We start from the raw sequence: 56,149 nt of genomic DNA, 5'->3' as shown, positions 1-56,149 counted from the left end.
TTTGTTTCTTTAAATTAAGTCTGCAGTGATGCTTTTGTCTCATGTTTACACTTATTTCCTTGTACATTGAAAATGGTAGTGACTGTTAATGTGTTTGTTTCTGATAAGATTGTACTATGCTATGATGTTTTAGAAGAGGCTGCAGCAGTATTATGACTTGTCTTCCAACATGTTTATTGCCATGTGTCCAAGACACTTCTTTAATGATATATTTTGTTTGTTCTTTTAGACATAAGACCGTGGCCTAAAGATATAGATATGAAATGTAATACCGTACAGCTACTGTCATGGAGGATTCAGCTTTCAGAATGGAAACTGTTCAAGGTATTAAATGAGCTTCCATTATATTTGAGGTAATTTTATAATCAGTTACTAATATTTTTACCGACATTTTCATAAAGGAATTTTGAAACACGAATATGCAATCATTTGATCAGTTGAATTTTAATATCGGGTTATTCTGTAGTTCATTGTTGTTTCTCTGGAGAATAGTTCCACATTAGCAGCCACTCTGCATATCACTACTTAATTTTCAGCTTATATTGAGTATTGGCAAGTTAAATATTACACTGCCTTACCTCCTTGAAAGGGGTACCCTTGGGTGAGAAGAACTTCTTCCTAAATTGATAACTCTCAACCTGGTAGAGAAAACTCCTTAGGTCAGATGTGATAGTGCCTCAGTGACTGATCTCAACCAGTTTGCTTTGGTTATTACTTATTTCAAATTTTCTCAAAGTGCCAGATGATATGATCCAAGCTTCGTTGAATGCAATTATTCAGAGTTATTTTTTCAGACCTAAGAACAGGCTTCAGTTCCTAGAAATGAATAAACTCTCTGAATCCTTTAAGTTCCTCTCAAGGTTGGCTTGAATGATGGCATATCATCCATCTGCTCTGAAATGGGTGCTTTCGTTTATAAATTAACTGAACTAAAAGATTGAGAAGAAACAACCTTAGAATCCAAGTTACTCCATCAGATGCTAAGAAGAGTAGTATGCTACAATTTCTTGAGTCACAAACGATGCTCTTGTTCCCCTCCTCTTTTCCAACTTCAAGCCTCAGGTCATGATGGCTAACCATATTTTAACCAAGAAGGTCAATACTACTCTTCCCCTGTGTTGACTGTCTGGTGTTTTATGATCTTCTGCCCTGTGAGTCGACCCAAGAAAAAAACATCCTTTCCACCTTGACTATAGCACAAAGACTGCACAAGGCCCCAGACATAAGGAAGGCAGAAGATACTAGTATTCATTTTTTTCCTATCACACTTCAAGCTGGCTTTGGAGACAATCATCTTTCCATCCCACTGGTATTTGTCCTGTTTGACTGTTTTTACTGTTTCATTTGCTCTTCATGATTTCTTGATAATAGTGTTGTAGTGGTTGAGTTGTGGTTGCTAAATGTTCTGCAACACTATTTCTTTCTTTACTCCGGTTGCTATTGTTAACTGTTTATTGTGGTATACCAGGCTTGGAGGGTAGGGGAATTATTGGCAGGTATTTTCTGCAAAAAAGAAAATGAAAATGAACATTAAAAAATAAAAATTCAACCTCTTTTTCAATTTCATTTTCAAAGTCTGCTTGCAAGAATGCTGCAAAAATTAAAATAAAATAACACCGTGGAATAGCAGGCTGCTTGCTGCTTGTGCAGATCAACACATTTACAAAACAAAATGCACTAATGCTGAGGTGCGAAGGAATATTAAGGTGGCCTGGGATTACACCTTTTTTCGTAGGTTTCAGGGATTCAAGTGTTAAACTGAGTAGAATATAAGGACTTATGGTCAATGATTTTTTGCCATCTGCGTTGGTGATTACTGATATTGCACTGTGAACTTCCTGCTGGTGGATTTGTTGAGCTAAGATCTTATTAGCCTTTTGCAAAGCCTGTATTCTCCTAAAAAGTGCCTCATTTGGGTATTCTTGATCTGTTCTGGTAATTTCACTGGATTAACTCTGAGACCTTCTTGGTTTCTGATTTTATTGTTTGTGGGAGAGATATGAAATAATCCTGTCAAATGCCATCAGAGTTTCCCAGAATATTCCTGAGGATGCATTTGTCTCTAAAAAAAAGAATCTATTTTGCTTGGATATAAATTGCTGTACAGTTCTCGTCAGCTAATAACAGGGGCCTAAGATGATAGCTGCGAGATGAGTATGAGGGGCATAGTGATTTGAGCTCCATGATCAGAGGGGCATGATCAGAGATAACAACAGGCGTGGTACTTGGAAGATTTGATCATGGGGCAAGAAATTGTTATCTATAAAGAAATAATCAATTCTTGAGTAGCAATAATGTGGTGGTGAGAAGATGGAATATGCTATTAAGCATTGATTTAGAAATCTCCATGGATCTGATAAGTTATGATCAGTTAAAAACTGCGATTATTTTTGCAGTATTAGATAGATAATATATAATTATAATTAAGATGTTAAAGTAGCAGGGAAGGAAATACAATGTATAATTATGGCAAACGTCTCACGGCAGATATGCCAAATTGCTGGTGAAATCTTCTTTGCTTTGCCAGGACACAATGCGACTCACAATCGTATTTCCAAAAAGTGTTGGGATCAGTTTTTTTTAGCTCTTGTTCTGCTTCATCCGGAGAACTAAAACTGTAGAACTTGTCTTGAATATCTTCTTTCAATTTAGCAGGATATAAGAGGCTGTATCCGATTTCAGCTTTCCGTAAACGCTGTTTAATGCTGTAAAATGTGACATGTTTAGCATGTGTTGAAAGTGAAAAATTAGGGAAAATGCAAATTCGGTTATTTTTTAAGTATAATCTCTTGTTTCAGTTTAAGAAACGACATCATATTTAATTTATATTGAAATTCGTTGAAACGTACCATGAGGCTTCTAGGTTTTGAGGCCATTCAATGCACATATGCATAAAGCTGTTGTTATGAAGGCCTTTCCAATTATCTGAGAGAATAGTTCAGCGTTGAATTTCACTGGGTTTGGGCTTTCATGGTTTTCAGGGAGACTTTCAATTCTGATACTATGCTTCTATATCCATCTTTCAGAGCAGCTAGTCTGTCTCATATCACTTTGCATTCGGATTTTGGTAGCTGTTGCTTTTTCTCGATCAGCAGCGGAAGCCAATTGTTCAACCTATTTCAATACGAGTTGTGAACATTTGCTTAACGTGTTCAAGCTGAGGACCAAGTGCTCTAGGTTTATTTTCAAACTTACTTGCATTTTCCTCTATTTTTTCCCCAATTTTTTCTAGGATACCTTTAAAGGTTGTCTCAAGCGATTACTTAAACATTTCTCCAAGTCTTTAATATCCTGAAGTTGCTTCTCATTTTTACGTTTATGACCTTTATATCTTTCCTTATATTCCTTTGTAATCTTCTTTATATTACTCTTTATCACATTAATGTAAACCTCCCCACCAATTGCAGTAGTTATTGCTGTAGTAATTGCAGCGATCGTTACCCTTCAGCTCACACTGTTTTGTTTGGTTCTTTTTTCATGCTCTGTGGATGAAGTAGCAAGCTCAGTCAGAGTTGGTGCCCGCTGACTCACGGTAGGTAGTTGACAGCGTGGAAAGAAAGGCCATTTTCAGTTTCAATGAACTTTCTGGCATCAACGAGTTTCTCCTGGCCCGACTCACTTGTACTTTCAAACCCACTTTCGCTCTCGGTTGGAGGTGATGCTGCTGCATTAGGTCCCAGGAAGTCTGTGCTTTCGCCTATCTATTCTAGGTCAGCCTCTGAAAGGCCATACCTTAAACCTGAACTGTTTAAGCTTGGATGAAGCTTTCTTTCCGAGCCTTTGTTCTGCCACTCATGGTTATATATAATTGCGTATAGTGTAATTGAAGCCCCTCGGATTGAATAAATATGGGATATCTAAGGATGATAAAACAGAAAAGGTAAAATAACACCTCTGCTAATCGGAGTTCCGTCTTAGACAACATCTCCCGAAACGGACAACACCACTGTATCTGCAAACACAGTCAAAGTGAGAAGTATTCTATCGATCGAAGTAGCTCTACAGCCATTGAAGGACAAGAGAATTCTGGGGAAATCGAGGTGTAAAAACTTCACCCATTGACCTGCCCTATTTGCTTGTTGAGAACTTGAAAATGAAAATGCAAAGTGGAAATACCTTTTTCTTTTAATTTTTGAATGAAATTTGAAATGGGTTATTTTATTTTAATTTTAACTTTTGCAGCATTCTTGTGTGTACAACAACAACAACATTTATTTATATACGCACATTTTCATACAAAAAGTAGCTCAAAAGTGCTTTACATAATGAAGAAAAGAAAAATAAAAGACAAAATACAAATTAAAATAAGACAACATTAGTTAACATAGAAAGGAGTAAGGTCCGATGGCCAGGGTGGACAGAAAAAAACAAAAAAAACTCCAGAAAGCTGGAGAAAAAAAATAAAATCTGCAGGGGTTCCAGGCCACGAGACCACCCAGTCCCCTCTGGGCATTCTACCTAACATAAATGAAATAGTCCTCTTTGTAGTTAGGGTTTTCACAGACTCACTTGATGCTGATGGTCATACAGACTTCTGGCTTTTAATCCATCCATCATTGTTGGATCATCATGGTGCTTTGGGTAGATGGTGGTGGCGCATGCCACCACCAACAGGACACCGGAAAAGGAAACAGAAGAGAGAGTAGGGGTTAGTACAGATTTTGAGTGAATAGTTATTATAATGAATTGGATATACAGAGTATCAGGATTAAATTACAGTGAAGTTATGAGAAGGCCCATGTTAAAAATAATGTGTTTTCAGTAGTTCAGCAGTGTGTAGACTTTGAAAATGAAATCGCAAATGGGGTTATTTCATTTTAATTATATTTTTTGCAGCATTCTTGCATGCCAGACTTTGAAAATGAAGTTGCAAAAGAGAGATTGCATTTTCATTTTATAATTTTCATTTTCTTTTTTTGCAGAAAATACCTCCCATGGGGGATCGGTATTAAGGGATAGTTGTTGAGCTTTTGCTTGCGTGTTTCATTTTCCATCCCCTTTGACACTGGCTTTTCCTCCAATGTCCTTATCTTCCCTTTTTTGGCTTTTAGTTGATTTGATCTTTCCTTGCCTGTCCCTTCCACCCAATCCCCTAGAAACTAAATCTTACGCTAATAAATTAGTTTCTGTAATTTCCTAGTTGCTTCAGATTTTTTTTTTTTTTCTAATTTGAAGCGTGCTTGGATTTTATGCAAAGACAGAGTACGTAGTACCCTTAATATTGATGGTCTGCCCATTGCTTTCATGTGCTGTTCTACCCTAGGTATCCAGTACACGTGATCTTTTGGGGAATCAAATTTTGTGCATCTTCCTTTACCTTTTTCTTTTCCTACAGTTAAGATGGCTCCTCAAAACATGTTGCTATCTTTATTCTCCCCTATTTCACCCCACCCCTTTTTGTAATATTGTTTTTACAATCTGTTCTCAATCCCAACCCTTCTCTGTGTTGAATGTTTGTCTTTGTAAAATAAGCTAGAAACCAGTCTCTGTCTCACTAAAGAGGGATTCAGATTTGGAACTTTCTCCTACCTTGAGCTGGGATTTAGTTTTAAATGGAGTGAAAATTTCTTCTGAAAATGATAGTCACCCAATTTATTCAATGTAAAATTATTCAAAGAATTTACAAGACCCCCCACAAAGTGCTGTTTAATGGACTTATTTTTGTAACCATTTAAGACTCAGAAAACGGGTTTAGTTAATAGCAGTTTAAACCATGTTTAAGAACTCTGCTGTTATTTTACTTAATTATCTGTTATTTGTAAGTTTCTGGTAATTTTATATTTTTTTTATTCATTGATACATTTTTGTAATTGTAATTTTTTCTTTAACTTAGCACACTTTGAGTTACATATACATTTTTAACAGCAATGTGCTACAGTATATAAGTAAATGGTAATGGTGTTTAGCTCCTGACCCAATTTACAATTTATACTCCTTTAAAGTCCCCAGTTCCTTTTTTCCCATGTTCTGCTCCTGTCCTATCAATGCATCTTTGTGGTTCTTTATTTCCACCTGTAATTCACTTACTTTAGATATTACTGTTCTCTGTTCTCCTCAGCTTTTCCTACTTCTAGATTTTTTTCATTATACTCCTTTTTATTTATTAATAAGAAGTTAATTTACGTAAGCTCTATGTCAGCTAAGATCTTCCTGGCATCTTGTTAGGAAAATTAAAAAAAAAAAAGCAAAATACAGGCCTGGAGAAATTTATTTTATGATATAACTCATTTAGAACTTTAAGCTGATTGTATTAGTTTCTCTTTTCCATCCACTATGTCATCTCATGAAAAGGGAATCACAGTTTTTAAGAACCATTTGTTTTGTTTTACTCAGGATGTGGAGCGCATTATGGCATCGGCATCACACTTCTTTCTTTCTCTTTGCTTGCTTCTTCACAAATGGAGGTGAAGTTGTGAGTGGTTCGGGATCTTTCATGAAATTGTTTTTCTTTTTCTTCTTTAAAATCAAATTTTAAATCAATACAAGTTGTTTTAACAGAAAAAGTAAGAGACAAATGACATATATATATTTTCTCTTTGTCAGAAGCAGATGTGTCCCTGTCACAGTTAAATGAAAGTCCCTCAGGCTCCCTGGTCATCTATGTGATTCCTGAGACATCTGGGTTGCTTCCTGATGTATGTCCTTCTTTAACTTTACAAAGTTTTACATATTTTTTAAATCTTTCAATGAGAATTAAAAGTTGATTATTGTTATTATATTATAATTCTGTTGTGTATTACCCAATTCCTTGATATTAGTTTCTACATTACAGATGAAAACAGCAGGACAACTACATGGGAATGCTAGCTTTGACTGAATATTACATTAATGGTTTTCTCAATGGACCCACTTCTCTTGGTGTCTCATCAGGCTTTCTAATAGTTAGGGTGTCTTAATAGTCACACAAAATTACAGAAAAAGGGGAAATAATGAAGACTTAAAATGCTTTTGTCATCATTAAATTATGGATGCCTTTGAAATACTCCTCCAACTTACATGCAAACAATGCCTGATTCCAGTTGAAACAAAACCCATGAATGCCCACTAATTTGTTTTCAGTGATATTTGCATATTCAAGTCCAGTTCTCTGCTTTAGGTATAGAGTATAACGTATCAAATTAATTCTGAAATTTTCCAAATTTTAGGATTTTTATATCATATCAAGCTTTAGAGAGGAATGGTGATGATACCAGGTCTAGAGACCTAATTAAATTGCTAATGTAACTGGCACCAAACTTTCCTCATATTTGTCACATATTTTTCAAAACTAATGCTGTATCACTTTTTTTTATTATTATTATTCCAAGCACCTAATGTGTGCGCATATATGTATGTATCTCTGTATATGTTTCTGTTTATGTTTCAGATTTACTTATTTTTTTCTTTTATTTGTGTTAGGAACAGTTATATGTAATGTATTAGACTCATAAATTAAAGTGCTCTTAATAAGAATAAATTGAGCAAAATTAAAATGTTTTGCTCATTTTTTTTTTATTATATTACCAGGGTATTAATGTCTACATGGGAATTTACAGAACTGCCATTCTGAGAACCTCCTTACACAAAGAGGCAAAGATGGAAGAACTGCTCTCAGTAATTGGGCCCAAGATCCTGCGAATCATTCAGACTGTGACCTTCACCAATAATGACATTAAAGCTTCCATGTCAGACCGTGTTCCCACTGGAAAATTCACAAAAGAAAGCTTAGCTGACAGTATGCGGGCATTCAAGTCAAGTCCAGGCAAGTGTACCTTAAGCTAAATTACAATATCAGTCAGGTATTTTAGGTCATTAATTGAAACATTAATTTTTATACTGTATAAAATGGTAGGACATCCATCCATCCATCCGTCAATTTTCCAACCCGCTGAATCCGAACACAGGGTCACGGGGGTCTGCTGGAGCCAATCCCAGCCAACACAGGGCACAAGGCAGGAACCAATCCCAGGCAGGGTGCCAACCCACCGCAGGACATACACAAACACACCCACACACCAAGCACACACTGGGGCCAATTTAGAATCGCCAATCCACCTAACCTGCATGTCTTTGGACTGTGGGAGGAAACCTATGCAGACACGGGGAGAACATGCAAACTCCATGCAGGGAGGACCCGGGAAGCGAACCCAGGTCTCCTAACTGCAAGGCAGCAGCGCTACCCACTGCGCCACCGTGCCGCCCTATGGTAGGACATAACAATTCAAATCTACTGTTGTGGTAAGAAAAATGAATTGTATATAAATAATGTAATCAACTGGAACTTCTATGTGCCACTTGAGTGTATGTTGCATTTCACTTGGCACTGTTACAAGCAAATACTGTTACACACATTTACACTATGCTTATACTGTATTTGCTCCTGACCTAATCCTACTAAATATGAAAGACCTCCTTTACTCCTTATTCAAGTCCATTCTGAGCTAACATGATGGCTAAAATATTTACATTATTGTCTAGTTACTGGAATAATCCATATTGAGGGCTGTTAAAATATATGACTGTATCAAAAAATGAAACAAATAAGACCATGTAGTGAAAACAAAATGTCAGCTAATGACCTGTGTTATAATTTTATCTTACTTAACATGTCCATTCATGTACTGTGTACATTGGTATAACAGAGGAGAAATTTCAAAGACTTGGACTAATCAGTACAGTATTTTAAAAGCAGATACTATATATTTTTGAGTACTATTACTGGGAGGTATTCAAGTTATACCAGTTCATCTGTGAATGAAATTGCTTTCAAAAGTGAAGCATTTTTTTTTTTATAAATTAAAAAAATACCTAGCCTACTTGGTTGATGCACACTCAAATTATGATTATTTTTTCCTAACTGATGCCTACTTTTTGTCCTATTATATTGGGTGTTGTTATTTTGCATAGTCTGAGGAGGGAGAGTTATGCCAAGTGGCAGCATGGTGCTGAGGAGAACACATAAGAGTTTCATTTTACTTTGTAAAGAAACAACTGAAATAACTGCACTGCACTGCATTGCATTTTATAAAAGCATTGTTTTTTTTAAGATTTAATGCACCTGCGCATTGATACTAAGTTCATAGGTCTAATCAACACCATTATGCACTTACACCATGGCATATCGTGTTCACGCATGATATAAAAATGTTGCAAAAGTGAAAAAGACACAGAGTGTGATAGAGCCAAACCATGGTGAAACAGATGTAACCGCAAACTAGTTATCAAATTTTGTAGGACATGCTAAGTTGCTCTTGCTGATGATATGGTAATAACTGAGGGCAATGTTTTTGAGTGAATAAACTCAGTCACACCATTCAGTCCATACATACATGGAGATAATGTGTAAACTCAATGCAGACTTAGGCACTGAGAGGCAGGAATGACAGCTCTGCATTACCACTCTGCCTGTGCTAAAACATATGCACTTCTTCTTCTTCAAATTTCAGGTGCTCCCGTTAGGGGTTGTCACAGTGGATCATCTTATTCCATATCTTCCTGTCCTCTACATCTTGCTCTGTCACACCCATCACCTGCATGTCCTCTCTCACCACATCCATAAACCTTCGTTTAGGCCTTCCTCTTTTCCTCTTCCCTGGCAGCTCTATTTTTAACATCCTTTTCCCAATACACACAACATCTCTCCTCCGCACATGTCCCAACCAACACAATCTCACCTCTCTGACTTTGTCTCCCAACCATTCAACCTGAGTCGACCCTCTAATATACTCAGTTCTAATCCTGTCCATGCTCATCACACCCAATGCAAATCTTAGCGTCTTTAACTCTGCCACCTCCAGCTCTCCTGCTTTCTGGTCAATGCCACCGTCTCCAACCTGTATAACATAGCTGGTCTAACTACCGTCCTGTAGACCATCCCTTTCACACTTGCTGATACCCATCTGTCACAAATTTCTCCTGACACTCTTCTCCGCCCATTCCATTCTGCGTGCACTCACTTTTTCACCTCTCTTCCACAATCCCCATTACTCTGTACTGTTGATCCCAAGTATTTAAACTCATCCACCTTCACCAACTCTACTCCCTGCATCCTCACCACTCCACTGACCTCCCTCTCATTCACACACATGTATTCTGTCTTCTTCCTACTGACCTTCATTCCTCTCTTCTCTAGAGCATATCTCCACCTTTCCAGGGTTTCCTCAACCTGCTCCCTACTGTCGCTACAGATCACAATGTCATCAGCCAACATCATAGTCCAAGGGGATTCCTATCTAATCTCATCTGTCAACCTGTCCATCACCACTGCAAATAAGAAACGGCTCAGAGCCGATCCCTGATGTAATCCCACCTCCATGCTGAATGCATCCGTCACTCCTACTGCAGACCTCACCACTGTCACACTTCCCTCGTACATATCCTGTACAGCTGTTACATACTTTTCTGCCACTCCCAACTTCCTCATACAATACCACAACTCCTCACGGAGGCACCCTGTCATATGCTTTCCCTAGCTGTCTACAGAACAGAGACCGCAATTCACATCTGGCTAATAACATCAAATAATGTTAATAAGAGCTTTTGGAGATAACTTTTTGAAGGTGAGGAGTATATGAAGGAGGATGCTGCGCCTCTGGGTCTGAAAAGTTGCCACAGAGCAAGATGAACAATGAAGTGAAGCACAAAGCTCATATCCATTTAAAAAGGCTGAATCTCACAAGAATGGTTTACGTTTTGCCTAATTTCCTCCTTAACCTCCTTAGTGTTAATTTTTTCTCGAAAAAACATGGAAAAAGCGCTGCATTTTTTTTGGCTTGAAAAATTGCATGTTTATTAAATTTCAACATTTTACTGTAAAACATACAAAACACAAAGTATAAAGTCAGAACTGTAGAAGGTATAATAATGATACTAATAATAATAATAATGCAAATACTGTATTTACAGTCAAAATGTGTCATTTGTCTTGAAGCACGGTGAAATATACAATCCAGCATCACATTCAGGACAATAGTAGTGTGATTCCTTGCGGATTTTCTTTCCAGACTGATCAGATTTTGAAAAGCACACTGCACATATGTGATTGATGCAGGTGTCACTTTTGGATTCATCAGAATCACTTTTGTTTCAATATCCGTTTCAATTTCACTACCTGAAGACAGATTCACTTCATCATCACTGTCAAGATCGTGCAACACCTTGGCTGCTTAAAAATAGTTTCTTAAAAGAAACCATTATGAGGCTAGGAGAAGACATGTCTTCACCAGTGTGCTGGTAACACTTTTGTTTATGCAACACGCGCCTATATTGTTTCCTGGGTGATGCTTGGCACTAACACTGTTGGCACTTTTACAGCCCGAGTAATCCTTGGGTCTTACATGAGACGCATCTGTACAATTGCCTAAGTGACGCTTGGGACTAACACTTTTAGCACTGTTTTTACAGCCTGAGTGACGCTTTGGTCTAATGCTAAGGAGATTAAACTACATGGCTATGCTGTTTTACAATATATGTGCAATCTTATGACATAACACTTTTGTTATGAAAAATGGAAAATATGGTAAGTCTTGATGCCTTTATTTTGATGTTGGGACCCCGGTACCTTTTACATACTTTATAAAATGCTAAAGAAGGCTACGTATATTTTAAAATTTCTTATATAAAAAAAAAAAAAAAAAAGCTTCACTTTAGAACAAGGTTTCATGTGTCAAATAATATATGCTGTATCTTGATTATAAAGAAATAATTTGACATGAAAAATACAAAACATATCCTTTGAGCCAGTTTTCTGTGTTCTAATACTGTGCCTGGCTGTTGTGTATGTGGAATTTGCATGTTCTTCCAATGTCTGCACATATTTTCTTCCAAGTATTCCAATTTTCCTTCCATAACCCTGATGACATGCTATGTAGTATAACTGATGAATCTGAACTGGAACCAGCATGAGTGATTGTGTGTTGTTTAGGTCTATTTTGTGTCATGCAATCCTTTGTAGATCTTGCTCCGGCCACTCTAAATTAGCAATAAATGTATGTATAACAATTATCATCATTTAACTTTCTATATTTTTTTAACTCATTAAGAATTTGAGCACAAAAATACATTTGTTATACTTGTAATTAAACTGCCCTCGATGTGCTAAGCCCTTTATAAGACAAATGTTCTTTGAATGGTCAAGTAATCCTTAGCATTATTATCAAAATGACTACATTATTTTTGTTTCCGTGTATCCTAATAATTTATTTATTAACTTCATCAATAAAATATACACACTAGATAGCTTGGTATACTAGCAGTCTTTTTAGAAATTCTGTAGGCTTCCAAGCCAACACGAAAAAAACACTGCAGTACTGTTCTGATTTATTTCTTTGTGTTTGTTTTAACAATTTGTCATAGGTTATGAAATCACCTTTAGTCTGCTGAACCCTGATCCCAAGTCTCATGACCTGCATTGGGATATTGAGGAGGCCGTAGACAAATACATACAGCCTTTTTTGGACAAGCTTTCTGGTGTAGCCAACTTCTCTGTTGATTCTCAGGTATGTTTTCTTTAGGTACTATAAATTTTTAATTTCTACAGTTTGTCTTTTGGATTATATGTATTACAGTATCCATGTCTCAACTCTCTCTGAAGATCCTGTACTATGCTATCCTTGGTGTAACTCCACGCTATGACAAGACTATCTCAAGCTACACACTGAGCGCAGAAAGCCTACCCCATGTGATCAATCCTGTTGAAGCTAGACTGGGTAAGAAAGTCTACATCAGATTTTTAATTTATATTCTTAATTCAAGCAGAGTATAGGAAATGGTATGTTTTTTGTTTGTTATGGTGACAAGAAAATGTGGGGTGATGGATATGTGTCTCAGATAAAGACAGTTATATATCAGCATGTAATTAATATATTTAAAATTCTTCCTGATACACTGTGTGCTAGGAAATGTTAATTCTGGATTCCAACTATTGTTATCCAAGTGAGGATGTTATTTTATTGGCTTATAGTATTATCCACCCAAACATTACATTTTTTATATGGTACTTAGCCCATGTAGTTGGTTTTAATTTCATGTTTTTGTAGAGAAATTACATAGCAGAGTTTCTTATACAATGGGACTGGTGCTGGACAACAGCAACCATTAGGTCCCATTCTTTCAGAAACTTTCTGTTCTTTCTCCATGAAAACATGAGAATTAATTTTTTTTTCTGCCACAACTATAAACTACATGGGGTAAATAACATCTTAAAACAGTGACATTTTTAGGTGGAGTATTCCTTTAAGGCCTTTTATTAATACAGCCAGCACTGGAGGACAAATATTGTAGCAAAGCCCTTAATCATATACATATTTTTTTTTTGTTTCTTTGTGCGTTGCAGTCTCAAGGCATTTGTATGCTGGGAAATGTAGTCCTCACCATTATTAAATGCATTTATACTTAATGTGATTGTAAAAAGCTTAAATCATTATAAAAATTAAATTGAAAGTTTCAATTAGTAAATTAGTTTACTGCTTTTAAGTAATGTTTGCGTTAGAAATGCTATCTATGATTATTACCAATTTCTCCGTTAGGTTCAAATGCAGCATCCTCCAATCCTGTGCTTAATTTTCTGCTCTACGTTCCTGATTATCCTCACTGCCCACTCTACATCAAAGATCAAAATGGAGCAACAGTGCAGAGTAATGCTTTCCATAGCCCACGCTGGGGTGGTATCATGGTAATTATGACATTAGTGCCTCATGTTTAAAATGCGGTATCTGTAGACGATAATCGAGACTGTGAAAGCAGGATGACTTTGAAAAGAAAAGTTTCCTTGCAGCTCAGTAGCTAAACAGTTTAGTTTCAATGTATTCTTGTATAACATCCTTTATAGAACAAACAGGCTTAGAGCACCACATAAACTTTCATATTTTAAGAGGTTTTCAATATAGTAAAATAACTATGTGATGCTCCTAAGATACAGCAACAGTGTGATGCACTCTCTCCTGATGGTAAAATGTATGAATAAGTCTTTTTGATTGCTGTAGTGGTTCCATAATGTATGTAGCCACCTAGTAATCAAAGCCGAGTGCTTGTCATAACATGTTCTCCTATTGACTTTCAAGTGTTATTTTCTGCCGACTCATCCGCGACTGGTTCCTGCCTTGCTTCTGATGCTGCTAAGATAGGCTGCAGCCCTCAAAAATTCAGTGTTAAGATAAGTTAGTTAGGAAGTAGGCAGTTCAGTTTTATTTCCCCTCATAATAATAATGGCGTTAATGGTTTTCCTAAAATTATATTAGGCTAATTAGAACTTTTTAAAAATCATGATTCATGCTTCTCTACACAAGTGCTCTTAAATTAATTACATTGGAAGCATACAAAGCTAAAGAAATTACAACAGCAATTAATTAAAGTGTAGGTTTACAGTGGGTAAAATGTAAACCTGTAGGACAGTTTTGATGATTTAATGAAGCCTTATTTTTCTGTTGATGCTTAGACAGGTCATACTTTTTCTGTCTCATTAGATGCAGGTGGTAAGGACTTTCTCAGTTTCTTTGAAAAAACAAAATGATGATGTGATGTGTTAAACATTGCGAGTAAATGCCTATTGATCTCAAAATGTCCTGGTATCTCTGTTATTAACATAAGGTTCTTGTTTCATTATGAACTGCTAACTGTTCATTATACTTGACTCGTCTCCTTCTTGATTTTTAGTTTAAGCTTTTGTGCTCATGTGTCTTATGCAAATGTGTCAGTGATATGGAGTTTAGAAATTGACTCCAAACTCTATTGATTGCCCTATGCCATTAGTTAATATATGTCCGTGTGTAGCCATGCTCAGCAAAGTATCTTTGTCAAGGGGGTAATTGAGAAAGATTCCGTAAGTTCTTCAGTGGGTGCTTGAAACATGGTGATAGCTGCCATTATCATCCCGCAGCCTGCCTTTGAAGATGTATTGCTGTTTCCTTTTGGAGAAGAGAGAAGAACAGGCTGTGGGTCACCTGGTGCTCTTAAACCCCTCACCAATGCTTTTCTCTGTGTTCCTGTCAGGCCTTAGTGGCTGCAGGTTTTCACTTCAACAGTTTCGTAATTAAATGCCATTAATTCACTGCTAAAGAAATTTGTTTTGAGATTCATTTTAGTCAGCTAATTTGTTACAATTCAGAACCCTTAATTTCTTATTTTAGTTTTAACAGCTATGTTTTGGTTTCCCATTTTCTGAACCAGCCACCAGTTAATATTGAGATACTATTGACAAAGGTATCACTAGCTCTTCAGATACCTTTTACAACACGAAGTATCTGTGTTAATAAAATGTTTAGAAATAATTGAGAGAGGCAAGGGAAGAACCAAGAAGAAAACACCTGTTCTGGTCCACAAAACGTTATAGATAATTTTTTCATAAAAGGAAAATCTATAAGGGCGGCACGGTTGCGCAGTGGGTAGCGCTGCTGCCTCGCAGATGGGAGACCTGGGGACCTGGGTTCGCTTCCCGGGTCCTCCCTGCGTGGAGTTTGCATGTTCTCCCTGTGTCTGCGTGGGTTTCCTCCGGGCGCTCTGGTTTCCTCCCACAGTCCAAAGACATGCAGGTTAGGTGGATTGGCGATTCCAAATTGGCCCTAGTGTGTGCTTGGTGTGTTTGTGGGTTGGCACCCTGCCCGGGATTGGTTCCTGCCTTGTGCCCTGTGTTGGCTGGGATTGGCTCCAGCAGACCCCCGTGACCCTGTGTTCGGATTCAGCGGGTTGGAAAATGGATGGATGGATGGAAAAATCTATAATGTAATGCAGATTTTTAATTTTTTTTTTTTTAAATGAAAGCACTAACAAGTCATATACACTCTATAACTTAACAAAAATTTGTGGACTTCTGACCAATCACCCTAAGCATTAATATGAAGTTACCTCCAAGTGTGTCTGTTGGAATTTGTGCCCAATTAGCTAATAAAGCTCTTGAGAGGTCATGCACTGATGTTGAACACTTGGCTCACAACCAGCATTCCAATGGTTTTCATTAGGGTTGAGGTTAGGGCTCTAGTTAGGCCACTTAAGTTCCTCCACACCAGACTTGTCAAACCTTGACATTATGGACCTGGCTTAATGCATGGGGGCATGGTCATGTTGGAACCGATAAGGGCCTTCCTCACACTGTTGCCCTAAGGTTGGAAGCACACAGTGGTCTAAAATATTGTTGGTGTGCTGCAGCATTAACAGGCTTCGCTGGAACCAAGCTGCCTAGCCTAAACCCTGAAAAACAACTGCAGAATATTATCCCTTGTTCACCAAATTTTACAGTAAGCACTGTGCAGTCTGGAATATAGTGCTCTCCTGGCATCTACCAAACCCAGACTCCTCCATTATACTGCCAGTTCCATCACTCCAGAGAACCATTTGCTATGGTCCAGAGTCTGATGGCAGCTTACTTTACACCACTCCAGCCAACACATGACATTACGCATAGTGATCTTAGGCTTGTGTGCAGCTGTTCAGTCGTGGAAGCTCATTTCATGAAGCTCCTCACATGCAGTTCTGTGACAGATGTTGCCTCCAGAGGAAGTTTGGAAGTCTGTTGTGAGTGATGCAACAGAGGATAGGCAATTTGTAGTGCTGTGCTCTTCATTATTCACCAGTCCTGCTCTGTGAGATTGCGGGGTCTCCCACTTCATGGCTGAGCTGTTGTTGCTTTTGCATACTTTCGCTTTGCAATATTAGCACTTACCATTGACCAAGGCAGATCTAGCAGACCAGAAATTTCATGTACTGGTTTGTGGCAAACGTGGCATCCTATGTGTTTCAATACAACTCTACATTCTAATGTCAGTGTTAGTTAATGGGGATTGCATTATTTTTGTAGTTGATTTTATGCATTTGTTAACAATGGGCATGTCTGCAACAACTGAACTCAGTGATTTGAAAGGGTATCCGTATACATTTGATCATTATATATAATTTAATATCAAGTGTCATTATTAGCAAAGACGAACTCCTAATTAAAACTGGCTGAAATGAAAACCTGTAGCCACTGTGGCCATCAAGGACTGTAACTGAGGGTTCTGTCCTATTATATAGATTATAAGAATTTTGACAAATAAGGGAATACCATTCTATTCATCAGGCTTGTTTGGCTGGTTAATAACTAAGTTGTCCCAATATTTCATCTAGACACTTCTAAAACGTTGTTAGGGTTTCCTTTTTAGCAGCACGCATTGGTAATTTGTTCAGCTTCCTAAGACTTTTTGTTTGAAGACATTTTTTGCTCCAGTCTTAAATGGACTTGCCATTAATTTCTACTGGTATCTGCTAGTAGCGATTGAGCACTCCTGCTACAACAACAACTACGTAACTGAAAGAGTGCGCTCATGAATCTCTTTTATTGGTGCTATTGAAAATGTCCATGAACTGGATTGTTTGATACCTTTTATATCTTATGTGTTTAAAAATACATTTATTTATGTTTAGCTTCACCATATAAACGTACAAGTATGAATTCTGTTTGTAGGATGTGTTTATCTTTTAAATAAATTGACAGAGACCAAACATTACTAGCCAAGTTGGTTTGTAAAATATACAGGAAGGTGCTTTTATTATTAAATGTGTTCAATTCAGTATTGAATGTAATTGTTACAATTGTGTATGAAAATAGAAAACCTATAGAAAACCTATTTAAATCATAAATACTAATAAATATTTGAGATATTTTTCTTGCTTCTTATAGAGCAAGCCGTACAATCAAGTTATAAAATGTATTACTTATTTTCATAGAAATTTATACCCATGGGTGACACAGTGGCATAGTGGTAACACTGCTGCCTCGCGACAAGGATATCAGGGTTCATGTCCTGGGTGCTTCCTGCACCCGTATGAATCCATGTGGGTTTCCTCTGAGCGCTTGCCTTTCCTCCCATGGTACAAAGACATGCAGGTTAGGTGAATTGGCATCGCTAAACTGGTCTCTGTTTGTCTGTGTGTTTTCACCCTGCTGTGGACTGGCGCCCTGTGCCGGGGTTGTGCCCAATGCTTGTTGGGATGAGCTGCAGCTTCCCAGTGACCTTACTTGGGATTGGTGGGTTTGAGGTTGGATGGCTGGATGTATACACATTATTTACATAATATCCATTAATATTTTGTTATTTTTTTTTCTCCACACACCTTACATTGAAACAGGCTTGAAGTTTTCTAGTTCTTGTTTTATATGTTTTTATTGGTATCTTGTCTTTTAGATACTTTTGTGTAAATTTGCTCTGAATAAAATCATAGAATCCTTAAACATGCATGTGGTTTAAACTTATACTACATTTTGGCAGTGATATTGTAAAATAATTGAACTTGTCAATGGATTTGACAGATTGATTTGTTTCTATGGACACAGCCTTAGGATTTGCATAAGGCTGATAAAACGTAACAAATATAGCATACTATGTATTGTTATAGCTGTAGTCTTCTCCATGCTCAAGGCAATTTGTGCATCTGCCGTGTATGTTACATAAAGCTTGAAGTGGTTTAAGTACTTTCAGACATTATGGCAGATTGTCACACTGTGGCTTATGTGCTAACATACCACGGATTACTCATAGCCTGATTCATTATGAATGCATTATTGGAAACGGCCTTGGTGCATTTGGAGAGACTGATGCTCCCTTAGTTACAGTAAGACGCATCAAGATCTTTCATGTTCGTTATGACAGCATGAGCGCCTTAATTTAGCACATAATGAATTTTTCATTAAAGAGTCAGAAAATCCTAAGGTTGTGTTGTTAAATGTGCTTTCTAGTTTGCCCATCTGTAGTCAACAGCATACAGATCCTTGGCTTTCAATGAGATAATGACATTTCCAGGATATAAGGATGAAACGTCAGCCAAAAACAGCAGTGTGGTAAAATCAGTTTATAAAATTGTATAGTCTTTTTGTTTTCTGAATGGCAGTTTGTTGTGAAAAACGTTCAGTGCATCAAGTCATGGTCTGGATAAAATGTCAAATATAAAGTGTAAGTCATCAAGGTTAGAATGAGAAATCAATTTTCCAAAAGGCATTAATTAATGTATTCATTTATTATTTTAACTTGCTGGTTTAAGTATTAGGCTTACAGGGCGGTGAGCCTTTTTTGGCAACGTCAGACACAAAGCAGGAAGCAGTGCTGGATGGAATGCCAGTCTTTTTCACAGGGCACACTCACTCGTAAGAGTTGTGAGGGAGGGGAGGAAGAACTGGAGTGCTTGGAGACAACCCTTGCTGACTTGACGGGAACACGTAAAATTCATGGGGGGGGGGGCCTGTATTTGGGCTTGCATTGAGGGCTTTATAGCTAAACAACAACAATTGTACCCACTGTACCAGTCTGCCACCCTCCAAAATGCATGCATTCTTTAAAAGTGATGAATGTATTTTTCACATTTGACCTGCAAAGTAGATGCTTCCTCTCCATTGTTAACCCTGTTTGCATTCAAAGGCTGATCTTTTGTTCTCTTTTGGGTGTAAGCTAATGTTAGGTGAACAGTATTTACAACAATGTTGCCTCTCTGCAGTTACGTCCGTTAGATGAGGTGTCTCTTGTTCACTCAGTCAATGCGTTTTGCTGGCCTTCATGCCTCTAGTTTGAAAGCCATTTTTGCTTTTCTCCAATTACAAGAATGTTCTGATTTGTAAAGATTTTCTCCACATACATAGAATGAACATCTAATCCAAGGGACAGAAGTGTTTTTTTGTGAAGAGTTAAATATTGGCGTGGCAAGAATTTCTCCAAGCACTATTGGCTACTACTGAACAACATTAATGCAGGCTAATGTCAAAACTAATTCTTCTTTTATTGAGCCTGTTTAATCTCAACGTGTTAAGGACTGTACAATTATCTGGTAGTTGAATCATGGCAACTGGTCTTCGTTCTTGTTAGGGAGATACCTTTCACTGCTCATCCAAGCAGCTTCTTCAGTCTGAGGAATGTTGTTAGAGACCACAAATTTATCCTCCAGGTTAGTTTCACTTCACACCTGCCCTGAATAGGGTGGTACTATAGCAGTGGGCTCAAGGCAGTAACCAGTCCTGGACCAAGTGCTAATCCTTCACAGGACATATGCTGACACTCACTTCTACATTTTAGAGCAAGCATTTATCCCTAAACATATTGGGGAATGGAGGAGAACTGGTGAATAACCAAGGTGGGTATGATGGAAACGTATATACCCTCCACTCTAATAGTGACTGGGCAGGGATTTGGACCCAGTTTTCTGGAGTTGTGAGTCACAGATGTGCAGTAAATTAGAACATTTCAGATTAGTAACACACATTATATTATTATACTAGCCATCCCCCGCGGCTCCGCTCACATTGTAGTGAAACAGGACAGTGAGGAGGGCCCCGTCCAGCTCTCTAAACCTGACGTCACTCTTCCCCCTTCCCTCGGCCCGCAGCCTCTGTCTCGGATTAGCGCGAATATATCGCTCTTACAAGCGAACTGTGATTCTTAGCGCGATGAGAAAAGTTGCAAAATCAACCGTAATGTTCAAGCAAATTACAGAAAAAAAAAAAGATCTAAATTCGTTAAGTATTTCTCTCGTTCGCTAACTAAGCGGAGGTTAAGGTTACACCCAGAGGCAGACGTGTGAGTGAGGAGGGCCCCGCAGCCCAATAAGTCTCTCTCAGATTTGCGCTATTAAAGTGGTACCGCAAGCTAACTATGATACATAGCGCAATGAGAAAGTAGCAAAATCAACGGAATGTTCAAGCAAATTATAGAAAAAAACCTGATCTAAATCTGTTAAGTAGTTCTGTCATGAAACGCGGACAGACATACAAACGGGTCTAAAAAAACTATAAGAAATTTCACGCTTGGACCACGAAATTTTTAAAACCGTTTCATAGCAAGCACCTATGGGCCAAGGGTAACCTACATTCCAAATTTTAAGTCCCAAGTCCTCATGGTTTGGGAGATTTCGTGATGAGTGAGTCGGTGGTATTTGGCTTTTATATATATATAGATTACTAGGGGGCTTTGCCCCCTGCTCACTTCGCTCATCAACCCCCTGGCCATCGTTACACACTAGCCTCTTTGCGGTTCTGCCGCTCGCGTATGGGGATGTGAATGTACAATTTAAACAGACTTTAATTTTCATATGAAGTGTTACATTTGCATCCACGTGACGTATAACTGCCCGTGACTGCATTTCATTTCCTTCTCACTGTTAAATAAAACAACTTTTTTGAATGTTTGTCTCTATTTGTTAATTGTCTTTGCAAAAGCTATTCTAATGGGAAACTAAACGATTTAATACGAATGGCATATCAAGATCTCCTTTGGTATCTAATGTTATCCCCTGAAGATGTACTACATTACCTTTCTTGGATACGTCCTTCTTTCTACAGTAATTTGTGTGCTGGAAGACCAGACGTTGTTAACGGTTGTAGATATTCTTCGAGATATTGTAAGTTGTTGTTTTCACCACGAACTGTTTCAGCATAGTCTATTGATACGCATTTAACCAATCTGCCGTGTAACCGATCCACATTTTTGCCGTAAATTTGTTTGACTTCCTCGTTTCTCTGTGCTGGGATTGCCTGTGTACTCATTTTTTCTGTTGATAACCCATCGTGATGAAATTCTTCAAAAAGATTTGGACATAATACGTCTTCTTTAATTGGGAACTTTAAGTGAGGAAAACGTTAAAATTTATAAGAGCTGAGAGCGCGAGAAGTGTGTCTGACAAAAGCATTCAGAAGACTGAGAGGTGAGAGCACCGTGAGTGAGGTTGAAAAATGGTTGAGAGGAGGGCGTGACTTTTATAAATATCGTGACGATATTGTCATCTCGCTGGACTTGAAATTTTTTTTTCAAAAAAGTCACGTCTCGTCTCCTAAAAAGTCTTGTCGCTTCGAAAGATTTTTTTATATAATAGAGAGATACAATAATAATATATATATATATATATATATAATAATATTATATATGTTATTATTATTCTTAATATCATTCATTGAATGATCGTGCGAGTGTTTGGTTATCATGATACCCATGCCCAGAAGCCATGTACTACGAGGTAAGGTTGACACCTTTAGATTTGAGCAAGGCAAAAAATTTGAATAGTGTGGATTGTGCAACTAATTGCCGAAAACTTGTTAGTTTCAACAGTGCCTCATTTGTGCTGACATTGCTTTTTGCCCTGTATAAATGTATCTCATCCTTCCCATTGCCTCTTTAGCCTGAAGTTTATTTGCTTTCTTTTTGCCAGGTTTATAATGTGAATGAAAAGTATTCGGACAACAATCGCTTTCCTGTCCAGGTCAATATTGATACAGTGCGTGTGATGGAAGTGTTCCTCGCTCAGCTACGGTACGTAAGGATAATGTGGATTAGTAATCATCTCTCCTGGATGGAACTTGTAATCCGCTTACTTTTTGTAATATTCCTTTTACACAACACTTAAACCTGGAATTTGTTAGCTTAGCAAGCAGTTACCATTTTAATTCAAAGAACATTTTATGCATTTAACCTGTGGTAATACTGCTAGCGTTTGGTGGATTGGATTATAAAAAGTAGCTGGAAATATGGTAGCTTTTACATTCACAAAATGACTGACGTATGCAAAAAATGTACTGTATAATCCTTACAGCAGCGTCACCTAATTAACCAGGAGTGTTATTAAATATGTTTCTAGTGAATAAAATAGTAGAAAGGAAGGCCAGAAGTCACAGGGATACCTTTTTCTTTCTTTTTCTTTTTTAAAGATAAACCAGCACACATCTGCCAACTGCCTAATCATTATGTGAGCATTAAAGGCAGTTTCAAATGAAGTCCTTATTCTAAAGGCACTTACATTCTAGCTTTAAAATCCTTACATTTTGAGTTTCTTAGGAACTATGACTTTCAAAAATTGCACTTATTACTCATCTCCCGTGCACAAGAGGCTACAGGCTAACCTAGGCCTCTAGGTTGTGGACTTTACTATGTTGTTGTGCCACACGTAAAATGAATGATGCGCGTTCATTTTGCTGGTTATTGTGCGATGAAATACAACTTTGGACTAAGATCCACAAAATAACCAAAGAACATGTGTGGTTTTAAAGTCCAGGGTACCTTTTAATGGGACTATATCGCATAAGTACTAGGGAAATATTGAAGTCACAGATAGTGAAAGATGGGGTTAAAGCTGACCTGTTCAACCATCAGCTACGGGGTCTAACCAGGCCTGTCAGGAAATTTAACTGGCACACCGGGGGGCTGAGAAAATTGGGAACGTTTTGGTTGAAGATATAGCATGTTTCTGGTTAATAGAAGATACAGGGAATTACAATGGATTCAGAAGGTAGGCAGACTCCTTCACATTTATGACATTTTTCTTACGTTGTAGCCTTATACTAAAATGATTTTTTCCCTCACACCAAGCAACACTTAGTAGCCAAGAATGACAAAGCCAAAACAACACTTTAGAAATTTTTTGCAAATGCATTCAAAATAAAAAACTAAAACCTCATATTGGCACAAGTAATGAGACACTCTGTGAAGCCCCTTTGGCAGTGATTACAGCCCAGAGTCTGCTTGGGCTTGACAAGCTTTGCACATCTGAATTTTGGGATTTTCTTCCATTCTTTTCAGCAGCTCCTCACAAGCTTTGTCAGGTTGAAGGGAGACCATCGCTGGACAGCTGTCTTCAGGTCTCTCCAGTGGTGTTCATTTGGGTTCAAGTCATCAAGAACATTCACACAATTGTCCCTAAGCCTCTTCTGTGTTGTCTCTGCTTTGTGCTTAGGGTTTTTAGACCTTTTCGCCCAGACCACTCTCGAGTAGGGGTACATTAAGGAAACATTTGGCTTAAAATTTGATTCTGATAGGGTTTGCACTTTGCAATTTCATTATGTCATGAAAAATTAGGAAGACTTCTCTCATAACAATGAGGGGACCACTGTTATGTTTCACAAGGTATGACACGTTTCATTAAAAACAATTAAAAATGTTTTAAGTTAAAGTTACATACGGCTCTAAACTGTGGTGTTAAGTATGTTGGGAGAATAATCCACGTACACCACCAGTATATCCTTTTGAGCACAATTGGCACAGCCAAGGAGATCTCATAGGTTCATGTTTGGCCCAGCTTTGGTTCAGGCTGCCTTTGGTTAGGTTTGGCCATGGGTAAAGGAAGGGACCACCAGAACTGTACACTTTGCATTGAGAAGATGTCCAGTTAAGATTGGGATTTGCAGACGCAAAGGTGAAGCTCACAGTTCAAATGGTCAATGGTAAAATGCCCAGACCTGTAAATGATTTATTTCATTTTTTGTATTGTGTTTTCTTTGTACCATTTCTTCATACTGTTGTTCTTCATTGTATCGTTTCTTCACTATTTCTCAATTAGAGATCTGAAAATCTAAAGTTCACCTAATGAGAAGGATTTAGGAATCGTAGTGGACTCATCACTATCAATTGTCAGACAGTGTTCAGAAGCCATTAAGGCAGCTAGCAGAATGTCAGGTTATATAGCGCCCTGATGTGTGGAGTATAAGTCCAAGGAGGTTCTGCTCAAGCTTTATAACACACTGGTGAGGCCTCATCTGGAGTACTGTGTGCAGTTTTGGTGTCCAGGCTACAAAAAGGTCCAGAGAAGAGCAACTAGGCTCATTCTAGGGCTACAGGGGATGAATTATGAAGAAAGATTAAAAGAGCTGAGCCTATACAGTTTAAGCAAAAGAAGATTAAGAGGTGACTCGACTGAAGTGTTTAAAATTATGAAGGGAATTAGTACAGTGGATCAAGACTGTTATTTTAGGATGAGTACAGCAAGAACACAGTTTGAAACTTGTTAAGGGCAACTTTCACACAAACATTAGGAAGTTTTCCTTCACAACTAGAACTATAGACACTTGGAATAAGCTACCAAATAGTGTGGTAGATAATAGGACTTTAGGGACTTTCAAAACTTGATATGGTGTTTCTTTAGAAGAATTGAGTGGATAGGACTGGCGAGCTTTGTTGGGCTGAATGGCCTTCTACTGTTTTTCATAAATACTGTCCTTAAATTAAAACTAACACCTGGGAGTTCATGTCAGAACTTTACTAGCTGGAGATTATTGCCCCCATCAAAGGCCATGCACTTTAATTTTGATCTAAAAAATCCAAAGTCCATCCCCACATACCCATACATGGCTTTTATGGATCTTCACAAAATGCAGATATGGTAAGGTACACTTATTTTAAAAGTCAGGAAGTGACATCTAATTAAGAGAAGTTAAATGTATGAGATATGAAATTCCCATCTGATATCTTGTGGCATGTTTCTTGTTACTCAGTAGCAGTCAGGAAAATCCTGAGAAGGCCTGCCCAAATATGACTTTACGAGATGTTGCCATTCTGTTGGTTCTTCTGCAGGCTGCTCTTGGGTGTACAACTCGCCTACGTCCCAGATGACTTCCTCATGGAGAGTCCTGCAAATCAGGGCCTGACTGACTGGGAGCTCGACCGATTTCTGTGGTTACGCACTTTAGAAAATATTGCAACAGCAACGACGACACAAACCTCTCTGGCCCAGCTTCTTGATGAGATTGGAAACATTGTCATCCATGATAAAATCGCATCACAGGTAAATCATAAACTGGGGTGGGAGACGTTTTTCTCAGAGGGTGGTGCCTGAATTGCATTTCCCCCATTATTATTTGCCATCTTTGAAGCAGATGAGTTTGCCTTGGGTTTCTTTTGATCACAGTGTGTCAGTTCTGTTTTTGAATTGCTTACATGGTAGAATGCAGTTATAAACAACAGTCCCTGTAAGGAGGGCACAGATTATGAAGGCAGACTTATTTCGAGTTTTAAAAAGACAGGTGTATTGTATTCACATAAATGGCACATTGGCCATATTCCAAAACAGCAACCTGAACTTTTATAGCAATATTCCGTATGTAGTATTATGTCCCCATATCTGAATTTCCCATTGGATGGGTGTTATAAAAAGTAAATCGAGTTCTCCAAGGTAATGATGAAACCCGGAGAAGCAATTAATTAATGTGATATTCAATCATCGTGCCCTACTACAACAACCTGGCCAAGACGTGTCGCAAAGCTGCTTACATTTCCTATTCTTGTTAACTTTTTGTGTTCTTTGACAAACTTGTCATGTGACATTTACCTAATGTTCTTTATCTTCCACACCTTTATGATCTCAGCAGCAGCCCACACCCTTCAGAGCAGCACTCATCTATGTACTCTACTGCTAGTTTGAAATAAACACGTCAGTCTTGTGTCTCAGCATTGCCCTCCCGTACCCTTCAGACATACTGTACATTTATAACATGCATGCTCCTTGTGACACCTTCCAAAGGTATGAGTGAGAAAATAAATCGACTAAACAATATTTGGAGAATGCAGTTTCATTACATTTTGTCAGTAACTACCGATTTCGTTTGGATACAGCTCGGTTTATCTGCATGCTAAATTAAGCATCATCCGCACACATTCAGCTGTCTACTTGGTGAGCGGCCATGCTTTTCACTTCAACTCGACCAGCAGCCCAAGTAGTTCTATTAATGTGGAAGCGGTGGTCCATTTGGTGGCTGCCAGTTTAAGACTGGATGGTAGTTCTTACTAGTTGATATCTGCTGCTTTAACTCACTGTAAACTGCTTCTTTATTTGCTTTTGTAAACTACAGGTCTATAATGCTGTGATCGCCATACAGGCTGCCATTGCTGAGCTGGAGGCTGGCAACCTTGGCTTTGCCTTTCAGTCAAGCAAGGAAGCGATTCTGGCCTCCGAGAAAGCATTCTTTGACCCGTCACTTCTACACCTCCTGTACTTTCCAGATGACCAAAAATTTGCCATCTATATACCTTTGTTCTTACCAATGTCGGTGCCCATCTTGCTATCCCTCCTGAAGATTGCTAAAGAATTCAGAGAGAGAAGGAACATGGCAAAGAAAAAAGACTAAGTATTGATGGATTCATCACTTGTGACTGAAAATACAGTACTTCCTGAAGGAAACAATTATATATGGAAAGATTTCTGCAGTGGTTTATGGTCATGTCAGTTCCAGTAACATCTGGAGTTGTTATCAATGTTCAAAGATTTTGCAGATGTTGCACTGGCTGAGGAATTTGAGTCTGATATGTTGCTAAAATGAAGACTATCACTTTGACATTGCAAAGATGTAAAGTTTATTTATTTAAATGTGGAATACAATAAACAATTAAATTTTCACTGATGACAATGAAGATGGTTTCCTTGTACCTTCAAAATGTTAATCTCCTTGCAAGTACCTTCAAATGATCAAATATAAAAACAAGAAGGAACGAAATATTGGGGTGGACTTCAAACATTTTCTAAAGTCATTCTGGACTTTGAATTAAGTGTTTAGCATCAGGTAAAAGGAACCAGGAGTTAAAAGTATTAAGTCGAATACATTGGGCAATTTCACTCAATTAAAAGTGTAATCAACTTACCTGGGGGCCAGGGAAGAAGAGAGGATAGCACTGGTTATACATGGTGACCCTGGCAGGGGGCCTGATGGCACCACACTAGACTACATGGGAAGGAATGTTTGCGCTCTCACTGCTGCCCAGCACAGTCAGCTTTATGGGAAATGTGGTGCCAATAAAAAAAAAAATGTAAATGTGGAAGCACTGTAATGTTTTAAATAAAAATCAACTACTTTAATATTGAAGCTTGATGTGACATTTAACAAAACTGCAAACAGTGCTGTGTCAGTGGAATGGGAGGGAAATGCACCCTACTGAGTAACAAGACAACAAACTTCTGCAAAGCCCACATCCACATCATTTATGTTAGCCAATCATTACTGTACAAGGTAGAATCTTGGTAAGAGTCTTGTCTAAACACTTAACAGAGTCTTGTCTAAACACTTAACAAAGGTTAACAAAGCAGGGTTGAGGGGGTGCTGGAGCATATCCTAATCATCCCTGGTCAGTCTTTCAAGGGACAAATGAACACCCCACACCTACAAAAGGGGCCCATAGCTGAGCAGGCACCAGGATCCAAGCCGCCTTCATGCGAGACAGCATTACCACTGCCAAGCCCTCCATTAAATGGGTGGTGTGTGTTTAAAACCCTTTAGGTACATGGAATAAAAACAATCAGTTCTTCAACATTTCTGCCCTCTCGAATTTCAGGAAACCAAAACCAAACACATGCAGCAGCACAGATCAGTGCGGTCTTGCCAAGTCACAGTCCAAGAAGTCTTCAAAAACAGCACCTTCTTGCACATTAGGCTTAAGCTGGCACAAGGTAGAAAGATGGCATTTGACTCCTTTACTTCAGCTGGCAAATTCATATTAAGTGAACAGCCAGTTTACCATGATGACCTTTAAATGTAGTCTTAAAATTAAAGTTACATATTCTACAGACCCACTCTCCCCCCCCCCATTCTACCCGGTAACACATCTAACAGATTTACCATCTGCCTCAAATGATATTCTTGAACAGGCTGTAGAGAAAAGCCAAGCAAAATGACACCTTTTATTGGCTAACTAGAAAGATTACAATATGCAAGCTTTCGAGGCAACTCAGGCCCCTTCTTCAGGCAAGATGTAATTACATCTTGCCTGAAGAAGGGGCCTGAGTTGCCTCGAAAGCTTGCATATTGTAATCTTTCTAGTTAGCCAATAAAAGGTGTCATTTTGCTTGGCTTTTCTCTACATTCATAATGGCTAACACGGTACAACACCCTAGTACTACTTGAACAGGCTCAAAATCAAGACAACAAGACAGCCAAAAACAGCCACTGCTAGACCAATTACTCATACTGTAACTCTACACAAGTCTGGTTTATTGACTTTACGTGCTGCCATCATCTTGGGCCATCCAACTGTACCCTCACCTGTTTCTTGACAAATTTCCCCCAAAACTAAGACTGAAGCCCAGGTAAACCTCACCAAGCGTGGAATCTGAGTTAACCGAAACCATCACCTTAAAAACTAAGCTACAGATTTGTTTTTATTTTTTTTTTTTAAGCACAAAACCAGCAGAAACAGTGTAGATATAAAAGCGGTTTTATAAAAGCGGACTAAATTCTGTTCCATGTATAATGCCTAGGCTGGCACAGCCTTGGCCTCTCGCACCACAGGTCAGTTCAATATTAAGCCTCCACATGTGGGCTCAGAGCAACACCACCAGGCATAACCAGCATCTTGAAGGTCTTATGGGAGACTGGGAATGTAGGAGGTCACCACATATATGTATACCCCTCTAAACAACCAAAATCAAAACACACATTGAGACTAAACTCTTTTCATAAGATTTATTGTGAAAAATTAAAAACCATTAATACTGGATCCTAACAAATTTAGTGAAGTCAATTTGGGATAAAACAAAACTCCCCTTACCACTCTCAATGAATGCCAATTGGGGTAATCCTAAAGCACCAATTAACGAACCCAACCCAGCCACCCACCCACCAGCCCATTTCCCCCACCCCTGCAATATTTTTTTTTTAACACAATTACCAAATTCCATTTGCTGAATCCATCCAAAGATTGCTCCAGCCTCCTGGTCCTCGCTGATCCTCTTTATATTTTAATAAAAGAACCAAAAATATATATATATAAAAAAAAAAAAATCACGGGCCAAATCCACGACCGACCTCTTTGGGGCTCCAAATAAAAGAAAAAGTTCAGGGATTGGGGAATTTATTTTCATTATTAAAAAAAGCCAATTGAAAGAAAATTATGAAAATTCCATGAGAATGAGGTTTGGTTGGGGGGAATCCTCTCCTACGGTTCCCGGTAAATTGATCCCGCTCCATGAATCCATCCTTCCCTATCCTATCCTGATTATGAAATGATCCAATGATCCGGCTCCAAGGATTGGGATCCAGTGAGCCCCTTCAATCCAAACCTTTAAATACCAGCAAAACCAAAAAGAAGGAGGCAACAAGTTAGAATGTGCACCAGAATAAAACAGCTCTTTTTTTAAAAAAAAATTATAGGAGGAGATCATGACTGGTTATCAGTTTAAGTCAACTTTACAAAATTCATGATGCCAGACAATGATCAGCTCCCAAAGCAAGTGAATGGCACAGCACATCATACGTAAATGCTAAGACAGATCTGGGAGATCTTTCTGTAAAAGGTTTTCTAGATAAGGAAAAAAAGGCTTCTATAAAAATGTATGGAATAGTAATTTACATTTTAACAAATCACATAACTGCAGTACAGTAATGGCAAGTTGTGACATTTAAAATGTTACAGCATGTCAATCTTTCTGCCCTTCATCCATCCCCACACACTTTTAAACTTCCTGATCCCTTTCTTGACTTTGGGGGGCCAGGGATGTCCCTCCAATGTAGTCAGTCAGATTAGACTGGTTAGGCCTCCTGCAAACCAGGCGCTCGCTCGCTCTCTCTCTCGCTCTCAAATGCAGGTTACATATTAAGTCAATAATAAAAAAATAAAAAAAAATACACAAAAACACTTTTCAATATGGTGCACAAGCAATGCTACATCCAGTCAGACAGAGGACATGCGAGCTTAGCAGTATTGATAAATGAAGTTACAGGAAACTAAATTACTTAGCAAAGCAGTTAGGAGATGGGGAGGAAATAAGAGGAACTTCACAGGCACTCAAAATACTATGTTCTCCAATATGATAATGCAAATCAGGGAATCTATTCATATTCAATACTGCTAAGTTTTAAAGGTGACTGAAGCGCTTGGTGTCATACCATTGCCTCCATTATTGATCTGACTGCGCCTCCTCAAATCCTCCTCCAAACAGACACGCTCTGATAATCCTAATATGAATGAATTGTGCTTCACAATCCTTTATTCCAAAGTATTCTTTAATCCTTCTTCAGATATGTCTATAGAAAGACACACGAAAAGGTAAAAAAAAAAAAAAAAAAAACATTCGTAGAAAGATTCCCACCCGTCACACACACCAAGACACCCATGAACATTAAACCCAGCCCCTGATCCTGGCAAAAGTATTAGCCCAAATCTAAACTTAACAGTTTACAAAAGCAAGAGCACATACAGATTGTGTAAGGGTGGGAGTTAGAACATGCAATGGGGATTAAAATGTATGCCTGTAGATTCAAATTTAAAAATAAGTTTGGCCGAGGATCAAAAAAAAAAAAAAGGGACAAAGTTGAGGGGAGAGTGGGATTACAACTAGGATGGGTAGCCACTGAAACTATCAATGGCAAATGAAATAGTAAATTGGAAATCTGTAGCAAATTTAATAAAACAAAAAATGTAAATTGTTATTAAAAAACAAAACAAGGACATACAACAGAAGAATCACCAGTAAAGCAACAGGCTGTAATCATTCCCCAACCCCCTAAGTACGAGAACGGGATCGGCTGTGACGGGGAGAGTAACGTGGCGATCCTCTGCTACGTCGAGGAGAATAGCTGCGGCTGCGACTGTTGCTTCTGCTGCGACTCCTGCTGCGGCTTCGGCTTCGTGAACGAGATCTTCCATAGCTGGGGCTCCGGGGGCCATCGACTTTCACACGGATGTAGGCAGTCTCCCCCTGGCGGATACGGAGAGAACTTTCTGATGAAAAACCATTCCTTTTACCACAAGCAACCAACACTTACCATGAACAAACAAATCCATCTACTAGCACAACTGTATTTTAAAGCGTCAGGATTCCCATCTGAGGATTCCCTGCACTGGTTAGATACACTGCTAAATAAGAAAGCAAAATTTCAGGATGAGAAATGTGTTTCACTTATGGTGGTGAAAGATGAAAATTGATAGATGTTAACTATCAATTCTGTAAACTGTCACCATATACCTGACGTCTACCAGATATCTTAAAGCATTCCAACTTAATTTCTTATAAAAAGTGCCTTCAAGGTATAGAAATATCAATCCCCTGTCCAAAAAAGAACCTTACCTCGTGAGATCGGAATTTAGTGTTATCCAGCTTTCGCACAGCATAGGTCATATCTTCTTTACGAACAAACTCCACCACACCAGTCCCATCTCGGAAAACGTCTGCATAACATACATCACCTGCTTCACGCATGTGATCCTTGAGATCCTGCCAACTACCACTAGGAGGAAGCCCTACAATTAAAACCAGACAGATGGAAAAACCAAACTGATTATTTACACAATGGTTTCAATGGCGTACAAGGTACTAGGTGGTAGGCTCTGAGGAAAAGAAAAACACTTGACACAACCACGTTTAACCACAAGTCATGTTTCTGACAAAAATTCAGCCTTGTACCCCTGAGAACAGTGAAGGCAATCTAAGGCAGAGTGAGAGACTTTAAAGTCTACAGTGCGAACTTTCAATACAGAAACAGTACCACACATAGTGGTGTGACAGTTCGCATCTAAGAAATAGCGGTAAAGCCTTTGGTGGGTGCTTACCCTGTGGTCTGTATGTGAATCCTAAGCCACAATAATGGGGACATTGTACTGGAGAAACTAGAAACTATACAAACTGAGGTGCTGACCCCCCTTGGGATCATAAAAGATCCCTAGGTATTTCCTGAAAAGAGTAGGTATTTCCTACTCATACGTCCCGTCTAAAGTGCCTAGTACAGCCTTGAACATTCTAGCCAATTCCCTCGCTCACCCCTTCAAGACCCAACAGCTAATATCTGATTAGCACAGTGGTGCAAGAATGGATGCAATCTTGTTATCCATATGGATGCTACACAATGGTTGTGATTGAAGTGGCCCCACCGTTTATGCAAAGTGCTTTGAATAGGTTAGAAAAACAATATCTAAAATGTACCAAGAAATCTGGGTTATACTTGAATCCGCAACATTTAAACATTTCTCTCTATTCCAAGTAATTCCCTCATTTGTTCTGTTGAAACTTCATTTTACCTTTTCACCTTCTCACTCTGGCAGCAGCAGATTAACTTTAAAAATCTTTCATAAAGTACAGACTAGGACGACCAACCAGGTGAATGGAAGGCGTTTCTTTGAATGGCCATGGAGTCCCTAAAGCTATTTGTTCAGTGCCTGCTAATTGGAGTGTAACCTCCTCACGCATTTAAAACAAAACAAAAAAGTTAAAAATGTACTTCAACAGTCAGCCTTTCCTAACTACGTGGATTGATATATTAATGTAAAGAGGGCGGTCAATGGCTTATATAACCAACGCTGAAAAACAAGCATGACCAATGAGGTAAGATGCAGTAGTACAATAGATTACTTCAATGTAATGTAATTTTCTAAGTCAAAAGAAAACCATCAAAAATTTCATCCTTTCTAAAATCGACAAACTAATCTCACGGGGCAGGTCTAAACATGGAACAATACTACAGAAAGACAACCAGGTCATTTGTCCAAAGGCTGAGCATGCCAGGGTACTCACCTGAAACTATGACTCGGTACTCCGAGCGCCTAGATGGGGGACCATATCTTCCACGTGGGGCTCCCCCACCGCCACCACCGCCTCCTCGGCCAGTACCCCTTCCGCTTCTGGGAAATTCAACTCGTAGTCTGTAGCCATCATAGTCATACCCGTCGCGTCCATACACTGCATCCTCCGCATCCCTGCAAAATAGATTCAGCGACTTCATGTCAGGTCCAGCTCATAATACAAAGCGTTCAACATGACTCAACTTACACCACGAGTATGGGGAAGTACTTGCTACCAGAGAAACCGATGTGATGTTAGTCCTGTCCGAATCACTCAAATGGCTGAATTTTAAGGACGCGACGATTCGCACAGTTCTAGTTTCACCCAAGGTATTTCTACGTACTTTGCACAAAAGACGAAAAGATTCAGTAATCTGCCCACAAACGTGAACGCACGGTTATGGACACAAGCGATTCACGAGACTAAAATTTGAGAGGCCCGCTGGTAATAAATTACTTTTTACCCACCTTTCTGATGCACCCGAGTAAGTCGTAAAGTTTTGTGCAAACGAATGAAGGTTTCAAAGCCCCCCATATTATTAAAAATCCAAGCTGAAAATTCTAGCACGCCAAAGCAAAAGAAAACATCCACAATAGAACGTAACAGCTTGTATGAAATGCGGGTTTTACTGGATATTTCCAACATAAGTTCACTCCATACAACCAGTTTATAAACGCTTTGTGTAAACACAGTTGGTCGATCCCAGGGCTACAAAGTTCATATTCAGTCCGAGACGCGCGTTTTTTGGGGGGATTTCAGAATAACACGTACATCTGAACAAGACAGAAAAAAAAAACATTGGGAGACCGTGCACCCTCTGAAACACGAGGTGAGTAATCCATGTGCAGCAGCACCAACTACTGCCCCAAATTCTAATGGCAATAACGCATTCGTGCACCCGGGGCACACAACGTAAATTAGGACGTTCGATTTACAAGGAGGTAAAGGACTCAAAAATGTGCAAAACTATGTTATTTAAGCCATACTAACAACCGATTTCCGTTCGGCTTTATTACGTCAAAGAAAACGCCGGTTAATTAAACGATCTTCAAGCAAGGCGCACACTACTGGGGTTTATTCGATCTTGCTCAGCACCATCCCCCATTTGAGCCGAGACAAAGGCAGAAAATGTGCGCCAATAAAGCTGAAATTAAAGGTCGATGAGCAAGCCAAGTTGGGATCGACCATCCACACGTGCATTTCAAGTATTTAAACAGACCACAATTTTACGAAAAGGAGTCACAGCACAAACCGCGGGCTTTGGCCGAACCAGGCCCGATCCTCCCCCCCAATCCATCATTACCACGACGCACGTGCAGTGCACTTGTTCATCGTGCAAGTCTAATACTATTAAAAAAATCGTAGTGAAAGACATTCGATGCATATTACATTGACAAAAATACTAACCTTTGTCTAACGACACCAATGCGCGATTACCATAAATATGACTACGCAACCGCGTGCAATACCCCCTTGGCTAATAACATGTTTTTCAGTCTTACCTGGGATCTTCAAACTCAACGAAAGCGAAAGGCGGCCCCCCTCGCCTGTTCTTCAAATCGATGTCGCGGATAGCACCATACTTGTAAAAAACGTCTTCGATGTCCTTGGTGCGAATATCTGGAGGAAGGTTCCCCACGTAGATGCGACAATCATTATTGCCAGCTGGGCCTCGAATAACTCCACCGCCAGACATGCTTCCCGTGTCCCCGTAAAAACAAGCACTAAACTGCCGATTACACTCTGCAACACCTTGCTGCAATGCGGTCAACTTTATTTAAAAAAATGGGAATTTGTTCGACCAGCTTATTTTTCTATCCCTGCGCAAAATAAACCTACACCAAAATGGCGCTGCTGATCGCCTCTTTCAGACCTCTTCACGAGAAGCGGAGGGATACTTGGAGACGCACGCGACACTTTTATCACTACGAACACATCCGATGCACGAGCTAGTCCGGCGGTGCCTTAAAAAAAAAAAAAAAAAAAGCTGATAAATATTTAACGTGAAGCTTTTCTTAGCAGTTGTATAATAACATTGGGCTTTCAGACCTTCTTGAAAAATTAGATCAACTCGTATAATAGTACCTAATATAGATATGTTCCTTTTATATTTAGTGAGAGACCGCCGTAATGACGTATTTCCGGCATGGAGATTTATCTTCATCTCATTGGTTTCATCCGGACACGCCTACATTTGTTGGGCTTTTGAATTTTTTCACGATATTACTTTGATAAATAAATTCGTTGTACTTCTGCTGTTGGTTTGCTTCTGAAAGAAAGTACTGTGTAACTATGTTAAGTAAAATTTATATTCGTTGCCATAGACTAGCGTCACCCTCTACATGCCGATTCTGTTCTTAATATTTTATACAATACAAAACAACGGTGAGTTTATTTGGTCTGCTTTAGGCGTTGGATCCTGTCCTGATACCATCGCTGGGCATTCGTCTACGTAATGTTGGTATGAAATATGGAAAAAAATCCATGAGGACGACCCCGAGCCTCGTGCGGCGTTGTTTAATTTACAAACCGGCTACAGGAAAACATAAAGGTTTATTTTATTATGAAAAAATAAAAAGTGAGCAATTTCCGTAATTTTGCAGTTAATCTGTTTGTAATTTGCTTATATGCAATCAAGTACGGTAATACACAGCCACAATATAACCACCAACTGGGGAAGTGAATATCATTGGCCAGCAAGTGAACAATCAGTTGTTGAAGATGATGAGATAGAAGCTGGAAAAATGGGCAAGCGTAAATATCTGAGCGACTTTGACGTGGGATAAATTCTGATGACTAGAAGACTGGGTAAAAACATCTCCAGAAAGGCTTGTCTTTTGAGGTGTTTCCAGTATTTAGTGAGTAGTAAGTACCAAAAGTGGTCCAAGGAAGATCAACCAGTGAACCTGCGACAGGGTCATGGGCACACAAGACTCATTCATGCATGTGGGGAATGAAAGCTTGACAGTCTAGTCTGATTTTACAGAGGAGCTACTGCACCACAAATTGCCGAAAAACTTGAAAGTAATATTACTGTATTATGATGCATACATCTTTCAAACCCACCTATCCAGGGTGGGATTGCTGAGTACCAGGACCCTACACCAGTAATCATCGGGCATAAGTCAGGAACAAACATCTCACTACTGTTCAAAAGTTCTGGAACACCACAGATTTTCCAGTTTTTTTTTTAAATTTAATTAGCTGAAATGCAACGAATGACTTAAAATGATGAAAAGGTAAGTTGTAAACCACCAGAGGTTTAAATTTAAAGTTTAGGTTAGCAAAAGCAGAAATAATGGACATTTCAAAATATTACAAATGGACCTTCTTCAGTGAACAGCTAATAGATTACAACCTACAGATGTTCTGCTGAAATTAAAGTAAATTAAGCTTTGCAAGCTGAATCAAACAATTTGCACAGGTGTCCCAACTTCTGTTGATTACTTAAAAACCCTCTGTCTGTCTTAAAGCAGAGTTGGAACAGTCTGTGGTACTACAGTACATCCTCTGAAGTACTACTTGGACAATACTACACTGTAGAAAGGTGTAAATTCCAGTGATAATGACAAGAAAACAGCAATTAACAAATGAATTGAGACAGAGCATTATTACCCTTTGGGCCGGTTTATACTGTACTTCACGCTCAGAATGCATACGCACATGCATCATGGTTGCCACGCGTTCCCAGCGTTAATTTGATGCGTCCTGTGAGCATGTCCTCAGAAATTAACATGACGTGTGAGCAAGTTGCAGTACCAGCAAAAGTCGGGGGGTGCAATGTGTTGAAGTTGGAATGTGAGATCAGAGTCTTTTTTTACTATCAACATGTGACAGCAAGCCGCGTTGCAGATACTACAGGATTGATGTGCATGCTTCAATGTTTGATGAACAGGTTAATGTGGTGAAGCAAATCATCAAACTTACAGTAAATGCAGACATACAAATGTATTCATGGTGCTTTTCTTCATCTATTTCTTGCATAGGCAATATAAGTGTTGCATATTCCCCATTGTAATGACACAATAGATTTTAAAGGTTTTACTTTTTTTTTTTTGCACCTTTGCAACAGCATCAGAATGTATAAAAACGTATTTGAGCCACAGAGAAAAAAAAGTGGAAATTTCGACTTTAATCTCGTAGTTTATTTTGTCATTAACGTAGAACATCATAAATGTCATCTTAAAACCGACCCAGCAGCAGCAGGCAGTGATTGCCACACAGGACACATTAAGTTTATGATATTCCAGTGCTCTGCACATTTAGAATCCTTAGATATATACTTTATCACTTTCATGATGAAATGTGTTAAAGCATGTATGTTACATTTTACAGATAAATTGTTAATTTAAATAATACTGTTAATAATCAAACACATTTAGAGGCGGCATGGTGGCAGAACGGAAGCGCTGTTGCCTCACAGGGAGTCACATCCCTGGTATTCCCTGACTGGACCAATTCACAACACAGAGAAGCCGAATATTTTATCCTCACTGTGATGATATCTTGCATTGCCACCTGGCGGAATCCTTCAGATATACATAAAGTACGCGCTCAAGCATAAACAGTACATTGCTTGCATAGCAGTAGCGTCCACAAGTGTTGTGTCGCGTGAAGTATAAACCCAGCCTCAGTAGTGTAGGCCTTCCATTTGGAGTGACAGTGAGTACAGTGATGTCCTAGACAATCCAAAGACAATTGCAAACTGGAAGAAACTCTAATAGGAAGAGATCTGGCAGACCCAAAGTCACAACCCAGTCAGAAGACTTGTAACACAGTCTGTTCCAATGTGATAGACGGTCCGTGGTGTCAGGCAAATTTTAAAGAAATAATTGTGCCCAGAAAATGTAGGCTTCAATTCGGCTCGGGTGTGCATGAGTGAGTATCGCTCCATGGTTAATTGAGGTGCTGGCTGATCATGCTGCATTCACATGCACAGGTGGGCAGATCAGTCAGGTGCCTCAATGGTACGGCGGAGGAAGTGGCTCATCGCACCTATGCCCAATTAGGCTGGTGAAATAAGAAGAGCCTGCGCAGCAGAGAGGTGGAAAATGAAAGATCAGCAGAAAGAAAAAGAAGGGAGGTTAAAAAATGGAGAGAAGGCAGGAGGCAGAGAGAGTCGGTGTAAGTGAGAGAGAGACAGAGCATGAGAGAAGGCAAACATCTGGGAGGAGATCCTCTCGGAGGAGCATGATGCTGATGCTGAGAAGGCTACTCCAGCTGAGTGATCAGGGAGCTGGAGTAACCCATTGGTGTGACTCACTGCATTAAGTCCGGGAAGGCAGCTGGAGTCGGGGAGGCATGGTGCAGTGCCCCGTGGTTGCCAAGGGCCTAGAAATGGGGAACCAAGCCTAGAAGAATGAAGTCCAGGTGAAGTACCCTGCTAGGAGGTATGGGACAGCAGGAATGAACCTGAACCTGTGGAAGATGGTTGGCTGTGCTTGTTGGCAGGGCATCTGCTCTGCTGCATGGTCCCATATAGGGTAAACAGAGTAGACATCAGTTTTAAAGGGGCGTACCAAGATTTTTAAAGAACAGCTTCCTGCCTGGGAATTTTAACTTCACTTTTAAAGGATTATTCATTGGACTTGTTTTAACCTCCACCATCACTTGCTATTAAGGATTATTTATTTATTATTGGAGTTGGTGCATGGCACTATTTATTTGAACGCTATTTGTGTTTGGAATTGTTTTTAATAAAAGCGCTAAGCACTTTTTTGCGCCTACCCCTTGCTGTATGTACCTGGCTCATTCTTGGTTTCGTTATTGATGTTGGCAGGTTTAAGAGGTTCCCAAAGGCAAACAGGAGCATGGAGCCAACCCGCACTGTCACATCTAACTCTGCTCTAACATAGACAGAGGGTTTTTAAGTAATCAACAGAAGTTGGGACATTTGTGCAAATTGTTTGCTTCAACTTGCCAGGCTTAATTTACTTTAATTGCTGCATAACATCTGTAGGTTGTAATCTGTTTGTTCTTCCTTGAAGAAGGCCCATTTGTAATGTTCTCTGGCAGTTTACTGCTTACCTTTTCACCATTTTAGGTCATCCATTTCATTTCAGCTGATTAAATTTGAAGAAAAACTGGAAAAAGTAAGGTGTTCTAAAACTTTTCACTGGTAGTGCAAATACATATAAAGTGATATTATTGTGTAATACAATGTTTACATTATATATTATACCTATATGTAAATTATATGATACCAGTAACGGTGTACTTCACAATAACGTGCAGTGAATACACTTGACTTGACCATATTCCATCGACCCTTGACCTTTGTTGACCATATAATGTATGTGTACCAAATTTCAGGTCAATAGGTCAAACGGTTTGCGAGCTACAAGTGATTTAAAATCCTGGACAGACAAATGGACAGCCACAGTACAGTATTACATAAGAAGACATTTGTTATGGTCTTTTTTGACAGCCCTAAATTCTGTGCGTTTTTGTCTTTAAAACATAATGTTAAGTGCAAGAAATGAAGTCATTTATTGTTTAAATTTAAAGCTTTTAATCATTTGGACTCTCTTTTTAAAATGTTAGTGACATCTACATACTTTTTAATTTGTTTATGTTGTAGCATTTATTAACATACATATCTATCTGCTCCACAAGGCTTATTCTCACCTGGACAAAGATGGCACCACTGTGCAGATTATGTTTTTTGATTTCTTCCATGCCTTCAGTACTATTTAGCCATCCCAGTTAAGGGGAAAACACAGAGCTATGCAGGTGGATGAGCCTATGGTGTCCAGGATAATGGACTCTCTGTTGGGAAGAAGGCAGTTTGGAAGACTCGAGGACTGTGTTTCTGATGTGATCAACACTGGAGCACCACAAGGAACAGTCCTGTCTCCTTTTGTCTTCACTCTGTACACCCCAGACTATAAATATAACAGCAGGTCATGCCACTTGCAGACATTCTTAAACAAATCTGTACTTATAGGGTGGGATTACCCAACTGTGGCATTATTCTGGGTGCAGAGGGTAACCACAAAGCTCTGCTCCATTCGCATGCTGCAAACGTTTCATATATAAATTTGGTTTCTAAAGTTTCTAAATATTAATTGTATAAGTGAATGATACATAATAAATATATTAATCTATGACTAGTGAACAAAATTCTAATTCACATAGATTCAAGAGAAAATGGAGCAAATGGACATTAGGAAAAAGGCAGGTGAAAATTTATCTGACCTCAACCATCTGTCTCCCCAGCACCACCCAGGCATTCCAGGCTGATGTCCATGACCTTGGTGTAATACGACTAAGGACTAAAGGGCATCTGTCACTGGAGATGACATATTGATTCAGAAGATCCTTTTCAAGCTCAGAAGGGGTAACCTGATCAAGATGGCAGTAATACCACAGGGAACAGCAGGGCACAAAAAAGAGAGAGATAAAATATTGAGGAGATAATAACAGATCGCAGTCAACTCAACTATTATTAACATTTTTTAGCCCCCCACCTCAGCAGCTATAACACAGCTTTTCTGTGCTAAAATTGTAAGCCTTCATGCCTGATTTGAAAGTTGGGACACCAGTTTTTCGCAACATATAAGAAAGAATAGGTCCTTATATCTGAGTACAGATAGCAATGAAAGTATTACAGTAGATAGATAGATAGATAGATAGATAGATAGATAGATAGATAGATAGATAGATAGATAGATAGATAGATAGATAGATAGATAGATAGATAGATAGATAGATAGTGTCATGCACGTGCGAGCAGGAGGACGTTGTATGGACCAAGTGAAGGTAATTCCATGCTAGGCCAGGTGGTGCTGGGGTGCACTAAACCTTCTCCTGTTGTCTCTGCAGACCAGCCACGGGAAAACCTGTCTGACTCAAAAATTGAAGATGTCACTTCCGGTTCCGACACCCAGGATGACATCACTTCTGGTTCCAGCGCCTAGGATGATGTCACTTTGTGTTCCAGTGCCCAGGACGACATCAGAAGAAGGTCACTTCTGGTTCCCCTACGTAATTTCCACTTTGAGCACTTAAACCCACCATCTTGCCAAACCCTCAGCAGTTCATGTCTGGACTCCAACAGAGACACTTCTACCTAAAACTAAACCCATTGCAGCCAGGGATAATATATGGGTGGCTGCCCCAAACCTTTTTAAGTGTGTCGAGTCTGATCTTTTCAAAACAGATAGATTGATGTTTATTTGTTTATTCGAAAGATTGAATTATGTTTTTTGATTTTTCTAGTGCCTTCAATACCATCCAGCAATCCCTGCTAAGAGGTAAGCTTGGAGATATGCAGGTGGATGAGCCTGTTGTGTCCTGGACAATGGACTATCTGTTGGGCAGACTCAAGGACTGTGTTTCTCATATGGATGTGAGCAACACTGGAGCACCACAAGGAACAGCCCTGTCTCCTTTTCTCTTCACTCTGTACACATCAGACTATAAATATAACACCAGGTCATGTCACTTGCAGAAACTCTCAGATGATCCTGCACTTATGGGGTGTGTTGATAAGGGGGATGAGAAAAAGCAGAGGGGTCAGGTGGAGAAGTTTGTTTCTTGGTGAAAAGAGAATTGTCTGCAACTAAACATCAGTAAAACCAAGGAAGTGGTTATTGACTTTCACCATACCAGACAGCCTCTATGTCCAGTCATAATTCAGGGAGTAGATGTAGAGGTGGTCCACTCCTACAAGTACTTCGGGGTCCACATTTCCCTGAGAAGAAAAAGTTTTATCTATCTATCTATCTATCTATCTATCTATCTATCTATCTATCTATCTATCTATCTATCTATCTATCTATCTATCTATCTATCTATCTATCTATCTATCTAAAATAAATTGATAAATATGATGTGATTGCTTACAAAGAGTTGACGCCCCAACTAAATTCTTTGTAGTAGAATGCAATGATAAAAGTATTGCAAGCTGCAGTTATATCTAATTAATAATGATGAAGACATCATCTGCATCAGAGGACGTTAGAGTAGTGCAGGAGTATGCAGCTGTGATCATGAGTACCCCATGGCTGCACAACTTCTTCCATGCCTGCTTCTTTATTTTTGGTTGATTTCTGCTTTTTACTGTATTGCTTGTTTAAAAGTTAATAATAATACTAGTAATATAAGATTTAGTTCTGAATGGATTTAAAAAAGTTAGTTTTACAAGTTGGATTTCGGTCTAAGTGACAGCTGGTAGGGTTGATTTTAGGAATCAATTTGTAATTTTTATTGTTTTTTAAATATGGAAGCTGACCACCCATTCTGCTATCATATGTTATCCAGTTTATTAAAAATATTCCTTGCTAACAACATAAGGTTTGACAAACTAGGTCATTTTTCAAGAAAAGAGCACAATGCTGATAGTTTAATGTATTTTTATTTCTGGGTCACAGAGTTTTACTCATGAATACAAATCATAACTGTAAGACAAATCCGCTCAGGTAATCTGTAAAATGACAAATTAAAAATAACTAGTAACTGTAAAACAAAAACTGTGCTTTAATTCTTCTTCACCAAGAGTCTTTTATTAATTTTTCAGGGTAAAGTCTGGACAAATACAGACTGCAACCTTAGTATCTTCAGTAAAGTGGCATCTGATGCATCATGAATTGACACCACAGCTACTGGAAATCACCCCTAGGCGCAAAGTGTAATGCAACGTGAATGATGTCATTAACAAGGTGACAACACCATAAATAATAATTTTAAAAAATCCAAAAGAAACTAAAAGGCTGAAACTTTTTCAGTATACCAAAAGATGGTTAAAAATGACTGGCGAACATAACAATTAACCAGGAGGTGTCAATGTTGAATTTGTCAGGTTGTCTATTTTTGCTGAAATAAAACAAGGGAGTACAAAATATTTTCATCTGCTAATCTCTTCATCTCGTTTTCAGCTCTATCTTTTGGTGAACTGATTTAGTCGAATATGGGGAGCCTGTTGACTATCATTGTTTTAAAGGAGCTGTTTCATTTAAATACTGTTTCATCCGCTGATATTATTTGTAAGATGATCCACATTAGTCCTGTTGCTGATTTTTTGAATTTCTCAGAATATCAGTAGATATTGAAGATCTATTATTATTAAGTGACTCATAGGTCTGGTTCAAAACTCTGAATTTATTAGCAAGCCAAACATAGTCAACTCAACTATTATTTAAAATCAGTTTTCGCCCCCTCACTGGCAGCTCTAACATAAGCATTCAAGAATAAATAAATGATGATCTGAAAAGGTTTAATTAACAAAAGAAATAATTATAGTATGTGATGAATGCTAATACCAAGATTTATCTGATGCACAGTGAATACAGTAGGGTTGGATTAGAGTTATCACGTCTCATATTTATGGTGAATCGATTGGCTTTTCAATGTAGTTGGCAAATACTTTGAAAGAGGGTCTTGAATTATTTTTTCATACAACTGAATGTCATTTTTTGTATAAAATAGCAGTAATTTGCAAAAGATGTAATACTTTTCAGATATTTAATAATAAATCAAATGTTTTATACATTTAAACATCATCAACGTTATCATCTGTCATCAATCCTGTGAGCACACGGGCCTATCCTAGAAGCTTCAGGTGCAAAGAACAAACAGCCCCCATGGTGCGCTCACGGTGGACTAACACAAAGCTGCCAAAGTCCCCACCCAGATGTAGGAGAGAAGGCCAACTACCCAAAGAAAAACTCATACAGACAAACCAAACACAAGCAGTGACCGGGACTCAGAAGTTGCATGGCAATAGAGCCCACCACTGTGTCACCTCTAAGTATTATGGATGCTGCTGAATCCTTGCTCATTAACCTTTTCTTTATTCATACATGGCAAAAGACCAAGTTGTATTTACTGTATTCGTCTCCAGTAATGAGATCTGAATGAACAACTATAATGTGCGCCTAATTTGTCATTGAATGTCCTTTTAAATAAGAACGTGTGATGCTCTTATACCATGGCTCAGTGATTATTGCTGATGACCAATGGCTCCTGAATCCAGGCCTGGCTACTCTCTATTCAGAGTGTGCATCTTCTTCCAGTTTTTGTGGACATTTTTTTCAGCTATTTCTTCTCAGCTACTGCATGGATGCCCTGCGATGGACAGGTGCTCTGTCTAGGGTTTGTTCCTGCCTTGTGCCCTAAGCTAGCTGTGAGAGACTCCAGCAGTGATCTTGGTCTGCATTATGGGTGTTAGGAAATGACATGAGCAGCATGCATGACTGTTGTTGAATGTATGCCCACAAATGACCAGGCACCCCCTCTGGGCTTAGTGTTAGCAGGCTAGAGCCTTGCTAACTTGAGTAATGGTGCATAGGTGGACTTTTCACAAAATAAAATCTGTGTTTTCAATATCAAGCTATGACAATAATCTGCATACTCTGGCACTGCTTTTTAATAAAAAATAATTACATTTCTTATTGGACTCATTATTACAATGAGCAAGCCATCAAAATGAGCTCCATTGTTACTGTTATACCACAAAACACTATTGAAGAATGTTAAACTAAAGCTGAAGTTCTTGGTTTCTTTACTGTTTAGCTTTTCTAAAAGTCGCCATTCTTCACCCACATCATCCATACAGTGGCTATCAAAAGGTATTTGTTGAGGTAAAGGCTGACATAAGGATAAATCACTTTAGCACTTTTCCCGACTTTAATAAATGTTTTTGACTTAAAAAGTTATTATTTTTAACAAAATCAACTTGATTTAAAATTAAAATACCTTTTAACCCCTGTGTTGCATAAGCATGCACACCCTTTAATTAACGCTAATTTTGATTTGATTCCAACTATAAGTGTGCTTGCATAGGCCTCTAGCTACAGTACTTAATGTGGCCTGTAGGGGGAGTCACTGAGCCCCAAACCCCAGACACAAATACACCACAACAGTCTTGGGTTCAAATTAACTTATTTCTTTGTACAACAAAGTACATTTCAAACACAGCAGAGTACAATGCTTTCCTCCTCTTTCTTTTCCTCCTGCATTCCTTCCAGGTGACCTTTGTCCTTTCTCCACACTTGATTCCAACTCCCTTAGTGAAGTTAGGGGGCTCTCTGTATACTGGACCCTCAAGTATTTCCAGTGCTACAACATTGCAAGGAGGAAGACCACTCAAATTAGGATACCTGCTCTTGGTAGCTCCCCCCAGGTGGCACTATGCTGGGCTGTCCAATTGGACTACAATGCCCGGATTGCTGCACAGGTATGTGCATGGGCACTCCAACCAAAGGAGGCTGCCGCCTAGCACCTGACATACTTATTAAGTTTATTTTTATTTATCAATTGATTAATTAGCTGTATTATTTGTCCTGTGTATCAGTATCTTTGTTTTTATGTTTCTCCTGCTATATGCATCTGACTTTCCCTTTAGGATTAATGCAGTCTAATCTAATCTAATTTATAAAAATCATACATACTTATTTTTTTTTCTTTCTTGCTAATTTATTATTATTCTTACCTAATCTTATTTGTTTTCTCTTTTCTTGTAACTTTCTCAGTGACATTTGTAAAGCACATTCTTTATATGAAAGTTTGCTATAGAAATAAATCTTGTTGTTGTTCTGGCCTTGCAACATTCCATCCACCCCCTTCAGGATGCCAGTCCATCCTTGCCATCAATTACATTGGCAAACTTAATATATTAACATTGAGTTATTGCATTTTATAAAATGGTGCTCTCACAACTTTCTCAAGGTAAGTGTGACTAAAATGAAAGAGATGGTGACAGACTTTAAAAAGAAAAACATCAAATAAATTGGAAGGGCAACAGAATTAATCAGTGCTAACTTCAAATTGGATTTTGAATAAGTAAGATGGCTCACCACTGAGCTCTAGAAATAAAATAATCTACTGACCTTAAATGAACAGAGAATTTACTATGCTGTAAGTGCCTTGAGCATGGGAAAGGCGCTATATAAATAAAATGTATTATTATTATTATTATTTATTATTACTTAAGTTGCATCATTATTATTATAAACAATGAATAAAAGGCAAATAAGCCTAGCAAATAAATAAGAAAGAAGTCTGAAATGCTATTGCAGAAATCACTAATGTATTTAAGATGAAAGTTACTGAACATCGAAAAACAAGTAACATATGTGAGTGCCACGGAGGGGCATCCCAGCTGGATGGTGGCATGAGTGCTGGACAAGATGGAAGGTGCCAGGGGATGGATAAGCAGAAACCAGGCCAGGAGCAGTTCTATCCCGATACATTGGATGGCTGTGGTCCACTGGAAGCGTCTCATCTTGGACACCTGCTGGGGTACATGGGAACTGGAGATCAGAAGTGCAGTCCCATTGGGGTCCCTGGGTGCCAGAAGGGGGCACTATCAGGGGAGGACTTCCTTGGTTCCCAAACAACCTTGAAGTGAGTGCTTTCCACAAGTCATCACCATTCCAGGTCCAGCATAAAAGGAGCCCACTGCCTTACCTTGAGGAGTCAGAGCTGGGCGACACTCAACAGAAAGCAGAAAGAGAGGAAAAGAGTCTTTGTTTTGTATGATAATTGGCTGTTCTTTATAGTATTTGGTGCTTAATGGATTAAAAATCCATTATTTGAACCCGTGACTGTATTGTGTCTGGGGTTTGGGGCTTGGTAGAAACCCTCTACTGGTTACATCCATCCATCCACCCATTTTCCAACCCGTTGAATCCGAACACAGGGTCACAGGGGTCTGCTGGAGCCAATCCCAGCCAACACAGGGCAGGAACCATTTCAGGCAGGGCACCAACCCACCGCAGGACACCCACACACCAAGCACACACTATTGACAATTTAGAATCGCCAATGTACCTAACCTGCATGTCTTTGGACTGTGGGAGGAAACTCTCACAGACACGGGGAGAACATGCAAACTCCACGCGTGGAGGACCTGGGAAGTGAACCTGTGTCTCCTTACTGCAAGGCAGCAGCGCTACCACTGCGCCACCATGCCGCCCTCTACTGGTTACATATATTTTAAAAAATAATATACTGTAATATGCATTAAACATTAAGAGTGTAATGAAAATGAGGCTTTAAGTAGAATTTTTTTGCTTAAAAAAAACTACATCTCAAGGCAACAAATACTTTTAAGGCTCTTTGAGACTCCGAGCACTGTTAAATTCCTAAAGAGTCACTAAGGTGCAGGTTCAAATGGCTAACCAACAGTATTTTATAAATGTATATATATATATATATATATATATATATATATATATATATATACGTGAAAAAAGTTTACTTGAGATTTTTGCAAATTTATTAAAAATAAAAAAACTGACAAAGCACATGTACATAAGTATTCACAGCCTTTGCCATGAAGCTCAAACTTGAGCTCAGGTGCATCCTGTTTCCCCTGATCATCCTTGAGATGTTTCTGCAGCTTAATTGGAGTCCACCTGTGGTAAATTCATTTGACTAGATATGATTTGGAAAGGCACACACCTGTCTATATAAGGTCCCACAGTTGACAGTTCATGTCAGAGCACAAACCAAGCATGAAGTCAAAGGAATTGTCTGTAGACCTCCGAGACAGGATTGTCTCGAGGCACAAATCTAGGGAAGGTTACAGAAAAATTTCTGCTGCTTTGAAGGTCCCAATGAGCACAGGGGCCTCCATCATCCGTAACTGGAAGAAGTTCGAAACCACCAGGACTCTTCCTAGAGCTGGCCGGCCACCTAAACTGAGCGATCGGGGGAGAAGGGCCTTAGTCAGGGAGGTGACCAAGAACCCGATGGTCACTCTGTCAGAGCTCCAGAGGTCCTCTGTGGAGAGAGGAGTACCTTCCAGAAGGACAACCATCTCTGCAGCAATCCACCAATCAGGCCTGTATGGTACAGTGACCAGACGGAAGCCACTCCTTAGTAAAAGGCACATGGCAGCCCGCCTGGAGTTTGCCAAAAGGCACCTGAAGGACTCTCAGACCATGAGAAAGAAAATTCTCTGGTCTGATGAGATAAAGATTGAACTCTTTGTTGTGAATGCCAGGCATCACGTTTGGAGGAAACCAGGTACCGCTTATCACCAGGCCAATACCATCCCTATGGTGAAGCATGGTGGTGGCAGCATCATGCTGTGGGGATGTTTTTTAGCGGCAGGGACTGGGAGACTAGTCAGGATAAAGGGAAAGATGACTCCAGCAATGTACAGAGACATCCTGGATGAAAACCTGCTCCAGAGTGCTCTTGACCTCAGACTGGGGCGACGGTTCATCTTTCAGCAGGACAACGACCCTAAGCACACAGCCAGGATATCAAAGGAGTGGCTTCAGGACAACTCTGTGAATGTCCTTGAGTGGCCCAGCCAGAGCCCAGACTTGAATCCGATTGAACATCTCTGGAGAGATCTTAAAATGGCTGTGCACCAACGCTTCCCATCCAAGGATAGGTGTGCCAAGCTTGTGGCATCATATTCAAAAAGACTTGAGGCTGTAATTGCTGCCAAAGGTGCATCGACAAAGTATTGAGCAAAGGCTGTGAATACTTATGTACATGTGATTTCTCAGTTTTTTTATTTTTAATAAATTTGCAAAAACCTCAAGTAAACGTTTTTTCACGTTGTCATTATGGGGTGTTGTGTGTAGAATTCTGAGGAAAAAAAAAATTTAATCCATTTTGGAATAAGGCTGCAACATAACAAAATGTGGAAAAAGTGATGCGCTGTGAATACTTTCTGGATGCACTGTATATATATATATAATAAAAACAAAAAACAACCCTTTGATAAACTAAGCCATTTATATTTTCTCTTTCTTATTATCAGATATTTTGTCACTTCTTACACACCTGATCAAATGAATATTCTGTTGATAAAACAGTAATACTGTAGATTTATTTAACATCTGCATTGAAAACGTTAAAAGGAAAGCCCTGAAACACCCAATGAAAGGACAGCTTTTTGAGCACAGACAACGACAGACTTCAAAAGTGGTCAAGATAAAATAATATCTACATAATTAATATATAAAAAGAAACAAAATAATCACAGAATATTGTACAGACTGGAGAATTCCTGACAATCCCTAATAAAGACCAAGAAAATTCTACTTCTACAAAATCCTTAGAAATGAGTATAATTGCTTCAATAAGGAAATCTGACAAATAGCAATGGAAAGGCTGAAAGAATAAGCTATTATTCATGGTAGCTAAAAAGGAATAACCATGAAATACAAACTAGTCAAAGACATTTTGTAGGTTGGTCATGCAGTGAGAGAACGGACATTGAAAAACATTTAATGGGATAAAAGCAAGGGACGATCAAGCACAATAACATTTAAATGGACTGTTAATGCACTTGCCTACAGTTTAATACATTTGTATTTTGTAAATGCTAAATTCTATAAGCTGTGAAGCCTGCACAATATACCAAGAATTAATGTTCAAGAAAACACATATATAGAATTTACTGTACATATCAGGTAACATGGTGGCACTGAAATTAGGTCTATTTCTTTTGAAAAGTTTTCATATAATGCCACTATTTGTATGACATTTTCTCCATCTCACCTGCCCACAGTACAGTCCAGAGACATTCCAAACTGGCTATTCTAAATGATTGAATACGGTTAAGTTCTTGTATAGACGCTTTCCTACAACAGCAACTTTGTTTACAGGGACCACTAAGTTCCAGGATGATGCAGGTCCTGGGCCACACGTGATCGCTGACCACTTTCTTGTGTTACGTTCTCAGGGAACTGCAAGTTTTCTGCAAAATAATGGGATGTGCAAAGAAGAGGAAGAGTGATGCGGTGTGATGTGTGGTGTGATCAGGAGTTCATGGGGGAATCCGCTCCTTATTGCTTCGAAGTGATCGTGACATCACGGGGGAGATTATTGTTTGATGTGGTGCATATGGTGCTGTGAAATGCATCACTCCATCTTCACCGGTTAACTCTTCTTTTGTTTAATGGCATTTGGCATGGCAACTCTCCAAAGTCCAAACTTCTAATAGATCTGTAAGATGGTGCCAGTGCTTGTGGCCAACCAATCAGTACAATCCATCGTTCGAGCCCAACTCGCAATAGTTTCTGGTTGAACGGAAAGTACATACCCTGTGCTGCTGTCTTATCTGCACTACCTGCCCAATCCTGTAACAGAGCTAAAAAAAGTCCCAGAAACTACAAATGGTTCTGAGTTCCTGCTGTGGGAATGCTACCAAAAGTCCCTGGTTCATGAAAAAGATCCCACGGTGGGAATGTGCCTTATGTGGCCCATCCAAGTTGGTTCCTGCTCCTTAATCCCATTGCCTTTAGGACTGGCTTTAGGTCATCAATAACCCTGAAACAAATAAAGCAGGTTTTCAGATCATGGGTATACATAACATATGTAACATGTACATAAAAAATGCAAAATAAACCATATGCAAGCATTTTGTTTATTTCAAATATATAAAATCTACATTTGGCTATGTTTTATGCATAGATAAAATATACTGCTCAAAAAAATTAAAGGAACACTTTTTAATCAGAGTATGGCATCAAGTCAATGAATCTTCTGGGCTATTGATCTGGTCAGTTAAGTAGCGGAGGGGATTGTTAATCAGTTTCAGCTGCTTTGGTGTTAATTAAATTAACAACAGGTGCACTAGAGGGGTAACAAAGAGATGACCCTCAAAACAGGAATGGTTTAACAAGTGGAGGCCACTGTTATTTTTTCCTCCTCATCTTTTCGGACTGTTTTTTCACTAGTTTTACATTTGGCTACGGTCAGTGTCACTACTGGTAGCAAGGGGCAATACCTGGACCCTACAGTGCTGGCACAGGTAGTCCATCTTCTCCAGAATGGCACTTCAATACGTGTCATTGCCAGAAGGTTTGCTGTGTCTCCCAGCACAGTCTCAAGGGCATGGAGGAGATTCAAGGAGACAGACAGTTACTCTAGGAGAGCTGGACAGGGCTGTAGAAGGTCCTTAACCCATTAGCAGGATCGGTATCTGCTCCTTTGGGCAAGGAGGAACAGGATGAGCACTGCCAAAGGCTACAAAATGACCTCCAGTAGGCCACTGGTGTGAACGTCTCTGACCAAACAATCAGAAACAGACTTCATGAGGGTGGTCTGAGGGCCCGATGTCCTCTAGTAGGTCCTGTGCTCACTGCCTGGCACCATGGAGCTTGATTGGCATTTGCCATAGAATACCAGAATTGGCAGGTCCACCACTGGCGCCTTGTGCTTTTCACAGATGAGAGCAGGTTCATCCCGAGCACATGTGACAGATGTGAAAGGGTCTGGAGAAGCCGTGGAGAACGTTATGCTGCCTGTATTATCATTCAGCATGACCGGTTTGGTGGGGGGGTCAATGATGGTCTGGAGAGGCATATCCATGGAGGTACTCTACAGGCCTCTACAGGCCTCTACAGGCTAGACAACGGCACCTTGACTGCCATTAGGTATAGGGATGAAATCCTTGGACCCATTGTCAGACCCTATGCTGGTGCAATGGGTCCTGGGTTCCTCCTGGTGCACGACAATGCCTGGCCTTATGTGGCGAGAGTATGCAGGCAGTTCCTGGAGGATGAAGGAATTGATATCATTGACTGGCCTCCACACTCACCTGACCTAAATCCAATAGAACACCTCTATGATATTATGTTTTAGTCCATCTGACGCCGCCAGGTTGCACCTCAGACTGTTCTGGACCTCAGTGATGCACTTGTCCAGATCTGGGAGGATATCCCCCAGGACACAACCCGTTGTCTCATTAGGAGCATGCTCCCCCCGATGTTGTCAGGCATGCATACAAGCACATGGGGGCCATACAAACTACTGAGTACGATTTTGAGTCGCAGCAACGAAATTTCAGCAAAATTGACTAGCCTGCTGCATTATTTTTTCACTTTAATTTTCTGGGTGTCTTTGAATTCAGCCCTCTGTAGGTTGATAATTTTCAGTTCCATCAAGCAATGTGGCATCCTTTCATTCCTAACACATTACCCAGTCCATATCAGTAAAGATATCCAGCAGGATTTTTCTTCCCAATAAGATCTGATGTGTTTTCAAAGTGTTCCTTTAATTTTTTTGAGCAGTTTATATGTGCCCCCATGACAACGAAATTATTTAAGTGTGCTTTCAAATTGAGGATAAATAATGTGCAGTGCCTATGAAACATACTCACTCCCTTGGAGGTTTTTATATTTTTTGTTATACAACATTAGAACTTGGCGGATTTAATTTGGCTTTTTTGGACACTGACCAATAGAAAAAGAGTCTTTAATGTCAAAGTGAAAACAGATCTTTGCAAAGTGGTCTAAATTAATTACAGATGCAAAAAATGAAATGACTGATCACATAAGTGTTCACCCCTTTAATATGACACACCTACAACAAATCAGCACTAGAGCAGCCAAGAATTAGTTCAATGGAGATCACTTGTCTCTAGTCAAGGGGATTAAGTTGTTTGTAGTGGAAATGCACCTGTATGTGGAAGGTCCAGCTTGTAGTGAGTCAGTATGTTGGCCTAAGTTGCACAAGGAGGAAAAAGAACACTCCAAACAACTCCATTAAAAGGAGATTGAAAAGAACAAGTCAGGAGACAAGAAAATGTCCAAGTTCAGTTAAATTAATCATTAATGAATGGAAAAAGTATGGCATAGCTGTAAATCTGCATAGAGCAGAACATCCACAAAAACTAAGTGATCATTTAACAAGATGACTAGAGAGGGAGGCCACCAAGAGACCTGTGATAACTCTGAAGGAGTTACAAGCTACAGTGGTTATGACTGAAGACATCGTGTCCGGAACAACTGTTATCCAGGTGCTTCACCAGACACAGCTTTATGGAACAGTGGCAAAGAAGGGAAAAAAATACATGATATCTCCATCAGAAGGCACATGGTAGGATGAGGCATCACAGAAGGTTCAATGATCTGATGAGAACTAAATTGAGCTTTGTGGGCATCACACTAAATGCCATGTTCGGCACTGCACAATATCAAAAACACATCGCCGCCACTGTGAAGCATGGCAGCGAAAACATCATGATGTGGGGATGTGTCTCTGCAGCCAGGCCCTGGAAGGCTGGATGAGGGTGGAGGGGAAAATGAAGGATGCAAAATACAGAGAAATCTTAGACTAAACGCTGATGCAGTCAGAGAGAAACCTGCAGCTTAGAAGGAAATTTGTTTTCCAGCAAGACAACAAGCTCAAGCGTAAAACCAAAGCTACACAGGAATGACTTAAACACAACAATGTTATTGTCCTGGAGTGGTCGATTCACAGTCCAGATCTCAATCGAATTGAGAATTTGTAGTTGGACTTGGTGAAGGCTGCTCGATTACGATCTCCATGCAACCTGACAGAGCTTTAGGAGTTTTGCACAGAAAAATGGAGAAAAAGTGCAGTGTCCAGATGTGCAAAGCTGACGGAGACCTGTGCACACAGACTCAAGGCTGTCATGGCCGCCAAAAGTATATCTATTAAACACTGACTTGAAGTTGAATACTTATGCGATCAGTTATTTTGTGTTTTATAATTCATTTAGACCATTTTGCACAGATCTTTTTTCATTTTGACATTTAAGAGTTGTTTTCTGTTGATCAACCCCAAAAACGACTAATAAAATTCACTATGATTCATAGTTGCCTGATAACAAAATGTGAAAACTTCTAAAGGAGTGAATACTTTCTAGAGAATCTGTACGTTTCCCCTTAACAAATGTTACAATAAGACAATAAAGTTGCAAAGTACTTTAAAGTAAACCAGTACATCTAAGAAAGCAAGACATTTATTATAAGTGCAATAAAAGCAACAAATTCTAAAGTGCACACTAAAAACTGTTAATAATTATTTTTAAACTGAAGTGGGTGTCTTCCGGAGTAAGTTTTCTGCCATATTATGTGGGGTCTGCCCACAAAGAAATAAAAGAGATATTCCTTTTAGTATGGAAGCTATGCATGTGAAACTTGTTAACTTTAGACTGTCTAAATAATTCAACAAATAGAAACGCCAAAGAATCGCACCTGTTTTGAACATTAGCATATTACTTACAGATTTTAATGATCACATTTTAACTATTTAAGCTGCATTTCCAACTCTCATATTTCATTGGCTGAGTGAGCACAAAGAAAGCATTGGGCATAAATTGGATTAACAAGTGTGGTAAAATGACAATGATGAATTGAACATTGTAAACTTTCTGTATCTTATTCCAAAGATTATAAAAATTAAATGTTATGTAAAGAGATTATTAAGAATCACTGACCTACTGTATAAGGAGTTTTGAACATAAGACACAGAAAGGATGGAATGCTTGGTTCAATTCTTTTACCATAAAAGAGTTTGTGTCTCTCTTGCACTGTGCCTTTGCTTGTATCAGCAAGATATGGTGATGCCTTTAGTGGAAATATCCATGGCATGCACCACATTTCCTGTAATAAGCCTTGTAGCACATAATCAATTTAATGAAAATTACACTTTGAGATACTCAAGAGTCTAGACTTGAGACATGGCAGGCATAGAGCAGGCATAGATAGAGCTTTAAACTGACATACTATTTATGACACCTACAGTTTGCATGCTGTATTGCCCACTCATTTAAAAGCATTATTTCATTTGGGATCCACCATTAAAGTGTAAACCTATGGAAGATAAAAGATTAATTGTATAATGTATATAATTAACTTCCTCCTTATTTATTTGATTTGTGTAAAATGGTATGGCTAATTTTTATTTTTTAAGTGCTCAGCCACAATTTACATTACTTGTGACATCTGCAACTGACTATGAGAGTGTCTTATCAGTTACTCCTAGGACTTGTCAACTAACTGCAGTGACCCAAGTTACAGGCATGATTTTACATTTACTCTCAAGCCAGACTTTATTATGATTCCTAAGGAGTTGATGGAGACATTTAATATACAGTACAAATGTTTTGGACTGAGTTACTGTTGCATTTCTTCTCTCTGAACCTTGTGGCAGATGACTCAAGGCATCAGCATTAGCATGTCGTGTTCCCTCTTTATACATTAAAGTATGTTCATAAGAAGCTAGAGTCAATGCCCAGTGCTGAATGCGTGCTGCTGCCAAATTCAAGACTCCCTTCTGTTCACCAAACAGTCCTAGAAAGGGCTTGTGATCTGTCCATTATTACAAATGGTTTGCCAAAAAGGTACTGATAGAACTTACTCAGACCAAAGATTATGGTTAACGTTTTTTTTCAAGTTGTGAATAACCCTGCTCATTGTTAGTCAGCATGCAGGACATATAACCAACGGGTCTTTCTGTTCCATCCACCCACCTATGAGACAGGGCTGCCTACCAAATCTAACTATTACACTCCGTTAATTACTTGTAATACAGGTAACACCTAGTCTTTGTTTTCATTACTTAATAATGTAACACAACCTCCAGACTCTTTACCATCTCACCTTTACTCAACTGCTTTCTGTAATTCTCTTATGCCCTTTTTTAATGAGAAAATCCAGAAGATACATCAGTGCCTCGGTCCAGATTCTCTCTGTATTTCTTTTGAATTACACTCGCCTGTTCACTCTTTTTCTTCCTTCCAGCTTCCCACTCCCTCAGAAATCTCAGATCCATCCATTATCCAACCTGCTATATCCTAACTACAGGGTCACGGGGGTCTGCTGGAGCCAATCCCAGGGCGCAAGGCAGGAAACAAATCCCGGGCAGGGTGCCAGCCCACCGCAGGGCGCACACACACACACACCAAGCACACACTAGGGACAATTTAGAATCGCCAATGCACCTAACCTGCATGTCTTTGGACTGTGGGAGGAAACCGGAGTACCCAGGGGAAACCCATGCAGACACGGGGAGAACATGCAAACTCCACACAGGGAGGACCCGGGAAGTGAACCCGGGTCTCCTTACTGAGAGGCAGAAGCACTATCCACTGCAATCTCAGATCTCATCTGCAAATTTAAGTCATCCACTTGTCAGCTGGACTCCCTCCCTACAGTTCTGGTTAAAGCCTGCCTCTCCTCTTTGATCCCTCTCATTT

General features: G+C 39.2%; 2 protein-coding genes across 10 annotated transcripts; one reads left to right on the top strand and one right to left on the bottom strand.

Moving 5' to 3' along the window:
• Positions 1-230: 230 nt before the first annotated feature.
• LOC114655538 (phosphatidylinositol glycan anchor biosynthesis, class S) lies at positions 231-27,540 on the top strand. Its single transcript, XM_028806615.2, has 9 exons — positions 231-324; positions 6,544-6,635; positions 7,507-7,741; positions 12,334-12,476; positions 12,572-12,686; positions 13,506-13,651; positions 22,135-22,235; positions 25,266-25,476; positions 26,540-27,540. Exons 1-9 carry the CDS (start codon positions 288-290, stop codon positions 26,813-26,815), a joined length of 1,356 nt encoding a protein of 451 aa, XP_028662448.2. The 5' UTR covers positions 231-287; the 3' UTR covers positions 26,816-27,540.
• A 1,586-nt stretch (positions 27,541-29,126) lies between these two features.
• On the bottom strand, positions 29,127-35,284 carry srsf1a (serine and arginine rich splicing factor 1a). Of its 9 annotated transcripts, none has more exons than XR_003716916.2 (5): positions 34,734-35,283; positions 33,184-33,365; positions 31,744-31,916; positions 31,442-31,532; positions 29,127-30,700 (listed from the first exon to the last, which is right to left on the bottom strand). XR_003716916.2 is itself a non-coding variant. In XM_028806609.2 (5 exons), the coding sequence occupies exons 1-4, from the start codon at positions 34,925-34,927 to the stop codon at positions 31,180-31,182; spliced, it is 744 nt and encodes a 247-aa protein (XP_028662442.1). In that variant the 5' UTR covers positions 34,928-35,282; the 3' UTR covers positions 29,127-30,700; positions 31,144-31,179. The 9 variants fall into 9 exon arrangements, 5 of the variants coding, with proteins under 5 accessions (XP_028662442.1, XP_028662443.1, XP_051786207.1 ...); XR_003716915.2 differs by lacking the exon at positions 31,442-31,532 and adding an exon at positions 31,130-31,374 and having other exon boundaries at positions 34,734-35,282; XR_007935481.1 differs by lacking the exon at positions 31,442-31,532 and having other exon boundaries at positions 29,127-29,736; positions 30,563-30,700; positions 34,734-35,282.
• Positions 35,285-56,149: the final 20,865 nt, after the last annotated feature.

Source organism: Erpetoichthys calabaricus, chromosome 8, assembly GCF_900747795.2.
Source record: "Erpetoichthys calabaricus chromosome 8, fErpCal1.3, whole genome shotgun sequence".
Taxonomy (NCBI): Eukaryota; Metazoa; Chordata; class Cladistia; order Polypteriformes; family Polypteridae; genus Erpetoichthys; species Erpetoichthys calabaricus.
The sequence above is the reverse complement of the archived record's forward strand: the minus strand, read 5'-3'. Positions and strand labels throughout refer to the sequence as shown.

What these genes read in the sequence shown, in the direction of transcription:
- srsf1a (XM_028806609.2), bottom strand. Translation starts at nt 34,927, where the DNA reads ATGTCTGGCGGTGGAGTTATTCGAGGCCCAGCTGGCAATAATGATTGT. An exon ending in GTACCGAGTCATAGTTTCAG is followed by an intron (nt 31,917 to 33,183) that starts GTGAGTACCCTG and finishes TTTTAATTGTAG; the next exon opens with GGCTTCCTCCTAGTGGTAGT. An exon ending in CTAAATTCCGATCTCACGAG is followed by an intron (nt 31,375 to 31,743) that starts GTAAGGTTCTTT and finishes CGTATCCGCCAG; the next exon opens with GGGGAGACTGCCTACATCCG.
- LOC114655538 (XM_028806615.2), top strand. Translation starts at nt 288, where the DNA reads ATGGAGGATTCAGCTTTCAGAATGGAAACTGTTCAAG. An exon ending in TCCTGTTGAAGCTAGACTGG is followed by an intron (nt 12,687 to 13,505) that starts GTAAGAAAGTCT and finishes TTTCTCCGTTAG; the next exon opens with GTTCAAATGCAGCATCCTCC. An exon ending in GTGTTCCTCGCTCAGCTACG is followed by an intron (nt 22,236 to 25,265) that starts GTACGTAAGGAT and finishes GTTCTTCTGCAG; the next exon opens with GCTGCTCTTGGGTGTACAAC.